This window comes from Parus major, chromosome 4 (genome assembly GCF_001522545.3).
Source record: "Parus major isolate Abel chromosome 4, Parus_major1.1, whole genome shotgun sequence".
NCBI lineage: Eukaryota > Metazoa > Chordata > Aves > Passeriformes > Paridae > Parus > Parus major.
The window spans coordinates 32,279,117-32,351,205 of record NC_031771.1 but is presented as its reverse complement, the minus strand read 5'-3'; the positions used below and the strand labels follow the sequence as shown (position 1 = coordinate 32,351,205).

The following is a 72,089-nucleotide window of genomic DNA, read 5'->3' as shown; positions in this document are numbered from 1 at the left end:
CAAGCTACACCAAATTACATTGATATCTTAAAGCAAAAGTTGCCCTAAGGTTCAAGATCTCCCTTGCTGCAGTTCTGGAAGATGTTCCTGATTCATACCTTTTGCACTTCCAGAAGGTGGGATAAAGCAATGCAGAGAGACTAGACTTGCCCTGCCAAGATGGCCAGATGTTGTCACAGTTATGGGATATCATGGACTGTTGTATCCACTGTTAAACCTGGCAGTCAAGCAAAAAGTAAAAGCCAGTTCAATCACTCATCTGGTCCCAATTGCATGATCCAGCAGTCCATGCAAGACTGGCACAAAACAAAGGAAAAAGAGCTCATAAATCAGATGGGCAGGTTAATTTGCACTTTGCACTTAGACGGATCACTGTAAGTATTTCCATACACAACAAAACTTGGTTTTAACTCAGTCCACTTCTAATACTCCTCTGCATCTTTATACCTGTTTAATCTGAAATATCCCCTTAATAGTACTTTATAGCATGGTTTTAGCATTGCTTCTGATGCTCCAAAATTTTCCTTGACAATGACTGCTGTTGTTCCCTTGGCATAACAAATTATTGTTGTATTTGTGTGCTCAACATACATTTGTATTATTAAAGTACAAAGCAGTAGCAAATAGTAGAACATACCTGAAAGCAAACACTGGCTATGAAGGACAGACACCTGCAAGCTGCTAGCAGAATCAAAAACCAGAACTGGAGAGAAGCAAGTCCAGCAGAATACCTGCAAAGGACAGACAGAGCTGTTGTCAAACAAGTTGCAGTACTGAAAAGACGCAGAAACCAAGTTCATGTAATACTTTGAATTCAGCCACCCGTGTTTCTCTCATCACTCTATTGACAATACACCTAAGTGCTTATTAACCAGTTTTCACAGAAAAAAACATTGGAAAAGATTGTTCTTAAGAAAAAAGGTGGAGAAAAGTTTAATTTTTATGGGAGACCATGAGTCCCAGAGTACCACAGCCGGTAAATTAATGCATAATCATAAATTCATACAATGCCTTATAAAAAAAAGATTAAGAAATTACTACATTTGAAATACAATAAACAAGTAATTTTCAGTACTTTAATACATATAATGAAATACTATAGTAAAAGTAATTTATAGATACTTCTTTTCAGGTTTTGACTTGCTCATTTTCTGATGGATCTGGATCTAAAGCCCATAGTTACTAGACCTGACAGTGTTGTAGCCATAACTGTAAGAGAAGAATCTAGGGATATTTCACCGAAACCTTAAAAGAAAGGCCAAAAAGATTGTAAAAAAATTTAGCTGAAAAAAAGATCAGACTCTCACCTAAGGAATTTAACTTATATCTTCAGGATGCATTACAGTAAAATGCCATTGATTCTAACTGTAAGGCACTGTCCTTGATTTGCAGATTAATTGCTTATCTTCCTGTAGCTGGAGTTATGTATTTGCACGCCCAGACTTTTGTTGGAAGTGAGAGTACTGAAAAAGGACCTGTGTGACATTTGCAGTAGGAAACTCATTTATTACATCAGGGTCCTGGAGATAAAACCTCATATTCTGAGTTGATGAATAATGTATTTTATTTAATTTAATCATCTTAAGGAAACAAATAACAAAAAAAAAAACATTAACTCCAGACATGAGAGACTGAAGGTAGTGGGGTGAAAAATACACAGCGTAGGCTGAAGAGAATTATGTGTAATGAATACAATGAGAGATAAAAGGAAAGTATAAAGTGGAATACATGTCATTAGGAACATCATTTACAGAGCTTGAATTTTGACAAAGTTACTGTGGACTATGCACATGGCTTTCTTTATTTTTATTAAATTAATTTTTAGACAGTGATATCACTATAAAAGAACTGTCTTGAGAACATTTAAATATGATTTTGAAAGTTGCAAGGGCTCAAGAAGATGTTTTAAGTTTGAACTCCAACACAATTTTTCTCCCTGATTATATTATTAGTCTTTTAAAGGAAGAGAAATGCTTCTTCTCTTGTAAAACAATCAATTATAGTACTCCAGACTACCTTGTTCTGCATCATGGCCCACTGGGATGAACAGGGAATGTTCTAGTGAATCACATATCACTTGAACCCTAGAGGAAATTTCTGTCTTTATGAATCAAAGGATTAGTGAAGCCAGTAAGGACACCAAGAAACGCAGATGTGAGGGGAGAAATGCCATTCTTAGTAGACATAATCTACTCTTGACTCAGAATTTGAATTTGAGCTTGCAGTCCTTTCAATGAATAACATATATTTGATATGTCCATTAGATTGAAACTTTCTTTCATGGACATTTTTTCTTGAAGAATATATATGGATAGATTATGATGAATAGGGTGAGATACCATGAATAAGGGCTCCAGTTAGATGTTCTAATTTGATTAATACTTGCATCACTCAATGAAAGACCAAGGAATTTTAAAGCTATTAAAGAAGACAAATGAGTTTCTTAGGAGTCTGAGATTCTAAAACCAAAATTTTAAAGTGTAAAAGTTTCTCCTTATTTTTCTGATGATAAAATCCCACTGTGCTCTTAAACTTCCAGCTGTCTTCTTTCTTAAAAAATCTTTTTATTTAGATCAGCTAGAATATAGATGTGTATTTTTTCAGTCTTCCACCCCTTATTCATTTCCTAAATTTTTTCACATCCCAATTTGCAATGAATATTTCATATGCCTTCCCATTCAGAAGCTATCACATCTTGCTTTCTCTTGACTAGCTTTAAATGTAAATCAACATTGATTAGAGTAGCTAAGACTCCCTGGACAGAAATGCAGACAAGGTTCCACTTCAGACCCCTGTGTGACACTGGAGGGCCAGCCGTGTCCTGGGGTGCATCAGGCACAGCTGGGCAAGGGTTTGTCCCACACTGCTCTGCACTGGGGCAGCCTCACCTCGAGTGCTGGGGGCAGTTTATGGTGCCACAATATAAGACAGTAAACTACTAGAGAGTGTCTAAAGGAAAGCAACAAAGATGGTGATGGTGAAGGGCCTCGAGGGGAAGCCATGTGAGGAGTGGCTGAGGTCATTTTGTCTGTTCAGCATGGAGAAGAGGAGACTGAGGAGAAATCTCATTGCAGCTACAACTGAGAGTCTACAAAAGGCGGAGGGACGGATCTCCTCTCTGTAGTGACCAGTGACAGGACCAAAGGTAATGGCCTGAAGCTGTGTCAGGGGAGGTTTAAGTTGGATATTAGAACAAGATTCTTCACCCAGAGGGTGGCTGGGCACTTGAACAGGCTCCCCAAAGAAGTGGTCACAGCACCAAGGCTGATGGAGCTCAAGGAGTTTGGACAATACACATGTAATTGTGCAAGAGTCATATGGTGTGACTTTTGGGGATGGTGCTGTGCAGGGTTGGGAGCTGGACATGAGGATCCTTGTGGGTGCCTTGAAACTCAGCTTATTCTGTGATTCTGTGATTAATAGTGCCAGTAATACCTATAAGCCACATCCTCTTAAGTAAGATTTAATAATGATAAAGATCTGCTAATCTAATATTTGCATTTAACCCCAATAAATATCAAGTTTGTCTAAAAAATAACCAAAATATCCTCTTTTTCCATGTTATTTAACCTGTAGAACAGGCTAAATATTAGAACAGGCTATTTATTAACCTCTCTGATTTTACTAGAAGCCCTCCTTGTTATCATCTTTCCATCATCTGGCTTTCATTCTTTATCCAACATAATTATAACCAATTATTCATACCTTGTTATTTGAAAAGGAGTTTCTACTTTATTCCCACCATTAATTCTCTCACATACTCTCACATCACACACAGCTGTGTGTATAAAGATGTGAATAGGATGTGAAGAAAGTTAGAGTTATGAGATGCATCCCATAGATTTTTAGGCTCCCTCATAAACAACTCCTATGGAACACAGAGATAAACTCCAGCAGAATTTATAGCCTTCCTTTGAAATCTATAAGAAACAAAAAGCTACTCATTAGAGAGCTCCAAAATAAAAGTACCATCAAAGTACACAGAGTGATTCAGAAACTAAAGAACAGGGAATGAACCAAGCCTCCACAATCAAGTACTGCCCCAAAAAGGCCACAAAGTTTCTCACTCACTAGAAAATCATGCATCAAATTTTAGAAACAAAACAATTTTCTTCAGTAAAGGAGTGGGAGAGACAGAGCACCATAAGCATCCCAGGTTTCTCAAACTCTTATATTTTAAAGGATTTCCCTCAAGGCATCTTGTTTTTATTATTAGTATTTCATTGTATCCCCAAGCACATAAAAATTTAGGTTAGCTTCATAACATGTTTCTCAAAGTTTCTTCCTTCTTTCTTGAACATTTGAAATATGAGTACAGCTAAAATTGTAAATCCCTTTCTCTACCATACTCTGCCAGTGCCTCAGCAAGAAAAATGGAGGAAAGTTGTCTGGGTATCAGGAGAGAAAGGAACTACATACTCCAGCTGTATATGAGGGCAGTGGCAAGGTGTGACAGTGTTGGCAAAGGTGTGCAGGGTGTCAAACTTGAAAGATTTTCAGTCAGAGCTAAGGAAGAGGAAAGGATACTATTGGAAATATGGTAATTGGATAGGACATCTGTAGTGCAGAAAAATAAAGTGCAGTAAAAGAAGGAAAGAAAGTTAATTAGATAGGAAAATCAAATCTATCAAAGGAAGCAGAAAAAATTGGAAGGAGAAGCATCACAGCGTAAAATGAGTCAACAAAAGTGAGGAATTTGTACATCACAAAAAAATTTCTATCAGTTGAATTTTTCTCCTAAAGAGACCCTTAGATGCTTTGATCCAGACAGATCAGAAATCATACCTTTTGGATCAGATCATTGTAGTGTGTCATTATTTGCTAGATATGCAAATTGAGGAATCAAATTATATTATTTAAGAATTCATCCTTCTGTTGCTTATCTTAATATTTGTTTTGATGGCACATTTGAAGTATGTCAAAGGAATGAAAACTTGAGATTTCTTAAACAGCTACCAGCTTTATTCACATGCAAATTAAATACTGAAAAAAAGCTTCTATCTGAAAAACAAAATACCATGACTAATAAAGTGGCAGTGTTAATTCAGTACCCTTTGGAATTCAGCAGGAAAATTAGTCTTTCTTAATGTGAAGTACTCCTTCTGTCGCACCTTGGATAGAAAGAAAAAATTAGAGTTCCAGACAGAAGAAATTATCCATCCATGACAACAGCGATATGTTAGGTTGATTTTAACATTTGTCAAAAGAATGAAAGTAGGATGGCACCATTCTCCGAAGCTGATGATCTGAAAACTACTACTGGATCTCCCTGGCTGATCACCCAAGACATAAATACACTCTACAAAATAATTTATCAAATATAAGTGGACCTTAAAGAACAGACTGCAATGACTTACACCAGAGATTGTAAAAAGAAATACGTGCCCATGTTGCTGTGCTTTATGCATCACTAGAAGGATGAATGTACTACAGGATTCCCACTAAACCATTACCTTATAATAAGAACAAAACAGAGCAGAATATTCCCCATCTTTCTGTTGATCACAAAGTAATTTTTGTGGCAAACTAATGATTATGTACTAGTGATTTTTCCCCTTATCTCTATCTGCTTTTAAAAAGTTACATGTTGCTTTATTTATTTAGTGCTCAATTATAATTGCATATGTAGTAATGTCAGCTGGTACCTGAGATGATCTATCTACTAAGATGGAATCTACATTAGAAAATATTTTAAACCACTTTTGCTAATAGTATGTACCATTATTGGAAAAGAGTAAGACCCCAAAGACTCCTGGCACACCACTCTATCTGTAGGTTTCTGTATCCTGTAAGCACCTACAAGGTGTTCTTTGGTAAACCATATTTTCACAGGGCTGTTGACAAATAAGAGCTTATTTTTGCTTAAGCCCTTGTCTGTGATAATTAGCTGTGAAAACCTGCCACTTTTAAAAGTTCTGCTGACAAAATATGGAGGAGAGAGGCTCTAAACCTCTTCCTAGTCGGTGTTGTCTTTAGATTAAAATACATATTTTCCTGTTTCCATCAGTCAAAGTGACAAGCACTGAAAATAAAAGCAGACTTAACATTGCTAAGATGCCATTCTATAGTTGCTCATGCTCAGATAATGTATTCCAGAGAGAATGACTAAGATTAGAGAGAGATTTATATTTCTCTCCTGACTGCCCCCCAGGAGTAGGTATAGTAGACAAAAGATGATGAAATTCAATCAATTACAGGAAACTACATAAGCCAACCTTACTCATACAAAAAAGGGTATTTTCAAGGAATTATAACTTTTCTTTCTAACATATGAACTGAGATGAATAGCTATAATAATACTCTGGACTTTGCTGAGATAGATTGTCTAACTTTTCTCATTTGAATTTTATCTAGCACATAAATATTGATCATTTTAATATGTGACTCGATTACAATGCCTCTTAATAATTGTATTTCTGCATCCTAGATTATGCTGCACAATGTCTTATCTGTTGTTTATAGCTATGAAATATTGCACAACCTTTCCTTCAGAATACTTCAGGTTGGACAGGCTTCTCAAAGCTTATCTCTAATTCAAGCTTTGTCAAGGGGAATTGAGCTATTTTTTAGTGGATTTCTGAAAATTTCTACCAAATACTTTGTTTCACACCAAGTCTTAAGTTACTGGAAGAAGCATCAGTCGAAATGTAACAGCAGAGCTGAAATGTAAGGTTCTTTCATTAAACTGCTTCTTAAGGACCAGCCTGTAGAGAAGATGAAAATAAAATCTATGAAGCTCTTGTGAAAAACACATAATTGGCCCTATTTGATCATCCTCAGTGATTTAGAGTTGTTTGGATTCACCATGGTCAAGTCCTGATATTATCTTCTTTTTTTATGCTACATATTTTAATAAATGTTAGTAGAAACACATGAACAAGTTGCCCAGTAAACACAGCAGTGCCTTCACACAGAAAAAAGATAAGCTTTTTAGTCCAAACAGGTTGAGCTAGCTGAGATGAAATAATATAAAAAGTAAATGAAAAGTGTATAGATGGGATTCTATCTTCTATTAAAAGACTCCAGGAAACTGTTTCTGTCCCAGAATAAAATGAATTACTTGAACTGCAGGCTGAGCTGAACTGTCAAAAAGGCCAGTTCACTTGTCCTTATCTAAAGAAACTTGTTTGCAAGCGTTTGAACCTCTGGTGAACAGCCTGATGCAGTACTAATCAAAAGGTGCGTGGTTTCCTTAGATGTGAAAGATGGAGTTTTTGCTGAAACTGTCTGATATTCATTTCAGCCTCAAACTGTCAGTAATAGATTGCCACTAGCCAGTAAAAAGTTCACTTTAAAGAATTATTTGTCCTTTCCGTCCTTGGTCACGAGTTACTGTGTTATCTACAGTAGGCAATTGTCTCATGTGTTCTTCAGAAGGTCATTCAAAACTCTCTTGCTTGGCAAGATGATGGGGATCTAAAAATATTGTGATCTCCAGGCATTTAGCTTTAGTTAAATTTCCCAGTGTTCAAAACAAGATGAAAGTCAACAAGAAAGGTTAAATTCAAACAAATCGAGGCTTGTAATTTACATGATATAACCAGAGCTCAATTTTGTAATTTTGTCAGGAGTTTGAACAGTCATCGTTAATAGAAGTACCAAGGATACAATACCTACAGTCCAATAAATTCCAATATATACACTCCTAGAATATACATGCCTTTTAGATATATATAATTCTGACTTAAATGCATATAGTTTGTACTCTCTAGCTTAATTTTTCAGTAACCAAAAAAAGCAAATAGCCTGGGAAGCTGAGTATTCATATTTCATTCCTAAAATGATGTCCTCATTATGTACAAATCCTACTGCTTCTGAGGCATACACAATAACCTTGGAAAATTACATATGGAAAAAAAACAAACCAACAAACCTCTAGGAATATTTATAGAAAAAGGCCTCAGGCTCTGAAGGCTTTTATGGAAGGTTTGGTGAGGTTTTCAGGTTTGCTGTTTGGGTTTTTTAAGACCATGATTACAATATATGTATGGTACAAAAATGTCAATAGCTTTTGCATTCATATTCATTCGTGACTTCTTTCAGATATATATTTCAAATTATCCCTTGATAAATCAGTTAATGCGTTTCCCAATTTGCACAGAAATGGCTTATATCCAGCTTCCTTTCAAGTACACGATTGTTGAGAGCAACAGCTTCGTACACAAGTTTCAAACTTACAATTTTACTACTTCACATAAGGCCAGCATAAAAAATACCATAAATACCATAGAGAAGGGATTCTTACAAACACTTGCTTCAGCTAATGAGGACTAAAAGAAAATGAGAAGCAAGGATTTACATTTTCCCAGAGTCATCTGCCATTTTTTTTGGCTATGAATTCTCTACTGAAAGGAAGGTTTTACATAAATATAATATTTGGGTGGTTTATACTTGGTACAAAAAAAAATGAAGAGAGAAAAGATGAAAAATAGTATTAGAAGTAAATTTTTTTTCAGGTGTAGCATATGTGGCTGTAGCTCAGCTATCAACAACTATTATACACTCACCCTCTAATTTGGCCTTTTGGGTTACAATCAGTCTTTAATCTTCAGGAAATAAGTATCTGAAATTTGTCTGACTGGAGATTTCAGGGTGTTATTGGTCTATAATTTTGCTGGTTAGTTGCAGGGCAAGGTTTATTATCTATCTAATGGGCCCTCATAAAGTAGAAAACCTAGTAACCTCCTAAAGCTCATCAGATAAAAGGATTATAGACAGAAGCACTATCCTTAATGAAGCTCGAGAGCACTGAAGCCTTACTTTCTATGATGAAAATTGTGCTTGGGCAGGGAACAAAGCCCTGCACTACCCAGCCTCTGCTGTTTAGTGATGGACACGTGGAGAGACCAGGCTGTTCAATGTGATCATGAAAGAGCTGCTGTAGAAAAAAAAAAGATGCTTGCAGATTTTGATCAATTTATAATTCCTCTGGCAACATCAGTTGAAGACACAGTCCTATTAAATATCACTGCTTTGAAACCGAATGCTGTCATATTTCTCCCAGAATTGTCAAAATGTTGACATAAAAACAACACCATAGTTTAAAATTTTCAGCATCAACTATTTTAAGGAATACAGTTTTACTGAGATTTACAAATAAATTTTTAAATTGTGCATAGTATAAGATGTGTCTGGAAATACTCTCTTTCCCCAGGCCATTGACTCTAAGAAACAAAGGAAGAGTCAAGATACAGGAAAATTCCCAAATGTAGTCAAATTGAGCTGTCTGTGGCTGGACTTCTGAGTTACATAGCTCCATTTTCCCAAGGGAGCATACAAAGTTGAAAACCACTATTGCTATATGAAATACACTCATCCTTGACTAAAGCAGGTGAAAAATGGGGAGGCAGTGGGTAAAGGGAAATAAAAAATCTCCTGATAACTAATTAAGCATCATCCTTATCCAGTTCTCCCTGTCTTCACTCTTCACATCTGTCCTGCTCAAATTGCTAAGGCAAAGCTGACTTTCAAGTTTTGATAAGATAAATCTGTTCCAGCAGCTATTCAATGTCTTTCATGCATTCTATCCCACTAAAATCACCACAGTGAACCATACAATCACCCTATTCAGACAACATTGCCATAGCTCACTTAATTTAGGGACATATTGTGAAAATAGTAGTCAGGATCCCCTGTCTCCATTTCATCCAGCTGCCTGCTGCGTCATTGAGCCAAGTGACTGCAAGTGTATCCCTCAAGTGCCAGTCTTTCCATTATTCTCCAAGTGTCTTTCCATGGATTCTCAGTGCTTTTCTATTCTCAATTCAAAGTCTTAATTCTCCAAGTGATCCATGGCTCAGGGTTTTAGCTACTCACTACAGTGATAGTGATTTCAGCGAAGCTTTTAGCTTTGTGATCAATGATACAATATGAGCTTTAGTCTGAAATTTTGGATTAGGCACAATAATAAAAAGTAACAACAATAAAGTGGACTTCTCTCTTAAAAGGATATGAGGCCTTATGGGATTTCCTAAGGAAATTAAGCCTACTCATATTGTAGAAGAAATAATTTTGGAAAAGGTGTGGAACCATAAAAATCAAGGGATTTGTATAAATTTTCAAGTATGTATTAGCGCAGGAAGATTGTAACAAAATGCCAAAATTCACAGGAAAATAATTTAAATATAACATTTGTGACAAATATATTTAAAAGGGAAAGAGAACAAAATAAACTCACACTATTTTGAATAAAAAATATTAGTACTATTGTATTGAGTTTTTGTAGATAAAACAAAAGTCTTTGACTTATTTTGATGTATTTTTTTAAAATATCCTAATCTCACACAAGAAAAACTTTATTTAAAGATGTTCAAGCACTTTCTATAGTTTAGCAAAGTGTCAATGAACAAAATATGTATGAGTAAATTAAAAGTTTCATTCTTCAAGTCTAGCTTCACAATTCTTAAACAGCAAAGTCTATCAGTTATTTGTTGAAACATTTCATAGGAAATTAAGGGAAAGAAAAATATATTTCATTTTATTAAATACACTCGTAAAAAAATGAAATTAATTAGTTCTCACATATTTTCTTTCTACTTCAGCTTTGTATACATGAGATAACTGAAAGAATGAATAAGAGAGCTGCTAGTGCATGCAATGAATGTTTCCCATTAAAATAATGAGGAAAAGGGTATGCCTCAAACCCTGAACCTTGAAGCATAAGAATCCCTGGGGTCATGACAAATGGTTTTTAGGTGGTCCCTCAAATGGCATTAAACACACAAAAGTTCAGATTTGAAAACAGTAACTATGTAAATTCATGCAGTTTGGGAGGCTAACTTATGTCAAGAATTCCACTCACAAGGAGTCAACTGAAAGAAGCCCTACAATATTTTAGAAGCAAAGGATCCTGCTTGGCAGTTTCTAGATGAGTGATGTGTGTCTCACTAGGAACATCAGTGATATGGAGTAGAGCAGAAATAACTGGATAGAGTATAATGATCACATAATTATACAGTAAAAGAATAATAATTTTTCCAGCCCACACTCATGAATGCTTTCTAAGCATTCCCCTTGATACAAAGGGCCGTCGTCTATGACCTTACGTTCAAAGTGTAGATCTCCAGCATTCCATTATTATGGAATCCATAGCTTCTCCTACAGGTGGAAAACACCTTTCATGAGGAGTTTTCAAAGGGCTCCTAGGCACTTTTATATCAGTTAAACACACCATTTCTTTTAATTTTAATTCTCCAAGATAAGACAGGTATTTTTTGATTATAATTGGTTAAAGCTATTAGTAGTCAAACATGGATATTAGAACTAGGTGACTCTTCATTATATTCTCCATACCGCTACCCTTCAAACAAAAATTCAGTGTTTTTCAAACTTTAATAAACTGCATTTCACACCATTTTCTTGAGATGCATGAGGAATAAATAAAGAATTATGAAGCACGATCATAAGGATGATCATAACCACAAATATAATTAAAGTTCATGTTATACATGAACTTCTGTTTGAAAAGAAGACACAGTGAATTGAAGCACTGTTTCAAGGAAACAATTGCTTTTAGTTTTGTGTTTAATTTTTTTTTTAAACCTTTGGATTAGTTTCTTTATTTGATGGAAGATACTCAATGAGTGAAAAATTCCTCAACTCAGCATCCCAGAGGTATTCTTAGAAGCTCTGATGACCTTAACTCTGATATGATTTAAATCAATGTAAGTCACAAACATAACACCTAGACCGAATAAAATCATACTAAGGAATAAGGCAATTAGGCTCCAGAGAATTCACTGAAAGTATGCAAAGATTGAATCTCTAGTGTAAGTGCTTTTTTTCAATTTGTTGTAATGAGATAGACCAATCTGCTCCAATATTTGGTGTACCTTAATGTGAGAAATGACTGGCTTTACAGAAGAACCCAAAGAAAACAAGGAGCACGAAGTAGAAATGCTTTCACCAGAAAGACAATTTATAGAACAATAAAAAGTAGTTCTGCTGCTGTTGATTGGAATAGTTCAAGGAAACCAAAAAGCATCCTATCAAACTCCAGTCACAAAGAGCTTGTCTACTCAAACTGGAAACAAAATAATCAAATGCACTAGATTCCATTACTTTTTAATAACTTTGAACTTTTCTGCCTTAAAAACTCCAAAATAAAAAAAACCCCACAAAACCTCTTACTAACCTTTAGTAAGAGAAGAAATTGTGTGTTAGGCAGAGGCATTACTTGCTAATTAAAACCATCATTAATTGCTTTCCAAAATCTATTTTTGCTGCTACAAAACCAGGAACACCTTTTCTCAGTTATTAATAGGCAATGTCAACTGGAAATCAAGGAAAGTCACATACGTCAGTGGTACAGGCTGTACTAACAAAACACCTAAGCCCCCAAAAAAAACAAATAAGGGAACAGTATAACTCATCATGTAACTCCATAGGCTGTAGGAATTAATTTTTTATTGGATTCTATGATGAGATCTATTCAAATAATTAACCTATGAGTATTTTCAAAGATGATGCCTACTATCCCAGTCAAAATATATTTAAAATAATTTATTATCAATCAGTAGAGCAACAATCTCCTGCTAGCTTTTTTAGTTGTAACTTCACATACTTTGAAAGTGCGAAAAACGGATTTAAATTTATCATTGCTCATTAAACCTGCAAAAGGCTGTGTTAATTGGATGTTGCCCTAATTCACTTACATGTTTCCTGACAATAAAGACCATATGATTTAAGTTCAACTGATTCTAAAGTCATTATTTACTGACTTCACTGAAGTTCATAGCCTGAAGTTGAATCAAGTGGTAAGAACTATCCCTTAGAAAGGAAAAGGATCAAAGAAACACAATTAATCTAAATTAGGAGGGGAGAAAAAAAAAGTGTAAACACACACTAATGCCTTTAGTATTTAAAGCCTTAATTCAATATAATCAAAAATAAAAATCATGCAATATTTAGCAAATCTCACTGCTACCAAAAAAAAATAAAAAAATCACTCTGAAAGCTAAAATTCTTTTTAACAAATAGAACACACCATTTTGCATTAGTGAAGCACATGCAAACTCAAGCCTTCCTAAGGCATCACAGTTTAACCCCACCACACATAAGGGAAGTAAAAGACTGATATTTTGATAACCATACTGAAAATGAGGGAGCTGTTGAAAGACCGACTCTATCATATGGCCTAACAATTAGTGACAAAAAGAAGATGCATATATAAATATACATATATGACAAAATTTAAAGTAATTTGTAAATTACTTCTGAGCCATGGATAATGGGAGATATTACCAATAAAGTATTACCAAACAGTGTAGAAATATTTGGGGGACACAGCAGTGCAATATCAGGTTTAAAAAAAGAAAAAAAAAGAAGAAACATTAGGTGTGAAAATGATTGCTTAAAGCAAGCTTGAAACCTGAAGAAGAAATAATAATGGGGGGAAACATGTGTCGTGCTTCTAGAGATTGTACTGAGATGATCTTAAAAACTGAATCTTCCTCTGCTGCACAAAGCTGTCAAAATCACACCACAAAATGACTCATGGTTTAAAGCTATCCTAACTTCATAACTGCAGTTGACAGGACCCATTCTCTCTTTCTCTGCCCTTGGCAGGAAGCAAAACCTCAGAATTCACTTGAATATTTGTAGCAAACCATGGACTTCATGTTGGTCATCTCCTGAGCATTAGTAATGATGAAGAAAGACTTTGGATTATGTTATTGAAAAGGAATCATTCAATCACTGTTTTGTTTCACAATCAAAAATTGATTTAATCTGTAATATTAGATATACTATGATTGAAATAAACAGTAAAATGGCCAGTAATCCTTTGACTACCTGAATTTCTGTGAGAGAAATACAAGCTTTCCTTTCCACTCACGTCCTCTGTCAAGAAGAATTTTTTTTGTTGCTTTATAGAGTAAATCCAACACATGATTAATAAATTTGTAATTGCTCTATTTTGTCATTTCTGGTCACTAAAACAAGAAATAAAAGACATCAGAGTAAGCACAAAGTAAGCACAAATTTGCATGACCCAACTCACTCTGGGTTACATGATGAAAGCAGCTAACTTTTGCTGTCTCCAGACCATAGTTTTTTCCTGTTTCAGCACAGTCCTTTACAGACTTGTTTTTCATACTTAGAAGAATACTAAATGTGTGGACACATAGTGATTAAAACAGACCGGGAAATAACATCACAATTTAAGGGACCCTAAATGAAAATAATGTGTTCTTAGAAAATAAGTGTCATTTAGAAAGCATTCTTTATGATATTTGCCACAGGCCTTTTTATACTTAAAGAAACAATTGTGCACACTCCCAGTATAAACGAGATGTTTGCACTGTTTTGTTCACACATGCACATCCAGCCCTTCTCCAGGAAAAGTGAGCTGAGGGAGGTGGGAGGCAGGGGCTGAGCAGGTGGAGCTGGAAGTTGGCTCAGAGCAGCGATGCCCCACCTATGCTGGACCCTCTCTTCCACTCACACCTTTCCTGTCACAACAGTCAGAACATTTGAGACAAAACATGCTTAGAGCTGGTCCTCTACAGTCTAATTACATTACTGACAAATTATGTTCATTACAAAATAAACTACTGGTCTGAGATATGAGAAGTTCTACAAAGCAAAGCAAACTATTTCTAATTCACTTTTTAAACAAAATCATTGGAAAACTAGTGAGATGTTCATTTTAGCAGCCCTGTGTTACAGAGATCATGCAAAACTCTTCTTAGATTAAGAAACACTGGAATCTTAACCAGAACATCAAAGAACAGGTGAAAAAGAGAGTGACCAGTGAAAGAACAGCTTCCAATGTGAGATGGCTATTGAGAGATCATGCTGTACACGCTGCACTACAAAACAAGTCAATCAGAGGCAGCTGGGATATGATGAAAATGCATTGTAATTGTCTGTGGGTATGTGAGTGACAGATGGCTGAATTGAGTGGAGGGATAGAAATAGTGTATTCTATTCGGGGGAAAAGGGAATACAATAAAAGTAGAAGTGTAATTTTTTGCAGCTGCAAAGGCTTTTTGACAGCAATTTGGTTCCAATCACTTTCAAGTAACACATGACTAGGACAGTAAACATCATTAAAATAATTGACTAGTCATCAGGAACAATAAATTAATAGAATAATTTATTATTCACACCCATCTATTCCTAAAGTAGACATCTAAAATATGTAGCTAGAGACAGCACTCTGAATGCTAACATGTCAGATGTGATAGTGAAATCCATTCTTTAGTGTGTGGCTTAGACAAGGATTTTCAGACAAGAAATGGTACTGGAAAGAGCAGTGACTGGAATAACTTCAGTGGTATTTCTCAACCATTTGCCAGTGAGTTTCATCAACACACTGTTGCTAAAATGAACTTTAGAATTACTAAATTAAATCAGATGTTAACTTGAGGTACTGCAAGGATATGAAAGAATGTAGACCTTTATAGACAACCTGTGTGTTAAAAGGAAAATACCTGAAAAAGGCTTAAATCTAATATTTGTCCTCCCAAGGACATTTAATACATGGCTGCTGATCTCTCAGAGATCTCCTTAGTCCATTTTTAACAACTTAATAGAGTAATAATTTTATACAGGAACAAATCTGTATTCACAGGGCAGTGGCTGTGACTGAAGTACCTCTGCAGCCCAGTAGCAGTACTTCTCCCTCCTGTCACAGCAGCTTCTGCATACAGATGTGCACAGGATGATCTTTGGTAGCAGTCCATAAACCTGTCTAGCCCAAGGGACCCTTAAATCCAGGCTGTTGCCTTTCTCTGTAGAATGAAGAAAGTGAAAGCCTGCTTGAGAAGAAAATGCTGCAGGATAGTGGCACGACTCTGAGGTTGACCACATACCCCCTCACAGCCTTTTCTATCTTCTGCAGAGGCTTTTGCAGCACAGTTGCCCACCTCTGGTACTCAACAAAATCAGCAGCTACAGGCCGAGCAAATCCACTCTTGTGCTTTTCCCTTGCTGGATTTAAAACTTCATCTGACCAGATAATTGAGGTTACCATAAAGAGATCAACTTGTCCCCAGACCAATGAAGAAAATAAATTTGCATAATAATATCCACATGTATTTAAAAACAAAATCTGGCTAGATACAGTACTGACCAGCTATGTTGCAAACCCTCAAAAACAGTAAGATCAACATGGCTTTTGGGGCCACTAAAGAATCATTAGCATGAATCACAATGAACTTCAAGCATGCAGGGGTTCAAAACCTACAGTCTTCATTCACAGTTTACACAGATCATTGCAAAAACCAGTCATTCAATTCAAAGGACGGATGATTTAACAAAGGAAATTTAAATGTTTTTAAGGATCTTTGCCTTTTTTGGCAATAAATTGTCACAGGGGTTTTTTTGGTGTGTGTGTTTTTTGGTTTTTGTTCCATTTCTTTTGTGGAAGAAGAATAAAACATTGTCAGTGTCACTTTCTCATTATCTTTTTTAAGCTTTAACTTTTTTATTTAATTACCTAAAGCAGAACTAAATTTTAAAAACATACAAGCAAAACCAAAGAACAAGTAAGGCATTATGCCTACTTTGTAAATCTATCTTGATTTCAAAATGCATACTTTGAGTACCTTGCTCTCCAATGCCTGCCCATATCCTGAATATAAAGTGGAAATTTAATCCCACATTTAAGTTATTAAATATACTTTTTATTTATATAGGATCAGGTGAACATTGTGAAGCTTTACCACAGCAAAAGTTTTGTTTCCACTGTGAAAAACATTGTCTGCAGTTTTCTTTACAGAGGAACATGAACTCCAGACATGAAATTCTCCTTATACATACAACTCAGAATAGGTAATGAATTTATTAAAATAAATGAAACACTATATTCATTCTGCCTTATTTATGTGAATAAATGAAACACTATATTCATTCTGCCTTATTTATGTGAATATATGAAACACTATATTCATTCTGCCTTATATTCATTCTTCTACATGGCTAAACGAGTAATATTCCCAATATTGTGACACAAATACAAGAAAATTTTTGAATATTTGGAATGGATTTTATTTTAAATTATCAAGCAGTGACAATGAGTTAAAGAAAAAGTAAAAACACAGCCTTAAATAATTTTATCCAGTTAGTTTCCAAATATACCATAATGCTGGTCTCTATTTTTTTCACCTGAAATAAAAACCAACCCCAAACTAGAAAAATACTCTTTTGAGTCAGTTTGTACTTAGGAAGCATGAATAGAGGTCTGACATAATTGTAACCTTTTTAAAATATTTTTAACAAGTGATTGAAGAGTAAAACAGACTTTTCTAGCCATTATGGTGGTCACTGTTTCCATAGTAATAATTTTTTTTTTATATTACTTCTGTATGTATAAATAAATATGCAGAACAGGGATTTTTTGGGTGCTAAAGTGAGTGAATATTAACTAATACTTCTGAAAGGTAAACTATGAATTATTTAGTGAGTGTTCAAAGTTTCACTATTACTTTTAATACAAAGGCTAAATCAAATCACTTTAAGCATATTCCTCTGATTAAAAGCCAGTATCACCATGAAATTATTCTTTGTCATGAAAGTAAATCAGGTCAGTTATTTTTACATTCTCATGCCTTATTACTAATTTGAAGTCTTCAGTGTTTTAGAGATTTTGCTAAAGTACTTTTAGTAAATGTCAGTTAATGGGATTATAAAGAGAATTTGAGAAAATAATAATTCTACTTAAGAAAAAAAAGGAATCAAAGACTAACTTATTAAGATTTGAAAGCTTTGCCTGTTTGCAAATTCAAAACACAGAAAACTACAAAGCAAAAACATGTTCTGTTTCTTATCTTGTTAAATTCATCTTAGATCACTAAGCATCCAATACCTAAATCGTAATTAAAATATCAATTGGATTGGAAAAAAAGAGTATGGAATATGGGACAGATATTGCTATAATTATCAGCAAAGTTTACTATTTAAGAAATCTGTGGCTGTGTACACAAAATAAACATAGAATTCAATATAAGACAGATTTTATCTGAATAACAAATCCAGGTTAGGTGCTGTCCTGGGGTGACTCTACCTTTAAGACAGCTTCGGGAGTTGGGGGGAAGTTGAAGCTGCCAGAGGCTGATAGGAGTTTTTTCTCTTGACCAATTACTAGCCATTTCTGAGAACTGACAGTAATTCTGACCATTGAAAAGTCAGATCAACTTGTGAATACCTACCTTAAAGACCGGGAATTTCTCTCTCTTTTTGGTTTCTGGCTTCTGATGAGGTAACAGGCTCTGTCTCGGCCTCCTCCCCTCCCTCCCGCTCCAGGCCGGACAAGGCCGCAGAGGGCGGGGGGGAGAAACGGAGCCAGCCGGCATGACTTAGTTTGCAGTTTCTGCTGCTGAACTGAAACCTGACACCATGAACATCTGCAGCTTTCCAAAACTTTAACTCTTTTACTACCTGGATGAGACTTACAGATTACTCCTTTTTCTCAGAGAGAGGGGAAGAGAAAGAGAGAGGGATAATGAACATGAAGAAGATACCATAAAAGCATCAAAGACAGTGAAGAAAAGAGTTAAGTTTTAGATGGGGAAGAGAGAATAAGGAGATGCTTTAATAAGCTGAAATATTTTTCTGTTAAAGTTATGGAGATGGACAATAGTGTTCTGAAAAAAACTCCTTTAATTTATGACAGAGTATATTGGACGGAATGGAGTGTTCAAAGTGTGGATTTTGAGCAAAAGGTGGAGTAGTTGTGATACAGTGAGGTGCTGGAACAGAGGGGAAGGAGTAATAGTTGAAAATTTGGGGCCATTAAGAGGCAAAGAGAAAACTTCTGTTTCCAGGGAGGCTTACAGAGACAGATGAAGAGAACTTCTGCGCTTGAATAACTCATCCTTAAAAATGACATCCCTATACTCATTGACCCATAACACTCCTCAGAGTGATGTGAAATGGGAGGAGTGAACTGATGACAGGATTTCCGGGCAGCTGGCATCAGGGAAATAGAAAACTATAACAGAAATAGTTTTCCTGTGAGAAACTCCATAGATTAGCAGAAGAAGACCTCTGTTTTTCTACAAAGACTGATGAAAAGACTCTAGCAGGAATTGGGACTGTTTAAAACACCAAAGTTCCAAAATTTTTTGTCTCTATGTTGTCATGTAAACAAGGGAATGGTTGGGTAGTGGGGGATAAAAGGGTTTTCTGGAGGTTTTATTCTGGATTTCTTATTCTTGTAGTTTTGTTAATAAACTTTCTTTATTCCTCTTAAGTTTTAAACCTCTTTTGCTCTTGTTCTAATCCATATCTCATAGCAAGAAATAAGTAGGTTTTCTAGTGATTTTTTAGTTACTGCTTTAAAACCACGGCAGGGGCCAACATCACAGATTGATATTCCTGAGGCATACTATCTTTATTTCACAATCAGTATAGACAAAAGAAAGATATATGACTAATTAAGTGGATGTTCTCAAATCCTCTCCTGTATAGAAAATATAATTTAATTAAAGCATTCCTATGAGCGCAAGATACATTCTTTGCAAGATTGTTGTGCTTTTAGATACTTGTTTGATATTATATCTGGGAATCACAGGCATTTTCCTAATCTTCATAAGCCTCAGAATCCCTGTGAAACACAAGATAATTAGGGCTCAAGTCATTTACCAAACACAGGCATGAAATGCCACCTGAAATGCATCCAGATACCTTAGACAGCCTCCCCTACAAGTTCCTGAAGTGAACAGATCTGCTACAGGTCCTATGTCACGTTTACCAGCTGCATCTAGACATCCTGGAAGATCTCAGATGACACCTGTGAGCTGACAAGAAAAACAACATGTTACTGCATTCAAGAAGCATGAAGCCTTCCTGCACCGTTAACGTTTCAGGTGTAAATGCTGCCAACACTCTGCTCAGCACATTTGAGGGGATTCTCTGCTCCTCAGAAGACCAAGTCTCATAGAATAAGCATGTATAATAATTCATAAAATTTCTCGTTAAAATTTTAAATCATATTCATACAATAAATATGAGCCTGTCCTCAGCTGCTGTCATGACTTTTTTACAGACATGACAGACAGGGTGTCCAGTGATACGGAAAAATAAACTCAAGGAAGGTGAACCTCACAGCAGAGACTGAGGAACAGAGGGTGGTCTCCTCAGCCTCCTCTTTTGTCAAAAAGCATGTGAGCCACCTACCAACTGTACAGGCTACCAGATGATGTATCTGCAATCTTAGGAAGAAATGAGCATGAGCATCCAGGACTTCAGAGGAAGTTTTGCTGCTCTTTGTCCTAAGAAGACACCAATTCAAATAAATACCAAAGTTGTGTCCATTAATTCCAGATTTTCCAACACTTCAGGTACCACATTAAACCAGACTTCATGTAATAATGTCAAAGAGTTATTCATAACTTGTTTTCTAAAAAAAAACAGTATCAAACACACACAATGGGCTACTTCTGTGACAAAAGTTTTTTGTCTTCATTGGCACTTGGTGAAACACACTCAGAGTGTAGCAGCTTATGCTTACACATTAAGACTAACAGATGAAAAGGGCTTTGATCTCCTCATTAAATTCTAGTTCTGAGGTAATACAAGACAGGTGAGAGCAAACAATGAACTTCATATTACATCTGTTTAACATGTAGACATTCTGTTTTGAATTAGAGTTCTCTCTTCCTGCAGAAAAGAACCATGATGTCTCAGCAGGAATTTCAGTTGGTCGTCCCAAGGTTATCGGTTGTATGAATGTCCAAAGTGAACCCTAAGCCTAACTAATTATGAAAACTCATTTTTCATTGAATTTACAAGGCAAGACCACAGACAAAATAAATAGGTATTTGGTACATTCAGTGTATGCAAAGCCCTGACACTTCAAATGCCTCATTTTCATTGTTTGTAATTCATTAGCACCACAAGATCCTACAGTGAGCATTACAGTTGGGTCTGCATCATTTTGTAATAGTGACTTTCAAAGTGCCTCTGCCCTGAGTTTTTGCTAATTTAATTCTAAGTTTTCTTGTCTTCTGTGTGAGCCCACACAAGCCAGTTTCTTGTGTGCAGTCAGAGACTGGCAGTGCACATACTTTGTAAGATCTAGCAGTGTAACCCTAATATATGAGAATGGGTCTTCCAACCAAACCTGAAATGGCTTTTGGAGGAGTTTACCACAGACAATGTTCCACCTGAATGGTGGATTTAACTGCCTTTAAAAACCAGTAGAGACAGAAGCTATTGATGAGAACAGAGGACAACAACTGCATAGGAGAGTAACCCCTAAATAAAGTAGAAAGAAGGTCAAATCAAAAAGGAAGCAAAGGCAAGACAAGGTGAAAAATCAGACCATTGGAGAGCAACAAATGGAGCCAAATGGCCTGACTTTTATATATCTAGTTCACACCACTTCTGAGTCAATGAACAGATAAACCAATTATAGGTGTTTTCAGAATTTTGAATCATTAATTAAGGGATGCAGAAAATAAAGCTATTTTCCTCAAGTAGAAATGTCACATAAGAAGTGCCTTTCTTCACAATTAGGTCACTAAAATATATTGTGGCTCAAGACCCTGATGTTCTTTAACCTAATAAGTTAGAAGGGGAACACCTTTCAGACAAAACTATTCAGCTTCAGATATATTGCTTCTATTTAAAACAAATTAAATTTTATTCTGCAAATGAAACAGTTTTTCACCCTTGCTACCTGAATCCTCCTGTCTCATGATTTATCGCCTACTGCCTTTGTTGCTAAAACACAAATGACCATCATCTCAGAATCAATAAGTCTAAGATCCATAGTTTTTCAGCCCTCAGAAATGACAGTTTTATCAATCACTATTTTGCTCACTAATATATATCCTTCATTCACTACTTTTTCAAAACAAATACTGTAGGTCTCAATAGTTCTTGCAAAGACTTTTTAGTTTATCTTTCATTGGTTGTTTCCAGTATGATTAGTTTTGTGTGGATAAGGATTAAACAGCAAACACATTTGTCCAAATATCTTTACAGAACCAATCATCTCTCTCAAAGCATACAGCAGCTTACATTATTCATATGTTAGTGGTCAGGGTCACACTGCCAACACATTCTTAAGTTCTCACTCTCTGGAAGGAAAAAAATGGAGCATTAAATAATTCAGATATTATTGAAGAGAAATTGGAAGACTTGTTGGGTAAATATCAAAGTAATCTAAGGTTGGTATGTGTAGAAGACATACTGTGCAGTGACATGAGCAGAGTTATTATTTTGGGAACACTTCTGCTTGCACTGCAAAGTCTAATAGACCACTGACTGTGAAATGAGATGTCTTCCACTTACATTTTTTCTTCCTTGCATCTCTTTGTAATTCTGAACCCTCCTCTTTTGAATAAAATTTCTTAATTATTATTTGGTTTTACTAGCCTCCCAAGTGCAATTAAACAAAATTAATACAAATTCAAAGATAGATAAGCATTCAAATTATATGCAAAAACAATGGACAAGTTTGATGAGAACAAATTGCTCGAGAGCTCTGTACTTAACAGGCAGTGCATGCTTACTTGTAAAACAGCATGGTATAGTCCAAAAGACACTATTTCAACTCTGAAAAAAGACCATGAGGGAAGACAGTAAGACTGCAATATAAAATCTTTTGTTCTCATAAAAGATTATTCTTGATGTTCTTTAATGACATCTTTATTAACTGCATATTTAAATTTTCTTGGGGGAGGTATGGGGGAAACTAAGAAAAGAAAGCAAGAAATTGTTTCATTATTTTACTCTCAGCATTATGCTGAGTCTGACCTCAAGATGAGACACTCTCCTGTTCTATGGCACATCACTTGCAGTGTTCATGTGTTACTTTGTCTTCACCACAACCTTAATTGCAGCATCTTTGATTTCACCAGTGCAAACAAAGGCACAGTTCAGGATATAAAACTTAACAATTTTACTTTCCAGTTGAGTATGATAGAATAGACTGTGAAAGAAACAGCCTTAAAGACAATCTAGTTCCAATCCCCCTGCCATGGACAGGGACACCTGCCAGTAGATCAGATTGTTCAAAGCCCCATCCAACATGATCTTGAGCACTTCTAAGGATGCAGCATCCATAACTGATGATTTCAGTGCCTCACCACCCTCAGAGTAAAGAATTTCTTCCTATTATCTAACTTAAACCTACTCTCTTTCAGTTTGCTACCGTTTCCCCTTATCCTGTCACTATAAGCCCTTGTAAGAAGTCACCTCCAACTCCCTGACAGGTCCTCTTTAGGTACTGGAAGGCTGCTCTAAGATCTCCCTGCAGTCTGCTCTTCTCCCGGCTGAGCAACCCCAACTCTCCCAGCCTGTCCTCATACAGGAGCTGCTCCAGACCCCTCATTATCTTTGTGGACATCTTCCAGAGCCAGTCAAGCAGCCCCATCTCTTTCATGTGCTTTCTTATATCCTCATGTTCTGCTTCCCTGGATGATATGATCCCCAGTTTCAAGACCAAAGGCACTTGGGGGCCAATTTAGCTATTGGCTCAGGCCTATACAAGGCCTAATGTTTAGATTCTCCGCTATTCAGCAATATTCACAAGCCAAAGGAAATCATGTCATTTTCTCATTGTACAGAAGAGTTTAGGTACTACTAATAAGAGTCACAAAACAGAATGATGAATGACTTCCTGCTTAAGTATCCACCAGAATAGATGAAACTCAGAGCCCTTAAAAAAACCAACCAAAAATCAAACAAAGAAACCAACCCTCAAAATCAAAACACATACATTAATTTGCAGGATAACTCTTTCCTCTCCACATACATCTCAGGAGTGACACCCAAAAACTCTACATCGTGTCTACATTATGTAAATAACAGTATTTTTGTAAAAAAATGGAGGAACAGTGAAAAATCCTATCCTTGTCATACTTTTATTCTCTATACACATGTAAATAATTTTTTCTGAAGTTGGTGGGATGCCAAGATTCAAACTCCTCTTCTATTTTTCTGGATTTAAACCAAAAATTTCTCTAAGCTTTGGATTAAAAAAACCTGGAAATCAAACACTTCTTGGTTCTGCTGTTGAAGGTGTTGCCTATGCAAACATACCACAGGTATTCAACAGCCCTGCACAGCAGGCTCAAGAAATAAAAAAATAAAAAAGGCTGGACTGCCTTCCCTTTCGAGGCAGTCCAGCTTTTCAGCTTTCCAGGCTGTAACTTCACAGATTAGCACAAGAGAACCTTCTATGTGTAAAGCAGAATAGCAACCTCTCATATCCCCTGAAAGTTTCCTCAAGACACTAACAGAAAGGCCAGCTGGTGATGTTAAAGGCTGTGAGTTCAATAAACTGTACACTTCAGGAAATTACTTCACTAAAATGGATGGTTTTCTGCTCCTAATGCTGACCATATCAAAAAGGAAAATGTTAGTAGTCCTGTCTCATCAGTTTTGTAATAAAATTGCTTGCTTTGGTAACCTTTAGCCTTACAAAAAGCTTCAAAAATATCTCTCCTGTTTTCTCTTCAATAATAAATCTGACAATAATAAATGGGCCCTGTTTGCTGACCAGAGTCTTTTAAATCACAGTCCTAAATAAAACAAAAGGTTGGGCGAAGGAAATAAGATTCACAGAATGAAGAGAGTCTCATTTTAAAATTAAGTAACCATAGTTAGAATTCCTTTTCTTAATGTAGCAGAAGTCTCTAGCACACGATGGGAGACTAAAATAATCATAAATACTTACACCATTTTTCAGAAAGCCTTAATAATTCCGTTGTTTGCGGTAGTTCTTTGAAAATTATGCACAAAAAGAGAATAATAATGAACCTTTTACTCCATATTTATTTTTAGCCTTCAGGTATAAATGTTTGGTCCTGTATTCAGGTGACAGGTTTATAAAGCCATGCTAATGCATGGTCTCACACTTCTAAGAATATGACCCTGAACTTTTCCACTATATAAAACAAATATAAAACTTTAAAAAACATTCCCCCTCCTCTGCTATATCCCTATTTTTCCTGTGAGAAAAGGCAAAGGCTTCACATATTTGAGGATTTTATGCGTGAACACAGATGTTCACAAATCAGGTTTCACTTGTACCACCTGTGAATTTCAGAATCCTTACCATCAGTAGGTAGTGTCAGCCAGCCTAACCCTGAGACCTTTACCCTCTTCTCTTTGTCCTCTCTGCTCCCATGCTACTGATTGACTACTTTCCTCTTCAAAAGCATTAATGCGTACATTACTGGGGAGATTTTTTCCACCTTACTTGCCCAGAACTTATTCCCAAATAAGTTCTCTGTCAGCTTTAGAACTAGCAACAATTAGAATTCTCACTATTAATTCTCCAAAACTTTCAATCTATTTTATCAGTATAAAACTTATCATCTTTTCAAAGACAATGAATATCTTTTTTAAAATTCCTTAATAATGCACCACAGCATGCAAAGAAGATCCACATATTCCCTCTGCATGGTAAAGAGGTTTTGGCATTTCCACAAGACAAACCAAATAAATACTTTTACAAAATTAATCAGTATTTAACATGATGGAAAAACATGTTGATAAATCTGTACTCTAAAATAGTAGAGTTATTCAAGAGTAAAATTCGTAACTCTAATTTTACACCAAGAAGCAAATCAGTTCAGTTTAAACCTACAGAAAAGTAGAAGAAATGTTAAGGCTGCATTCTTATTTAGTACAGCTATCCTTATGCTCTATAGGAATTTCCAATAGTACTGCACATAGTTAAGTTTGTAACAACCACTCATAAATTATGAAGTATTTCATATCAAAACTATATGCATTAGAAGTCTAATATCCTTTCTCTTCCCTGGTTGCATGGAAGCATAATGATGCTTTCATTGCATCACCATTTCCTAGATTTATTTTTCTTTTTAATAAGGAACATGTCACTTTCTCTGTAGTAGAGATATTGGAACAAAGAGAAAGAACAGTTCTGCTAACCCTAACACGAACAAGATAATGTAAGAACCCCTGTGACTATGGAAAGACCATTTTGGGAATAAAACAAGGATCACAATTTTGGTAATTTGCTAAAATTAATAAGATCACAGAAAAGTATCAATTTACAGTCTGATAAAGTAGGGGATGAAATGCAGATTGTTTCTGGAATGCTTCTCAGTGTCTGGCTGAAAAAGAAAGTAATAGCTCAGGAAAGTAGCCCACATTCCAGATACAGGGTGAACACTATACTATAAATGCTAATGAATCAAACATAAATCTGTGAGAAATTGCTACATAGTTTAGGATTTTATCTGAGAAGTAACTGTCATTTTAACATATGTTTTTTGAAAACTGACTTAAAAAAGAAAAATAAAACCAGCTTGCATGTCCTCTAAAATGAAAAGAAAAGCTATAAATAGCTTCCTTTTGTTTGTGATTATTATTGCTCTGCTGTTTAAAAAGTGAAATTAAGTCTTTCATCAAGTCACTTGTTTCATATACATCCACAGATGCAAAGGATTGTTAGACACCCCCAAAGGATGAGGAGGAAGTCTAGCTCATGTTAGAAAGATCAAATATGTCACAAGATTGTGACACATTTGTTATTCCCTTGATATTTTTTGCTGCATAATGACTAATCTGAGAGTTTGCACATTAATGTTTTCATTTCACATCCATGAATGCAACCAACCTGTATCATCAATTGCACATCAATTGTTCTGGATAGATGCCAAGAAGAGGCCACAAAAAGATATGAATTACTTTTAGCTCTGATTTGCACTTAAGCCATCTAACAGAGATGCCTTGCACTTCATAGATTATAACATCTTTAATTTACTCATTCAGTTACAGTAACTCATTTAGTAACATTAAGCACTATGCAGGAGAATTAATGTGTTAATATTTCATGAAAACATGTGGTTAAGTAGCAATTTATTGCTTTAGGGTTGGGGTTTTTTTGGTTTCATCTCTGTGTGCAGGCTGTGAGCAGTGGTTCCTGGGAACCACACTCACTGACACTTAGCATGGGCAGAGCAATACTGGATACTGTGATGGTTTTGTTGTCTGCATAAGGCAGCTAGACCAAGTGGTGATGTGACTGTCTTCTAATCATATGTACCAATATACATGGATTACAACATTTAAGCATGATAAAGCTAGTCATTATGTCATGATTAAGCATGAGATGAGCTAAATAAAGCTGCCACTCTTACATACAACTGACTATGTTTGCATTCACTAAACTGCTCCCTGGTGCTTACATGTGATAGGATAAGCCTAGAGAGCCCCGAACTGTGGCTACAGAAGTCACCTGCCACACCCATCCTAGCAGAAATTACTGGCTGTGCATGTCAAAGATGCTGGGAAGAAACAGAAACCTTTTCCTTAGCTGTGCAAACACAGCTCAATCACATTGTAAAATACTAAGTGAGCAGAGAAACTGCAGCAAAGACCAGCTAAGTGCTGCAGTGAGGTACATAAACCAGGAACACCCAAGAGTGTTCTAAGACTCTGTTACCATGCAGCACCACAGACTGCTGAAATCACTTCAGGATTTGCTGCCTCTCTAAAACAAATAGTTGACTTAGTAGTCCTCCGATTTTTCTTTGCAATTTGCTTTCACTTGCTTGTTCAGGCACTTTGAAAATATGAGCTCTCCATTAAAGCCATCATAAACATTTTTAGCCTGGCCCCATTAATGAGCTCTGCATTCATGGAAAGGATTATTAGGTGGTAGTGGTTTATCAGGAAGAATAAAAAAGTGATTGCTTTAATGGTTCTACAATCCAGCACAAAGAAATGCTGGTGAAGTTTTTCTCCAAAGTTAGACACTTTAAAAACCCAGAACTATAACAAAGGGCATTTCTGTGTTTATGCATGTGTGTGCATTTGTATGCAAGGGTAGTAGTAGGAAATACTCTTGAGCACTGAAATATACATATCTAGCATGCATAAATTAATGTTATAGAGCTTTTGTGTACATGCCAGGAATGGTGCAAGCAGGAAAAATGACATTAATATGTTTTATTTGATTAGTATTGGCATAAAAACATCACATTACCATTTGTTTCCTTTATGAAACCCAAGACTTAAGTGGAAATCTAACATAATATATTTGTACTCAAGGAAAGTAAACGTGCAAGTTAGCACTAAAATAACAGTTACAATAAAAATTATAAGAAAATACCTTTTACTTTGAAATATTATCTGCAATAAGAATATTTTAGGGCAAATATGCAAAAAAAAAAAAAAAAGAAAAACATGCTTTCTGATTAAAACCATGATTTTAATCTCATCTGTTTATGCAAAATGTCAAAAAATTATTGTACTTGAAAGAGGAATATAATCATTATATTATTATTATTCCATTACTTTTTTCCTCCTCTGTGTAACATTATGACATTTAGGTACACATTAGATGATTTTAAGCACAACTATTATTTCATCCACAATTTTTATTTAATGCAATACAGAACACAAAATGCAACATTTCCTCCAAATATCTTCTGAAAAATGACTGTAATATCACATTAATATTCACAGCTCTGACATTCAGTATTCAATTGTTTATATCCCTTCTTCCTTCTCAAAAGCAAGACACAGGCTCTTGCTATCTTGCTATAACACCTTGGACCCACAATAACCTCCCTTCACTCACATGCCACCACTTCACATGACCACTGCAGTTTGCTCACTGGCACTTCTATACACTGGGCATCCTGTCCACCTGGCTACTCACCTTTCCAAAGGCTGCAAAACCTCACCCACCAGACTAAGAAAAACCTGGTATACACTACATTTGCAGCTCTTCAGATAATTCAGTTTGTCTTGCATGCAGCGTTTTTTGCATGAAAGTTAAGCCTTATCAAGAGAGCTCAAGAAGTTCAGTGGAAAATTCCTTCTCTTTTTGACATATGAAAGCATAAATAGAAATGCTTAATGGTTTTTAAAAAATGTAGTCTCTATACTAAAACCCAGCAGGATTTTAGCCACCTATTTTATACCTTTATATTGTTGTTAATGAGATTTAGCATAGAGAAAAAAAAGAGACCCTCATATTTTTAGCCAATTAGCATCTGACAGATAACACAATAGGAATTCAGTTTGTGGCCCTACGTTGTAGCAAAGAAAGTGCTTTTGACATCAACATCCCTGAAATAAGCCTCAAGGCAAAGTTAATTTTTAAGCATAGTTGAATCAGATGCTAATATATAACACAGTGCATGCCAGACATTGTATTTATTATTTTAGTCCAGCTACTGTACTGACAAAAAGCCTGATTAGTAAACAAGGTTTGTGGTTTAGACAGTCTAATTTTAAAAAGTGTACTTATTGTTAGACAGCGTATTTTAAATTTCTTTCAGTTCTGCTGGCTAACACATACAGGACCCAGTATCAACAAATTCTTTCTACAGGGTAGACAATTCATTTTTCCCAGAAAAATGGAGAAATTACAAGAAACAGAGTACAGACCTATATTATTCACCTAAATAAGGCACACTAAACATAATGACATATCAGATGCTTTTATACACAGAATTATTCTAAAATAATAGATAAAATAATCTCAGCTGAGGTGAAGGCAGGGAGGAGGAGGGAAAGAGGAAGAAAAAATCCCAAAACTTCAAGCATTCCCATTTCAAGAGAACAATTCATTTAAAGGATACTATAAACATTCCAAAATTCATTACACACAGGCTATATACACTAACAAAAAAGCACCATTTAAAACTATACAAAATATCTGGCTCCAATAAAACTCTGATTTATAATTAGATCTCAGTGATAGTAAAACTATTTTCTCTGGGATCAGAGGCAGTGTTTTCATTAGAAATTCAATACTTTCTCTTTTCTATTTAAAAAATGGTCCAATGAAATCTGTATAGAGTTTGCATGGCCAAGCCTTGGTAGCAGAGCGGTTACAGGGCTTCCTTCTGTGAGAAGCTGCCAGAAGCTTCCTCCATGTCCAGGAGAGCCAATCTCTGGCAGCTCCAAAGGCAGACGTGTTACTGACCAAGGCTGGGCAATTAGAAATGGTGGTAAGGCCTTTGTGATAACAGACTCGCCTTCTCCTGGGCTGCTGGTGGATTCTGCCTCCCCACGCTCCTGCAGGGGCTGCAGGGGCTGAGCTGCTTCACCATGATCTTCACCACAGGCTGCAGAGGAATCTCAGCTCTGGTGCCTGAAGCACTTCTCACCCCTCCTTCTCCACCGACTTTCCTATCTGTAGAGTTTTTCCTCTCACATTTTGTCGCCCCACTCCTCTCTAGCTGCAATTACATCTGTGCAATGACTTTTCTTTTCCTTCTTAAATCTGTTATCACAGAAGAGTTACTTTGATTCCTGATTGGCTTGGCCTTGGCCAGCAGTCAGTCTGTCCTGGAGCTGGCTGACATCGGCTCTGCTGGACATGGAAGAAGCTTCTGGCAACTTCTCTCCCAAGCCACCCCTGTAGGCTCCTGCTACTTAAACACAGCCATAAAAACCAATAAAACATGTAAGAGCAAAACCAAAACAAGATAAAGGTTTGGATATGCCATTAAAAGGTTTCCAAGAAGTATAGACTTAAGAAACATCTGCTAGCTCAGCTAACCCATTTTCCATTTTCGTCTGTGTCTCCCTTCACTTTAGGATAAATCAATAAACTATCTTCAGCTAGACACTATTCCTGCAAAAGAGAAACAGAACAGAAATCTTAAAACACTGAACATCTATAATAAAACTAAAATGCTAAGCCTATATCATACCTGAAAATGCAATTTTCAAGAGATCCCAGATTTTCTCAACATGCAGAAACAATTTTTATCCATTCTTATTCATAACCACATTTTCAAGAGATACACAACTAATCCACAGCTCAGTTCTACTATTATGATAGAACATCACACAGTGTCATTTTATACCAGGAGTTGAGATCATGTGTTTTCACTTAAACACTTAATTAGAAGCCCCATCACTGTCAAGGAAGGGTGTTGGCTTAAGAGAGAGTTATTTACTGAGTAAGTGAAGTCTAGAAACAAGCACTGTTCATTTGAGTAGGACTCTTTGGAGCACTTTTTTATTTTCAATAACATAAAGGAATGTGCTCAATGGGTAATTCATTCTCACAGCTCTAGATTTATAGCTATCTCAGTTTATTATCCTGTTAATAAGACCATTGCAGCGATGGTCAATGTTTTATTTGAATTGGGCAGCCCTTCTCAGTGAGATATAGATCCCAATCCATACTTCATTCAGCTGGTCTCTCAAAGGAGAAGTCATTCTCAGAAAAAGTTCAGGAATATTTCCTTAGCAGCTTATTGTCAAGGTATAGTAATAAGACTTGATGAGTACATTTGAAACAAAACTATGGATATTGTGGTTAAAGACATAATCCCCTATACAGTGTGTCTATCAACACTATATGTCACATTCTGACTTAGAAGCTAACAGTGTTTTGTCACATTTCAATGTACTTTATTTGAAAAAAAGTCATATCATCAAATATAGCTTCTAAAGACTTTGGAAAACACACTTTGGATAGGACAAGCAAGAGAGGCAAAAGCTTAGTCAGGAGTACACATGCATCTTACAAACACAGCAAACATAAACTGGCAGCTATATTCAGCAAATTCTGTAAAGTTTATGTGGTTTTAATTGCTAAACAAAATAAAAGCATCTATTTTAGATGAAATAAATGAATATATGCTGTTAAGTTTCATGCAGGCTATAGATAAAATATTTTGCCTCCACCATTGCAGTGCTAGCTGGTGGCTATGGGATCTCCTGCTGGTTATCTATTAAAATAATGAGGAGAATGTTAGAGAATATAAGCAGCTTGACATATATCTAAACTCCTGAAACAATTAAATAATCCCCCTTTCCTTCAAAGTAGGGACAGTTCTGAAAAACTCTGCTGCTTAGATGTATGACATTCACTCTTGACAGCAACGTTCATATGCAACAAATGTGTATGAAATACACATTTAGCTTACCAGAAGCCTGACTGAAGCAAATCTCTGCCTCATCTTTGCTGTCTTCAACACTGGACGCTAAAAAGCTCAAGAATGGATAATGGAATCCAAGAGAAGCAGTTCTTAAACAACAAACAGAAAAGAAATCCACGTTTTGATTTTTTTTAATTTTCCCTTGCCATTTTCCAGTATTTGAATATTTTGTGCTCAAAGTTTTGCCTCCAAGACTTTTGAAACAGCAAATTTCACTTCCATTAAGCTCTTTGAAAAAATGTTGTGCTAATAGTTTCATTAAATTACATTAACCATATATACAGTGAATGCAGATATCAAAACACTAAGAGAAAATTAAATAAGAAAGGCTTTTACTCACCTTTTTCAACATTGGAATGTGTTTCCTTAAAGACATATTTTTATTTTACAGACCATACTGGATATAGTAGCAAACATCTCTATGCTGCTCTTAAGTCTATTCCTTCCTTGCCAATTCCATCAAACACTTCAAGGAAATATGCGGTGTAAGCAAGATATATTAAGTTTCATCCTGCCAGGCAAAGCCCTTGTTCACAGGTATAGATGTGTATGATGAAAAGAAGAAATAAGATTGTCTTGGAACTATTCCTTATCTCGTGCAGCCAGAGCTACCGTTAAGATGATTTTGGAAGAATTTTTTCTAAAAAAAGAAAGGTCAGAGTCTGAAATTAACTTTGTGGACTACTATAGGTTTAGTTTTTTGGGGTTTTTTTCTCTTTACTGAGCTGTTCTGTGAAATGCAACAGCACAAAATTCCCCAGGTATGCGCATCATGGTAAACCAGAAGAGGATTTCTTGAAATAATTCTTTGTTTGAGGAAACAAACCTGAGGTTGGCTAATGCTCGAGCATCTCCTTCTTTTGTTGCAGTCAGTAACTGCAGGTGTTTGTGTAGTCCTAGCAAGAGCTGCTGCTGATTTTTTGCTGATTTGTGGCTAAAAAGCCACAAATGAAGCAAAGTAGAACAGGCCAAAGCCAAAAAGTGATTATAGCTTTAATTCTACCTTTAAATGCCCCTAATAAAAGCAGAAGTTCTCAAACAGACATGTAAGTACAGGAGTATCAGTAGTCCTGACTAGCAAGAGTGTGGCCCACTGATCAAGGTAAGTGCTTCTTCCCCTCTGCTCAGCACTCGTGAGGACACCAAGGAGATGGAGACAGATCCTTCTTGATAAGAATGGTAGTAGGACAAGGGGCAATGGTCACAGGCTGAAGCATATATTAGGTTTCCCAGATAGGTTATGCAATCTCCATCTTTGGAGATACCCAAAACTAGAAAACAGGGCCCTGAGTAGCATGATCTGATCAGATCTGGGTTGGACCAGTGTCACAGCGAGGGTGGCTGCAACAAACCTTTGGGTCCCCTGATTTCAGGGCAGAGGGTGGCGAGAAAATAAATAGGTGGAAGGGATGGCTGGCACCAGGAAAATAACATTTTAATAAGGAATAAAAGAAAATAGGGACAATGCGCAAAAGCTGAACAATAACCAGGGAGAGCTCTGTGAGGGTGACCAACCAAAGATGAGAACAAAGGAAGGTACAATGATATATAACCTTAGGGGACTAATGTTCTAGTAGTCTAAGCATATAGGGAGCAGACTGTAACTGTACCCAGTCTGTAACTGATACGTAACTTATATAACATAATAACAGAGGGGTATCTCGGGAAAGACTTTTAGCTCAAATGAAAGATTCCCATGGCTTCAGATAGACAGGTGGCTCTTTAGAGGCAATAGTTGGCTAGCTCATGCCCTCGGACAGGTTAAACTCCGTAGACTACATGATCTGAAGAAGAGGCTCCTCCAGCCTAGACTTTGATTCTGTGCAATATGCTAGCAAAAAGCATGAAGATACATCAATGGTGAAGCAAATCATTGCCTGGTAAAGGGAAACCCAAGACAGAGCAGAGACGGTTGATTTGGAACACAGACATGTTATCAAAGATTGTGTTGGGCAAGACAACATAATGTGAAAGTAGCAGAGAGAAAAGCAGTTACCACCAAAACAAGAATGGTGTTAACACACTGTTCAAAGAGAGTATTGAATAAAAGTATAAATATAGATATAAGTTAAATATAGATAAAGTCTTGTAGACGCCAATATGGAGAACATAGGGTAGACAACAGTGGAAAAACATGGTTAAGAACTGGTTTTGCACTTTTGTAGTGATGCTGAAACAAAAATGCATATTGTTTATAACTATCCTGACCGAGTGTGAGTTTGGCATTTTACTGCTAAAAAATAATTTTATATTTGTTAGCATCTTTCCTTTAAACTTTTTATTTGCCACACAATGTTTCATATTTTTCAATTTGGGGCCAAAAAGAGCCATTTTAAAATTCAGATGTAGGGTTACGTGTTTCACTTTTTTTTTTCCACTTTTGTCCATCTGTACATCTTCATCCAGCATCTTCAAATAAAAGTAGTAACTTCAGTCAAGCAAAATTTTTAAAGGGAAAAGAAAATCAAGAATGAAGATAAAATGATTGACAATAAAAAAATAAAGTTTTCAAATGCATTTTTTATCTTCATATAATTTTTGTTAAAAGTTTTAATTCTTAATATTTTCATAAACTCAGCTTCCTAAGCAGCTTTTACTGTAGTGTTGTGAGTTTGCCTATTCTTCCTGCACAATGTTTTGAATCTATCAGCAATTTTCAGCCATATTCGAAGTAAAGTACTTAGGGTTAGATTCCTATGATAGTTCTCCACAGCACAGGTCTCTGTGGCCATATGAGGCTGTGGAGCCTTGGCTTGTGAGAAGCTAAGATTGCAATGTGTTCTGCTGAGTGGCAGCCAAAAGGTCGGAGCCAGTTTGCGTGCCAGCACACTCACATAAAGTAATGAAGACCCACTGATTTATGGCCTGTCAGCAACAGAAGCCAGGGAACAAAATCCTGGACTAGCCTCAAGTTCAGGATGGAAATTTTACTTCTTGAACAGCCATTTATAAGCCTAAGTATCAAAAATATGTGCAATTTGAACAGCAGCACCTTAGCTCTTTTGTGCAAAGAGAAATCATTATTAGGAATCTGTCTGTCTCCCAAAGAGACAGAAAAAAAGAATTACAAAAAAAAAATGACAAAAAATAGTCCATTCGTAACCAGAATGTCCACTGTCTGTACATAACACATAATATTCAATCTTATAATTCCTTAAATTATGCATCTCGAATCTTCTCTTTCCATGGACATGGCAAACTGTGATTATAACTGTACAGCAGAACTGAAAATGCACTTCCTTTACAATTTGCTGTAGATTTTTAACAGTATTAACAGAAAATTTAAGTCTGCCTGAACTTCAATTAGACCATATCTACCTCTGCAAATGTTATTATTATGATGTGTAATATTATGCAATCAAGTCTATTATAATTACTTTAGAGAATAATAGTATCATAGAAATGTAGAAGTATAGTAGAAATGGCAATTTCAATACCAATAGTATTTCAAAAGCATCCATAATAAATTTCTAGACATAATCCAACTGACTTCCTGTCTTTGAAATAGGATTTTCTTCTTTTCTGAAGGTAAAAAACCTATTTCCATTTTTTAGGTTCAAAACTGAGTTTGATTGTATTTTTAATGTAATTTATTTTTTTAGTAGAATTATATTCCAGACCATATGGTGTCAGGCTCAGCACATAAAGCTGGGGAAAGAGAATGGGAAAGTGTTTAGAGTGTTTAGGTATTTGTCCTCAGAAGTCAGCATCTCACATGATGGAGCCCAGCTTTCCTCAGAAACATTCCTGTTAATAGCAAGCGTTGAATGAATCCCTTGCTTGGTTTGTTTCCATGCACAACTTTTGCTTTACCTATTAAACTGTCTTTAAGTCAACCTGTGAGTTTTCTCACTTTTACTCTTCCAATTCCCTTGCCCACACCACCGGGGGTGTGAGCAAGTGGCACTATGGGACTTGGTTTCTGTCTGGGGTTAAATCACATCAGACTTCCAGAGAGTTTCAGAGGTATATGTCCACTCATCTTGGTGAATTTTGCATTTGGTGTTACCAAGACAAGCATTTTAACATTGTTTTATGTTTTGTGATTTGCAACAAGCATTCTGGGTTTTGCAGCACTAGGTTTGGCACAGCCTACTAAAATCCTTGAAGTAAAAATACATATAACTTTTCCACAGGAAAAAAGTCTGAAAGTCTCAATCAATCTCACACAAGAACTTCAAAAAAGAAAAGGCAAGTATGAATAACTCTAATTTTCTGAAGTCTTATACTTGCCCAGGCATGATTTACATATTGGAAACAGACAGTATAAGCAATATTGTCTACATGGAGAAGTCATTATTTTACAGAGAACAAGCTGAAATTTTTGCCAACTACCTTATATAACTTTATCCTCATAATTGTACTAGGAAAACATAATAGGTCTTTATTGAATTCACTTGTTCTGTTAATGATCTGTCTTGTTCATAACTTAAACAAAAGCTTTACTATTTGTGGATTTACTATTTACGATTTACTTATATATTTACTATTTTACTATATATTTACTATTTTATATTTACTATATTTACTATTTGTGGATCTTCCTTTAAACTACCAATGACTATACAGAGCCATTTCTACTGGCAAGAGACTCTGATTCTCAAAGCAATTTATACAAAATTTTTATACAAATGGATTTTTTTATCTACTTACATGATTTATGCTTTATTATTTGTTTTGCTGTCTATAAGCTGCTGTAATAAACATGAATGAGACCATTAAGATCACTGGACATCACAACAGGGTAGTTCCAAGATGTATCCATGTATTAATCTCAAAAAGGTGTCAAAATAATATCAAAGAAAAATATCTACATTCCCCATTTAAGAAATATTAGTAAAAATTAAAAATATTTCTCTAGCAAGTTCTAAAAATTTGTGCTGACTTTACAAAGATCAAAGAATATTTAGGATAAAAGTTCCACAAGGCAAACTCCAAAATGTCTTTGGTCAAACTCAGAATAAGTCTTATGGAGTTATCTATTACTGACTTTTTACTGCTCTTCTGAAAGTCAGGAGAGGTACTGAAACATCAGAGTAATAGCAAGTTTTCACTTATGCCTTGCCTCGACATTTATGGAGCGCTCATACATTTCCACAAAATTGTATTGGAGCTGTGAATTGCTGTTGATCAAAGGAGTCTCTTCTACAGGACAAACCCACAATGTGCTGCTCTCCTGATGGATCCCACAGGCACCAAAGGGCAGACCACAGTGAAATGTGGAAGCAATTCTGCAAGAAATACTACCATTAGGAAAGAATGGGACATTTCTCTGTGATACCATGAGGTATCATGGGAGCTCTTTAAGCACAAGCTAATCTCAGAATGACAAAAAAATTCCAGTTTCTCAGGAAGTCTTAGAGCTATTTTGTTTTTCACCTAGTTCCACACAAAATCTCATTGCTTCCATTTCTAACAGCATAGCATTTACTATTCTTCTTCAATTTCTAACAGCATAGCATTTATTATTTTTCGTTTAGAAAAGGACATCTTAAAGCTCCTCATCATTTGTTTAAAAATATTTTGAAAGCAGTAAGGCTTATGAGTAAATGTGTGCTCAGGGACAGTGCTTTATTTTTAATAAATGAAAGGAGAAGGTCTTTGTACGAATTTCAGCGACACTGTACGCAGGGAGCAACATTTTGTCACTTCAAATTACTATAATCCAAAGGTTTTTACAAGCTTCAATCTGAGTGCCTTCACACACTAAGCACGTCAATTGCAAGATTTTCTACAGTACTAATAGCATTCCCCAGGGCCTTCCTAATTGTGTACATCAAAAGTAAAAGTTTTTCTTAATTTGCAACACAGTTTTGAGTACTGGATTAAAAACAGGTCCAGTTCATGTCTCTTCACAACCTACTCAACTGATCTTTCTAATTTCTAACAGCTACTCTAATAGATTGTGTGTTACATCATGCCTCAACCTCTATTGTTTTCAGCTGCAGAGGTAGGCATTGTCATCAGTATTTTACTTTTTAACTGCATGATTTGACAGAGTTTCTTAGTCTGTACCCTTCATTTTACCTCTGAAAACAAAAGGTACAAAAGGGATTTTAGGAAGGGATTAAAGTATTTAGTCTTCCAGAGAGCATTAAAGGCAATTTATCACCTTAACTCATGTGAAACTCGAACATCTATAAATGTCTCACCATGACTCCAAGCACAAATAGTGACAGGAGGCAAAATTAAAAATCACCCAAACTACCACAAAACATTTTATCTCAAACTATATATGATGTAATGTCAAATACCTCATCTACTATGTTATCCACATCAGCAATTAAATTAACCAAAGTGGCACTTAAATCCAAAGACTTTTCAACACAGAACCTGACACACCAGAAAGTGCCAGGACCACAAACACCATTTTATTCAATACTACTGAGATGTATCTTTGTCTTTTATTGGACAAAATATGAATTTTTTACTATCTAGATAGCAGGATTGATAAGAAACCTCAGATTCTAGTTTACTGGTTTGGAAGTTCTTATCTTGCATGCCTGTTATCTTTTTCAAGTTTTTTATTTTCTTTGAAATTCCTTTTAGGAGTTTTTGTGTAATTATTCTTGCAGGAGCTAATCTGTATCACAGTTTTTAATATAAAAGACTGCACTAAAATTAATATTGTATGTTGAGTGGTGGGTATTCCGCACAAGACTTTGCTTAACAATATTTCCTCTCCTGACAAGGAATTTTTTCTCTTCATTCCTATTCAACAATAGCTAATGGAAGAAAAACTGGTGGAGAAATTCCAAAGATTGGCTCCTTAGCTGAAATCAGAGCATTTAAAAAACTGGATTATGTTGCAATTTAAAGTAGGTAAAAAGTTCTGGCCTTTAACTGTCGAATCATTCTTTTTTCAACATCACCAGTTTGCATAATAGCATTATAAAAAGTCTAAATTTTAACATACAATACTTATTTTTTTTAAAGAAGATACATTTTGTATTCTAACCTAAAAAAGAAAATCTAGATTTTCCTAGCAAAAAAAAATTTAAAATGGACTTGTTCATTGGGAAGGCAGGAAGGGGTGGAAAGGAACAAACCAAAACACACTTCAGTGTCTTCAAGACTTTTCAAAATTTCTCTTCTCTCCCTATGTTTAGCCTGTTCTGCAGATATTGTGGTTAAAAAAAATATGTTAGGACACAATTTATAGTGTGTCTTGGAAAGTGAGTGAAAGGAAAAGAAATACATTGGAAATGTCAGACAACTCCAGGAAATCAAGTAACACAAGAAACTATTTTTGAAAGCAAAAGCTACAGCAAGGTTAATTGTGCAAGACTGAAGCATCACACATAGCTGTAGCTTAGCTTTGTTGTTTATCTTGGCAGTAGTCTCTCTCCAAATGCCCTCTCCCTTTCCCAAAGAAACAGAATTTTCAGTTCAGTCACCAGCAGCTTCTACCTCAATTTGATCCATAAATGCCTCAGGACCAACTTGATGAAACAGATAAAACTCTCTGAATCATCCTGGTCACGTTTAGAAATCCACAAGGGAAATGACAGTACACAGTCTAGAATCAAGGCTGGCGGCTGGATTCACATAATGGTTCAAATGGCTTGTGAAAATCTTTTTTAAAAAAACTGTTGAAAGAGAGGAAAAAAAGAATCGTAACGTTGACATAGCATCAACTTTCAACATATGTTGAAAATTGCATTTCCAACTTAATTGTGAACCAGCTCCTCCTATAAATACAAGGTTATCTCTGCTCCTTTATTGCTCACCATTATTAAAGCATTGGATGAAATTCAAGCCACATATTTCAAATTTCCTTATTAAGAAGCTGGGGTATGCACTGACAAGTAACCCACACATACAGCTGTAAAATTTACAGACTGGAAAACGTGCTGGATACAGGACTTGTACTGGAACAATACTGGCTACACAACTTCTTGAGGTCCCTTCCAGCCCTGTTTTTCTCTTATTAAATATGATCATGCAGAACACACATAATTTTCTCAATGGTTTCTTATGAAACTCATTGTGGCTTTTGTTTGAGGCTGTAGCTGCTGAAAATGCTCAAGGAAAAGATGTGCAAATTCTTAGTTGTGCGCAGGATTGATTTGCTCCATATATGAAATTGCAGCAGTGAGCTCCAGACTTGGATGTGCACCCCTGCCACAGGGCTATAAGGGTTCTCTGGGGATCACAAGGCAGGACATTGCATGCAGACAGGTGCTAAACCAGGCACCTTACATTTCTTCTTCCAGAAAGCAAAATAATAAAATGTAAAGATGAGAGAAATCCTGAGAGATGGCACAGCCCATTTCTGCATTGCAAGATGAGTAAGACACACTCAAACCATTTCATCCCCTAGTGTTTTGTGGGGGGGGTTTCTCTTTGTCATCAATCATCCATACATCTAAATATTCAATGTTTCTTGGTGGAAAACCTCTTACATCCTAGCACAGGACACATCTTAACTTTGCAGGCTGGACATCATTAACCACATACTTCTTCAGGAGAGAAGACGGGGATATTGTCTGTGCACATGGTTCAACTCTGCTCTTGGGTGAAGCACATAGATTGCAGCCTGTACATGGAGTATAAAGAAAGCTGAAAGCTTGAAGACAGATGTGAAACTATGCAAGCCTTAAATGCCAAGAATTTGTTTTTTTCCTTAGAGTCTTTGGATTCACCAAAAACAAATTAAATCCAAAACTTAATCCTATTGTCTATATAGTTGTAAATCTTAGATAATTAATCTTTAATACAACAATGTGTGTTTATTGTAATAGATGAGGTGCTCAAAAGAGCAGTACACACCCCACTAGTTTTCTCTGATATGTGAAGCACAAAAAGGCTGCTAGAAAATAACCAAGGAGCATTCCAGAGGAATTCTGATACTTCTGAATAGCAACCATCTAAGAAGAATTTTAATTCCTTCTAAAGTTTCAATTTTAAAGAGAAAAAGCACAGTGGAAACCAGAAAAGACACCTTTGAAGACTATTTAAAAATGCTCCTGAAGATCTAACAGTGGGAGATTTCACAGCATAATGAAAAGCCAAAATTTTAACTACAGACCATGTATTTTCAGAATGGAGAGCTGCCAAGGTATTTGTGACTCACTTTATCATGTCAGATGATAACAGCTCACATGAGCAAGGTACACACCTGTTTAAATGCTGGCAGAATCACAGTTTTAAATTCTAAAAATGCAACTAAATATCAGAAAATTTAAATTTATTTTGGTTATAATTAACTTTACATTTCTTCCAGCATGGAAAGAAGAATGCCAGTCATGCAGTAAAGGCAGCAGTGTCAGACACTGGGTTTTTATTGTTTAACAGAATACAATCATACAATACATGAGATTTCTGATTGAGATTTATAAACATGATAAAAAAGCTGCAACACTCACTCCTTAAGTACATATATATACACCTTCTTTATAACCTCTTTTGTTTAATGTCTAAGAAAAACCAGGTTGAAGTTGAAGTTAGGCAGGTCATATAGAAGGACATTACCAATGCTACAGCCTAGTGCATCTTACCAAATCCTCAAGTTTTGTTGCCTATCATCCCTCATTTTATGCTTAGATTCTAAATTGTTTGACAGGAGATCATTATTTTGTCTTTCTAGTATAGTGTGTAAAAGGGTGAAATTCTAGCTGATTACAGAATGCTCTCTACACCAGGAAATGGAAAAAAATTAAAGTAATAATATGTGATTTACTGTGGAAATCTCTGTCAGGTAATTTTCACCATATAATTCATACTCAGTAGCACAATATTCTTTGGCTTCTGAACAGTAGGATGTGTTTTATATTTTATTTTAAGCATACTTTATTTCATGATTTGTTATTTAATGTTTGTGTACAGCTTGAGCAGCAAAACAGAATGAAAAGCCTAAGTATTATGTTCAGTCTTTTATCATGATATTTTGTTTTATCATTCTATATTCTCTAAAGACTTGCATGCTGAAAAGACACTAAATTTATTCTTGGGTTTTTCTATGCAATCTTTGTGCTTTCTTGGATGTAGCTAAATCCATGAGTGCAAATATTAATATTTTCTAAAAAACTTCAGATAAGGAACAAGTCAGAAAAGTAAAGTATCTGGAAACACCATCCATATGCAAGCCTCAGACAAAGTCTACGAACCAAGGACCAGCTCGGAGTAGTAAAGATGTGTGACCTTCTGTCAGTCTGTTGAGAAACCTGCTGAGATGACTGAAAGGAAGTGAAAAAAGAAAAGGTATGTGAGTTAGGAAGCCTAAAAACTCAGGGGGAAAAAAAAATTCAGGTGTGGATATGGAGATACTTAGCAGTATGAGAACCCAAGAGGAAAAATATTGACATTAAAAGGTTTAAAATGGTAAAAAAATATTGGAGAAGCAGAAGATAGCAACTCAGCAAGATCAAGGATCAAGCTCAATCTAAAAGCAAAGATTATTGACCTCTCCTCACCTGAGCAGCAAATGCAATCTCATCAGATTGGTGAGTATATAATGCTTGTCTGGTAATACTAATCCTCACGTACAAGCTCACGAGTCCTTGCTATCTACAGTGTTATCTATTTATTAATTTATTACCCATAAATAAATGTCTGCACTCTTCAGTTGTTTAAACCCTGCCCTTTATGTTCACAGTAAAAAGAACAAAAGGAATAAAAGTTGTCAAAGTGAATCAGATAAAACGAGTTACAAATTGAATTATCTTTTTAAAAAAGACAAAAAAGAGAAAAAGTCCTCCTTAGAAAGAGGGGGAGGGCAAGAAAGTGAGTTATGGTTGCAGAACCACAAGCCTGGTAAGTCCTGAAGGCATTTTAATATACAACACGCTACCAGGAGCCTTTATAGCCACACTGAATAGATTATTATGAAATACGCAATCTTCTAGAGTAACTGTGCTCATGGATGAACTTTCACCTGCAAAAATTATATGAACGTAAGATTGACATATAAATTGACATTGAAGAAATAGGGTTTCATATTAAAAAATAATCACAGTGTTGCAATCAAACTCAAAGGGTGGCCTGGATGGTACTGAGTGGAATCTTTCCAATCAGCTTCAGCAGTAATGTCTATATTGCCTTTGACTTGACTAGATTCAAGCTTCAATTTATCAAGCCAAGTGCTGTGCATCAGCAATATGCATCCTGTAGCTGCCTTTGCCCTCAGGCTCAAGCGAATAGAACACACTGCAGAGGACAGTCCCTTTACTGTGCTGCCCCCACCAGCGCAGGATAAATTGCACCGCTTGGCTGACACCGTGTGCCACGTTCCCACCACAAGAGTCTCCAAATACATCCCCTTAAGAGGGGCTGCATCTCATCATTATAATGTCTGTGCGAAATTTGCAGGAGCTTTGTTCTAGCTGCTGGTGAGAGATCAGAAGCCCTTCATTAGAGAAGAACTCAAGCCTGTTTCTTTCTCTGTGCTGAGGCCAAGGGCAACAAAATTCTCACATAACCTTCTGGCATTGGAAGGCACTTTGTGTGCTCCAGCAAAGGGATGTCTGTCATTTACATTTTACAGGAGACAATAAAAGTGAGAATTATCTTCCTGCCTTCTGCTCAGTGTCACCTGTGAAATCTGCAACTCTGGCACATAGTGTTTAAAATCCTCTTCTAGTTCATAAGATGACATCCTCCACTCTCTAGATTTTGGTATTTCGTTGAGACTAGTATGGAAAAATGCATCACTATGTCACAGCAATAGGCATAGTCATGGAGCACATCTTCCATCCATGCACAATTATGTCAAAGATGATGCTATTAACTCCCCAGCCAGCTGTCAAAAGGTGTTAACATTCCAATCCACTGCCCACTGAAGGCATCTATTCAAAACTATCATGGTTTTCATGGCAACATCTTCAAGCTTACTGTCCTTGCTGTTAGCCTTACAAGTGGAGAGTTTTCAGCACAGGTAATGTGTCTGCTCCTGCTGTTGCTGGCCTCCAAATTTCACTGATTTTCAGGCAGGTGCTGACTCTCTGCATGGGGGTAGGAAAGATGGGCATGTTTACCTGGCTACCTCCACTGGATTAAATTTCACACTATCGCTTGGAGACCAAAACCTTGACAGACAAATATCACATTTTGGTCTTACACACTTGTCTGTCAAAACTGAGGTGCTACCTAGTTCATCCCTATTTTTCACCTGAAGAAGTATAGTCTGAAGTAACTGTGTGGTTCAGCTTCAGCACAATTTTTGGTCTGTACAGATAGAGTGGAAGTCTGACATGGTCATCTCCCACTCACCATAGTTAGAAGATCTTTTGTGATCCAATTCATTCAAGTTATAACTCATGGGAAGTACTCAACAATCTGGTACTAAATAATTTGTCTGGTTTTTTTTGGAGCTTAGACCTTTATCTAATCTAATCTGCCAGACGAATTAGCCCACACTGGCGCACAATTTTCTGACAGATAATGTTCTGAAATTAATCTGCTAAATACAAGGAGGAATAAGACAGTCTCATAAAAGCTACTGCACAATCTCTCTAAATTATAGACAACTTACAGTTTCAGAAACCATGCATTTTTCCTCTTCTGACACAAAAATATATACATTTCCTTACTCAGAGAGCTAAAAACAGATTTGTCACCTAACCAAGAAAATTGTTCGCATACCTAAGTAATGCCCATTATAGGTAATGGATGGAAAACTGACCACACATAAATATCCACTATTTACAGATTATCCCCATTTCAATACTGGTACTTCTAAGAAGTTTTCATGTTCTAAAATATCTGGATTAATACAGAGAAAGAAAATAAAATTTGGGCTTAAATTTCATATTGGCCCATTCTCACCCTCTCTGTAAATGTTTGCATTCCCAGAATCTCATACACATGCAAACAAATTCAGAATTAAAGCACCACAAAATGCTTTCTGTGGAGTTGCTTAAATTGCTGAACATTTTCTGAAAAGAGTCCAATGTATACACAAGTACTGGGGAAATATGGACTTGACTTACACACACCTGTCTCAATATGCATTGTTCTTTAATGTACAGATGCCATCTATAATTATCTTTTATATTAAGAAGCATTAATTATGAGCCAAAACATATAATTATAAAAATCAGTAGGCATTAATCTATAAAAGCAAGCATTTGTTTCAAAATTCATACCAGCTACAAAAATTTTCCTTTTTAATAATAATAAAACTATGTTCAATAATTCCAACTCTCACACATTTTGATATGTTCTGTCGGTCTTAGTTTGCAAGGATATGAAGTTATACATATATGTATACATTACACATCCAAATATATGTCTGATCTATGTCAATAATGAAATACATTCAAAAATAGGGCCAAACAGGGAATACTATATATTTTTGACATTTTGTATGTTTCCCACATTTACAAATGACAAAAGAACTTGTAATCACCTTACCTCTAAATATGAAGGAATCAACAGCATCATTTTCTCCCACTTGCAATAAACTATCAGACTGTGACAAAAAAATCAAAATAATGTTGATAGTCAAAGAAGGAAAGTTTTCCAAGGCTACCTTAGTCATCCAAGTAGTCTCTGCCATTAGACATGGCAAAAAGATTAAAAGATTAAATTATTAACCACTTTTGTAGGTTTGAACTCTGGGACTTTAAGATTCTAACTTTAAAAATAAACATATCTCCCCCAGTTATGTCCACATCAATTATTAGTTCTGTAATATCGCAAAGGTGTTTTTAAACCCTTTGCATTATTAATTATTTTTTTCTGCAGATGACAGTGCTGTTCTGGAGAGAAAATTCTAGCAGGTACCTAAGTGTTTTCCTGAGTAAAAAGGAACTGTTACAGATGTTCAGATTTTATAAATAAAAGAAGGGAAGACAGACAACTTTTAAGTTCACTTGTGGGGACAAGCTCCAAACTGTCACTAACCTGAATGCTCAAAACCAGAAGGAAAACTCACAGTATGACCCTGAATTTTTAAACTGGTAAAACAGAAGTTGCTGTTTCATAGAGATAGAATTATAAAATATTTTTTCCTGAGACATATTAATATTCTAGATATTGTGACCAACTGTGATCTGCTCTTTAGATGTAAAGTACTACAACCTAGTAACTGAGGGAGGAAGCAGATGAAAATTATACAATATGTGCCTTGCAAAAACTGGCATCTGTTAGCATTCATTACCACTCAATATAACAGCTGTCCTGTTTCCAGTTGTAGGCAGGGAAAAATAGATGCCTCATATGACATAAATGTCTTGAAACGTGGATGGCTGGCTTTTGCTGCCATTGCTCCATGGCCCAGCATGGGAAAGCTGGGCAACAATTGTTACTCGGAGGTGCAGAAGTTTTCCTTTCCACATCCTTCCTCTGGGAGGGAAATAGCAGCAGGGGAGTCTGGTCCCAGCCCTTCCATGGAAAAAAACATCCTAAAACCTGGCTCATCCTTCACCCCAGGCAGAGACATTCAGTTTCCTGTGTGGCAGCCCTGCCTAGAGCCATCTCCAAGAAGGCACATCTCTTCAGTGGGCTTATTCCTGATCTCTGTGAGTTAGGGACAGAAAATGGGACTGTTGAAGCTGAGTGTTAGGAAGGGGAATAGGATGTCTAAACAACATGAAATATAACTCCAAGTCAAACTTGTAGCTAGCACAAGAGAGGCATAACCATGTTTAGTGGGCTCTGTCAACTTACACCACCCCAGTTTAAGGATCTTTGTATATCCAGTAAAGATGAACAGAGTAATTTCCAAAGTTTTCCATGTTTGTTCACATGCTTTCAAGTTTCCAGGGCTATTTTCAAACTGATGCAATGCTTAACTCTTAATTAGTACTGAAATGCATTAGTAGTTTCCATTCAATCAGATTTTCAAATGAGTAAAAAAGTAGTCAGGATCCTGTTAAACAGAAGGATAAGATTTAATGCACTTTTTTTATCAGACCCTACTCTCCAGTCCACGGGATAACCTTGAATCTTCTGACAAAGCCAAACTTTTCACAGTGAAACTAATGGAGTTCCAAAGACCCTCCACAGATGGAGGTCTCTCCCATCTGCCATCAGCCTGCTCTCCAATTGGATGTGCAACCTCTCTTCATTTGCAAGCCTGAAGGCATTTTGACTGTTACAGTACTTGATAAATCTTTAAAAAAACAGCTGGGACTCCAGAAATGGAACACATGAATTCCTGACACATTTACATGTGCAAAAGCTCTAAGTGTAAAAGAGTCAAATACTTTTGACGGTCCATCTTCCCTGACTCCAAGCCTTACCAGGATCATATTTTATTGGGAGATGAAAGAGCATATTACTGGAGAAGAAATGTAACATGAAACAAACTTGTTGCTTGAAAATTATGCAGTGACATTTATTTTGCCATTTCATGTAAGAAAAGTGAGAGGAATTATGGGGGGAAAAAACCCTTTCAGCAGGAAGGAGGAGCTCTGTCTTGACATGGATGGGAAATAAAAGCAACTCTGTCCAAGATTTCTGTTTCACTTGGCTCTGAGGATAGTGATATGGGGGAGTCCAGGGAGAAAAATAGCAACTGACACACTCTCTAGCTTGCTTATCTGTATGTTATAAGATTTCAGACACTGAATCATCTGTCCCTCAAACTCATGATATTAGATGGAGGAACACACAAAGACAACATTTTTTTATACTAGAACCAGTTTCCAAGGCACTGCAGCAGTAACAAGAAGGTTGGAAGCAGGCAAAAAGCTGTGAGGGGACACAGCTGGGCTAGCTGACCCAAAGAGGTGAAAGGGATATTCCATACAACAGAATGTCATGCTCAGCAGTAGAACTGGTGTAGTGGGAGAAGAAAGAGAAAGGCAAGCTGGCTTGTAAAAGCAGGTATCTCTCAGGGACTGGCTGGGTATCAGTCTACTTGGGCAAAGTGGTAAATTATTGCTTTTGTACCATTTGTTGGGTTTTTTGTCCCCTCTTTCCTTCACTTAAACTTTCCTTATCTCAACTCATGAGCTTTATGAATTTGCTCTTCCTAGCCTTTGCCCTGCTCTGCTGGGGTAGGTGTGCATGGGGTAGATGAGCAGGCAGCTGTGTGGTCGGTGGCCAAGGTCAACCCACCACACATTACCTTCTAAAAAAAATTGCCCTCACTTAAGAATGAGATTCTGTCTCAGAAAATACATTCAAGCTCTTATAAAGACCTCACTAAAGTATTTATTTCAATATTTTCACCTCTATAGCTCTCATTGCACAGAAGAGAAATATATTAACACTAATAATGGGACGCAATTTTTAACTTGCAATTTGATTGCACTTCCTTTTTAAAATAATTTCAGACCTATACCAATTATCATAAGATGAATTTCTTCATATGAACAGGGTTAAATAGCTGACTCCCATTTAAACTTTGGAAAAAAAATTGCTGGAGTCTCAAAAACAGTACCTCAAGGAGAATATGTCACCACAGTGACGAAGCAGAAAACAGCACTAGCTACTGCCTAGTATTCCACAGACCTCAGCTTCATTAAATAATGTAGCTAAGAAGAATTTCCCTTTTTACAGGAAAATATTTGTCCTTTTATAGGATTACTTTTTACTATTAGAAGTGAACATAACATCTGAAATTCACATGAATTCATATGGTTATGCAGATCATTTCTTACTGATCAAATAAAGCAATGTAAGAACATGATTTACTCTGTGTAGGTTTTCACAGTCATCATTCTTAGCATAAGTATGTGTCGTGATCTAGAATCTCACTGGTATTTGTTAAATATAATATTTGCATAACAGTAAGTGTAAAATTTTGTTACAATTTGCTGCAAATTAGAGTGGAGGATTTGTAATAACTTAATATTCTTGCTTTGCCCCAAGCTTTTCTCTCTTCTCTTTCCAAATTAGCAAAATTTCTGCCCAAAAGCTGCCTACTCTTGCAATTTCCCTGACTTCAATCTGCAAGAATTTTCCAGACTATGGACAGAAAAATGAGATAAAGATTACACTGCAAAAATAATCTAGCAGAAAAAGTCCAACTGTCCCAGACTAACTTGTTTTCCTGTGCTTCAGCCAGTTATTCTCTTGCAGAAGACCTAGTACACTGAATTTTCACCATCATCTAATTTATTCAAGGGAAGCTCTCCAAGCCACTCCTCACTTATGATCCAGTTTTATGAATTCACTCCCATTTTTTTTCCCCCATTCTCATAAGGAGGTCAAGGGCTTTTTTCCAACATCTCCTACCTTCCCCACACTCACCAGTATAAGCACAAAAGAGCTCATTGCTTATGGCCTGTAAAATCCATATTATCTCCCTTTTAATTGCTGGATGCCTTTTCACTGCTACCTGATGCTATTATTCATAGGGGAGTCCTCTGATAAAAACCCTGATGTCACACAAGTTTCTTCATGCAAGAAAATAACCAGCTACTCAACATCACTGGGGATATGATTAAATCAGTTAAGTTGCTTTTCAAAACTAAGTTCAAATCAAGCCAGTACTGAACATCCAATTTTTTGCAATAGATGCAAATAATTACTTCCCTGATTTAACAAAAAAAGTCTGAATGTATTTGAGAATGATTCATAATTAGGAAAAATCCAAATTAAGAAAGAGGGTCACAAATTTTTGCTTTCTTCCCCAAAAAATTGGATAATATTAATGGTTTTACGGATTTTCTCCTCTGCCCTGGGAAGTAGTGAGCACAATTTAAGTCTATTCCTCCAGTGCCTGTTTATGTAAAGGAATAAATTGGAGCCTCTTTCCTTGAACATTTAATGAGATTTATATCATATTGAGAGGTTTTTTTGCTAATTGTCCTTTTTAATGCAAAATGAAGCATGGGTTGCTGAAAATTTAATTATTATTGTTTTTAATTGTGCAATTCTACAGCATGAAGAACTCATGACAAAGATTTCAATAAGCTTTGTACTAGAAAGGCAGCTATGCTGCCTAGGAAATAAGCCAAATGTAAATAAACCCTTCATGGTAATTTGACAAGGCTATACAATCAATTTCAATACATAAAGTAATACCATCTACTCCTCTAAAGATCCTTCATCTAAATGCATCTTATTTTGACAGTCATAATGTTTACTTACTCCATTTTCCTAATGCTTACTCTTTATATGACTCAGGGATAAGTACTGGAAAGGTCTAGGTAAAAATGAGCCCCACTTTTAAGAGAATATTCATTTTCCCATAACGATGATGTATTTTTTAAGTTATCTTTGAAAATGCAGCCCAGACCTCCTTCCTGCTTTGGCCATTTCCATGTCAGCTTCCCACTGTTACATATCAGTATGACCAGACACAGAAGCATTGGAGTGACTGACAGAAGCCACTATTCTGAAAAACATTGATTTGAGACAGCAGGGACCCACAAGGTAGGTTGAGACAGAAAGAAAAGTGTTGAAAAAGAGAATTGATCAATATTCAGATTTTTACTGTCTGTGATGCTTGAAAAGACAAATACCAATATTTTTGTTAGTAGCTAAATCTCTGCAAAAAGACAACAAGTAGCTCAAAAACCCCTTTAAATCTATCTCCAGTTTGCCATCAGATATTTGGGGAGGGTTTTTAAAGTCTGTCTTAAGATTAGATAAGATTTAGTGCTATGACAGTCTTCTTAGAAACTTAGTGTTCAAAGAATCAGGCAGAATTGCAGAACAGGAAAACTGAGCTTAGTATCTTAAATTATTCCATCTTCATCGGACACAATTCATTCACTTTGGCATAAATGATTTTCAGCCTGAAATTAGAAGGATTTCCAAGTTCTCTTCACCTTAATTCACTTGTTACCAAAGTTAATTGCAAATTTCTCCTTATCTAACAGCTGTGAGTTTAACTCCATGTAACCAAAAAAATCTACTCTGCTTTATAAAGCAAAAAGACTTTTTTTTTCTAGAATGGTACAGTAAATAAAATACCCAATGTGAATCAAATGATTTCATTTTATATATAATTCATCAATGCTGTGAACATAAATAATTCTGGGCCTACTCAAGTGTTTTTTATTGAATCCTTTACTTTGATTTTAAAGGCTGGATCCTTCTTTCTAGTGAAACAACACGAATTTTGGCTGAGTTATTCTTTCCACTGCATCAATTTAAGCTTAGCTAGTAAAAAATTTCTATTATAAGACCCTTTAAAATATAATTATAAGGATCAGAGATCTTGGCTTAAGGACAATAAAATCACAAAGACAAACAGGAAAGCCTGGTTAATAGCACTAATTAAACAGTAAAGAAAACCATTACTGTAACTTTCTAAGTGTCGGAATCTTTGCATGTGAGTATATAACCATTTGACAAAAAAAAAAAGCACATCACAAAAATCAGCTTAAATCCATATAGACAATTCAGTACAACACAATGGTCATTTAGTTCACTTCTATATTAATTTGATTCCTCTTGCTGTAAATTTACAAAATCATTTCAATTATCATCTTGTTTTGTCATATTCCAGTGAAGTTCTAGTAAAGTTAATACATAACAAAAAATCAGGATTTTCTTGCTTCTTGCTTCAGCCTTCTCTTCTTACCTAAATATTTTTTTTATCTTTATTCACATTCTGTACATGTGAAAATGCTTTGCTTTACTGCTCCAAACACTTCTCAACAAAACCAACAAAACAGACACTTAAGCAATTTATTTGACAACAAATTCTTATCTATGCAGTCCATGAGAAGCCAAATCCTAGTCCTGAACATCCTTGAACCAAGAGGAAGTTTGTCTGCTACATTCCCCCTTTATTTAACCAAATTATTCTCATTATCATTAGCTTTACAAGTCCTCTATTCTGAAATATTCCAATGCTCAGTCACACAATCTTATTACCTCAAAACATCCTGCATTACCTCATCAGCATGAAGAACGAAGCCATTAAGGCACACATTCATTATCTTGCTCAAGAACTCTCCTTCTCTCCCTTCATTCTTACCCTCAGTCCATTTTTCAGAGAAGGCTGAATAATACAGTGGGAAATCCACATTCAGGCACCCACTTCTGCCAGTTGAAGGCCAGAAACAGAAGACATCCATGCTGCTCAGGGAATTGGGATGTGGAGATGTCCGTGCTGGCAGTGCACGAGCTGATGGCTCACCTGGAAGTGCCCTTTGGTGCTCAGTGCAGTGCGATGCCCACCCTGCCCTTGCAGTTTGAGGGATTCCACAGGTACCACTGAGTGTGATGCAAGCCCTCTGCTCACACTGATCCACCCTGTTCTGCTCACTCTGGTTGAGACAGTGATTTACTGGAGTACTAGAAGGGTAAAAAGTCAGCCCACTTCATGAAGCAATCTTAGAAAAGAACAGGATTAGCTTACCTCTCGTCATTCACTGAGACAAGAAGCTCCCCTCAAGCAGGGATTCAGGTTTATGTCTTTTTCTTTCATTTTGCCAGAGCAAGGACTTGAATCATTCTCTTCCATTACCCAGGTAGGTACCTTTACTCCCAGTTTACAAGTTATTATGTAAAGGCTCACTATCTGTGCTTTTGTTCACATAAATCTACTCATCAAAACATGTAAAATCTATGAAGCAATTTTGATATAACAGAAGTCTCATCACGGCTTCATACAGATAGATATATATAGAAATATATATAGATTGATAGATTAGATATAGATATAGATAGATATTTATATAGATATAGATAGATAGATATAGATGATATAGATGATATAGATACACCCATATCCATTTATGGGCATTCATACATTCATTCATACAAGCTGGGTAAAAATATGAATATAAAGCTCACTAACCAACCAATCCTGGAAGTGTGAAAATTCATCATAATTTAAATACTCAGTGCTGACAAGGCAAATCCTCTGCAGACACCATTAGAAAAGCCCCTGCTCTATTGTTGCTTATGGTTTACACCATGGAACAAAGTCAGGAAAAGTTGCAAGTATACGTTGTGATAAAAACTATTTTCCAGATGAAAGGTGAAAATTAAATACAAGAACACAATTTTAGGGTAAGCCAATGTTGAATATGTTGAATACCTATTAGTATAGTAACGGTACTGGTCTTATAATAATTAATTTTCAATAAAAATATTCTTACCTATTGTCATTTACTAGTTTTCCACACAAACTTTTACATGAAATATATTTGCCTATTGATGTACATTGACTGCATATAGAACATAGCTGGATGTGCTTCAATATTTAAGCTATCAAACCCTTTCCACAATGAAAATATTAAAAATAAGCAAATACATTATTTCATGGTGAGGAAGTGAATAAGTTTAGAAAGATTATTTCAATCAATCATTTGTATAATGTTCTTACCACCTTTGTTTCAAGAAATACTTTCAGTAAGTGAGCTGTCATTAATAGCTGAAGTCGGACTTCCAGCTGTGCTGATGCAACAAAACACTTAATGGTGAGGTTTCAATTAACAGTAGGGATGGCTTCACGCAGGGATGGCGGTGTGCAGGTTCAGGAACAGGCACCAACACAAAGAAGACCTGCTACAGAAACAGGCAACAGCAGGCAGGTGCCTCTGGGGATGCTGAGAGCACTTTTGGGAACGTGGATTTTAACATGTCTGTTATAAAAGCAGAGAAAATAAAGCATAACAAAAGTTGTCCAGATTTTCTCTACCCCCTCTTTCTATCTACACACAAGCTCAGTGGAGGACAGACAATAGCATCTCATTGTCAGCATCTACAATCAGACTACAATGTAATTTTTCTTTCTGGCACTTGGAATACATCTCAGCTCACTAACCACCCAAGTTTTAACATGTCTAATTAAGTGAAAAACTAATATGAGAACACAGGAGAGTATTTTTTTCCAGAAGCCGAGACAGAATTTTCCAAGTTTAAAATTTCCAAACTGAATATTATTAAAAAAATTATTCAAGTTTGCTATACATGTAACTCAGTGATATATCTTCTATTTCCTCCTGAAATATAGTGATTGATTCTACATTTTAACCCAGATATATAAGAAAAATTAGCAGCTGTAGAAAAAAGACCAAAAGCCAGATGTGGAGATACAACAGAGCAGAGGTGCAGGTGGAAGTAGACTTGGTTGCATTACTTTCAGTTTTGTTTATCTCATTAGACAACAGTGTGAAAACATATCACTGTTCTCCTGAGATAAAATGTGTTACAGAAATGGGAATTCAGCATCTTTCAGGGGTTGCTGGAGACTGGCTGCATTACTTACAAGAAATTCTGGCTCAGAATTTTAGCAGTTGTAATAATATTCTTGATCCTCTTGTAAGCAGCACATGTTAAATATCTCAATTTTCAATATAAAATTAATCTTATTACACCATTATTTAACTCAGAGGATAATCACAGTCTTGTATTTTGTTGTTATGTTTAAATACAAGGTAATTAAATCATAGGTATTTATTTCAGAAAATCTGTTTAGTAGACATAAAAGTTAAAACATACTAAGACAGCTCCATAAATCTACTTCAACACAGAAAAGTATTAAAAACAGTATACAATGAATGTATCTCTTGAACTCCCAGATGATGACATTCTAAAGAACCAAAGGTCTTTTAAACAATACAAGTGTCATATTAATCTTTTGTGCTACACTCAGCCTTCTGTTCTTTGAGTAATGTGCATGACTACACCATCAGAATCCATGCCCTTCCTTCCAACACAAACCCTTCTATGATTCTGTGATTAATTCAGGTATTGTGTCAGTTCCTACTGAAACATGAGACTGTTAACTCTCTTAACAGTAAGAGAGCTTTAGCTGAGATATAAATTGCTTACCTCTTCTTTAATATGTTTTATTGCAGACTGAAGGTGAAATAAGAAAATAGGGACTTCCTTATACATCACAAATATAGCTTAAAATTGTGTCATATACTCAATAGCTTAAAAGTGTTACCCCACATGTACCAAGTACAAATGTAGGAATATTTTTTTTGTACATTGGTTTGGTTCAGTCTCTCCCTGGATATTTCAAAATGAAAAGTATTCAATTAGAGTATGATTAGAAACTATTTAAAAATGAGGAAATTAGTTAATATTGATGATTTGCTGATAAACCCAAATCAAGTATGGAAATCAGGTGAAGTGCTAGTTTGTGAAAGTAAGCAGAATTCCACCCACAAATTTCATTTTGTCTGGGCAGCAATTTCATCTGGAAAAATATTCCACTGCATAAACTTTTAGCAGAATGCATGGAGAAATACGGAAGGCTGTTTGTGTGTCATGGTCTGTTATTAAACACTGCCAACTATGTATTCAAGACTGTGAATCAGAACTCTCTTAATCCCTTCTTCTTTATCAAAATGTAACATATAAAAATATCAGGGAGATAACCACTTTGGGTATCAGTTTTCTCTCCTTGTAATTAGGTTACATTTTTACCAGAAAAGCTAGAAATTTATATTATTCAGTGAAGTGGAGATTCCAGTGGAAACTGTCAGTTGCAGCATCTGGAGATCTGGAATTGCTGCAAGACTGTCAAATAAAAGATGAAATTTCTTTAATTGTTTGTGGTTTTTTGTTTATTTATACTCATTTTCAGAGTATATTTTGAGCTAAAAATAACACTACAGATATCAAAAGTTTGAAGACAGCTGCCTGCCAAACAAAAGAAATAATTGGTTTTTTGGCATTTAATTGTTTCTTTACAAAGATAAAATTGCAAAAATTCAGAAACATTGTGGGATAGGATTGTCTTGGGGGGATTGTGTGGTTTTGGTTTGTTTGCATGACAGCACAGGCCTGGTGGACCAAGAGAAACATATCAAAGGACACATCCAGTACATTTTCTAACTTCCTTCCCTTTGGGCTAGAAACTAATTTTATAAGTATAATATAGTGTTTCTTGTAGCTTCCAGTATAAAATAATCTTTGTATCTGAAGATTGAGATGATTTTTGAGAAATGTTGAGGTACTTGACTTCAACTTTTGTTTTCAAAATTCTGCAAGATTTAGCATAAAATTCAGGTGGGCTTTGTGTCTGCAGTTGGTAACTCATCAGATTGTAATTTTTGTCCATATAGACCAAGACATGTTTGTTACCACTAAAATGGAACAGAGCAAATTATACAAGAAAAGAACACCCAGGCAAGGCAGCAGTGAGATGTTTGGTCTAGTTTCTTTTGATCAGAGCAAGCATCAACCCCTTTTGGCACTAAAAAACTAGTCTACCTACCTACCTACCTTCACCCCTGGAGGAATAAACCTCTACCATCCTGATGAAAAACTCATCATAAAAAGCTGACTACTAATGAGTCAGGACAAACAAAACCAGATTAGCCTAAAAGAGAGCCTTGAAATTAATAGTTTCACTGGAAATTAGTTTCACTGTATCACATGATATACAAAGTTATGAAGGCCATACTGCTTATGAAAAAATACAACAGAGCAAAGATTTGTTACCTACTCTTTTATCTCACCTGTAGTATAAGAATTATCCCAACTGAGGACTTGCCTTTACCCAGCTTCTGATGATAAAATAGTTTTTTCACAGGCTAAAACCACAAAATCAGCTCCCTTTCTCTAAAATATCTGACCATTACTGTGGCTTCCCTGTTCCTCCTCCCTAAAGATACGAAAAGGGTTTGGCCCATCAGCAGCACAATATCGGATAAATACGTCAGAAAAGGCCTGCAGAAGACTTCATTTGTACTTCCTCACTCCAGAATAAAACTAGGAACAAGTCCTTCCTGACACATAAGTGACAATAGTACTCAGTAGTATATCTGACCCTTCCAAGAATGCTCATATTCCAGAGGCATTCCTGATTATTTCACTTTTCCCTTTCACTATTAACAGCTACACAAAAATTTCTTAGCTCAGAAACTCTCTTTTTTCTACAGAAGTTTTGATTAAAAAAGAATTTGACTTTTTGACCAAAAAAGGGGCTTTATATTTCCACACTTTCTGAAACATTTTTCAGAAAAATAATTTTCATTGATTAACATTATTAACATTATTAACTCCATGATTAACTACTATTTTATTTCAATCATCACATTTCTAATATGTTCTCTATGTCCTCAGACCAGCCTACATACAGGTCTTATGTTCTATTTTCCTTTTGTGTGGTTCTGTGATAACAATTCTCATGCAGCCTTTCTTTGATTACCAATGTTATTTCTTATCCAGAAGTGGAAAAAGATTTAATGCAATTAATGACATGTCTTGGTTCTAGAAGACAGGTGTCTGTTAGGGAGAGCAAGAGCTTCTTTTCAGATGAATGAATGTAGACCCCCTCCCTCCGAATTATTATAAATTTGAAATCAAGGGGCTTTCAGGCAGAGATCTGGGGATAGGAATAACAGTTCTTTACTGGTATAATTAGGCAAACAAACAACAATAACTACAGCAATAACAAGAACACAGAACTAGGGACCCCGGGACAGCTTTCTCGGCTGAGATGGGATGGAGGAGAGGTTTTGTTTTCACAAACTCTTCGGGCCGTCAGTCCTGGTGCTCTTGCAGGGCTCTGAGGAATAGTCGGCTGGAACAGCAGGGATGAGCTGAGATTTTGGGCTGGTGGCTGAGGTGAATTAGCAGCTCTGCGGTGGTGGCTGGCACTGCCACACGTCCTGGCAGGACAGGGGGTGCGAGGCCGCCAGCAAAGAGGGGAGAAGGAGAAGAAGCAGCCGCTCCGTCTGGGTGATGGCGAAAATTCCCTTCTCTCCACCGCAGCAGCTTCACGACTAGCACACCAACGTCTTTTCCCGAAGCTGAAGAAGGCCCAGCTAAAAAACTGTCTTCACTCTCTTTTTCTGCTCCTTTTCTTCTCTCCCTGGGCCCGGCCACTCTTTGTCCGTTTTGAGCACCCTTAAGTACCGGCAGTTAGCTTGTCTCAGCACATAATGGGTAAAAAAATTCCCCGGGCAGGCTAGAAGGACAAAACAAAAAAAAAAAGGACACCTAACCCTCAACACGACACTATAAAAACCATATCTCAGTGGAAAAACTGAATTCAGATTTTTTGGAAGGATGCTAAAGTATGTTGCTTCATCTATCCAAACTACAGAGCTAATAAAACCATGGTATAAAAACAGGCGAAAGACAAAAGTATTACAGATCTTGATCTTGATTGGTCTTGAGGTTGCCTTGAATTTTACTATATTTTAGTGGTCAATTCTACCTAGTAATACCCAAGTCTTAAAACTTAGATGCCTATATTATCTAAATATTAACACTGTGTCACGGAGTCTCAATGAGTGATTTGGTAACTTTTCAAGTTCACTGCAACATCCTCATGAATCAATGGTACTCCATTACAGATTCAGGTACTTTCTTAAAATAATTTTGCAACATCTGTAGAGCACAAGGTACTGACTCCTATTGAAAATCATTGGGAATTAGATACATAGCATAGATTTTCAAAACTACCCTTTGACAGACTAACTCTTACACATTCACAGACACAAATATTTAGCCTTTGGGCTATAAATTAACCAACATTTAATGCTCTTTAACATACATACTCCTATTTAAAATTTCATTTCTTTTTTTGTAAAGGATGAATTGAACAGTTGAACTGAAAAGTATGATGTAAATAAAGCAATATATGAATAACAGGATTTAAAATTTGATTAGAAATACTCTGGACTTCTGGAATAAAAAAGTTCAAATCAGTTTTACTTATCTAGAGGGAAAAAACAAGGATTAATTAATGCTTGTTTTTTACAGTTAATTTAAAAGCCACAGGTCATAAAAACTTAAAATTCAGACATATAAAACCAAGCCTGAAACTCAAAAAAAAAAAGCTATGGAAGTTTCCAAAACTCTCTGCAGTTAAGCATGTATTTTCACTAGAGATATTGTGGCAATATCTATAGAAATGTAAAAAGGGTGGAGTTAAAAAGACTTTCTTTGTAGTTACCAGTACAGAAAAATTAAATACACTGATTAAATGCATATAAATTGGAGCAGATGACCAGTTGCCACTAATTTTTCCTAAAGTCCACAGAAAACTGAGATAACATTACAGTTAATGTATTATTCTAGACAGAACTAATTTCAGGATTTAAATCTGAGTACAAAGCAAAGCTTCTGCTTGTATAATTCAACAGTCCAGACCCATGTTAATGCTAAGCAGATTTCTACACACACGTGTCTCCAGTCTACATGCATTGAAACACTCTGTGAAGTCCATTTTCAGGCTCTTTTGACTTGTCAAACCTTATATTGCAAAAGAATGGGGGGATGTGTAACATATGTGTACTAGATTTTCAGAGCACACGATTTCTGTGATGAATATTCCCTAGCTATATGCCCCAAACTGTGTGCTCCCTTTCCACCTAAACTATGACAAGTTGAAACTGTGTATTTTTAAGTTGCAGCTGAAGGACTTAAATCTTTACTGAAAAGATGTCTCTTGCTTCAATTAATACAGACATTACAATCATAAGAAAATAGTTTGCAGTCTAAATGTTCTACAGTTTTCACAGAAGAGTGTATTTGGGTTCTTCCCCACTCTGTAGTAATGCTACAGCACAGAAACTGTAGTATATGTTAAATATGCTACAGCAGATTTAGTACATTTTCTAAACATAAATATGGAAACTATACAATTCTTCATGGAGTCTTTTTTTCTTGATTCAAAACCAAAAAACACTGTTTGATAAACTACTTACTGAAATAAGACACCACTCAAACATCTAACAGTAGCAAAAAAAGTCAGGAATTTTTTACATCAGCTAGTTCCTTCCTTCTGGCTGATAGATATGTAAAAGTATCTAAAAAATTAGGGAAAAAAATGTGATTAGGATCTAATTTTTAAGCAGAATTTGTGTTGTATCTCAAACAGTTTCAATGCACTGCAAATGTAATAGTAAGGTATTCTGCACATGTTTGCAATGTCTGCTTATCTAATGCCATATGTAGAAGAAACAAGAGCATTTTCAAAGATAGAGGAGACTTCTGGTGATTAATATTATGGCTCATGTTGCTATGTTAAAGTTTTCTTCTTTTCCAATAAACAAAGTTGTTAATAACACTGGCCAACTTGGCAGGTAAACTCTGCAGTAGCAGATCCATATCTACACAGAAAATTGCACTCATATCTTCTAGCTGGAGAATCCAGCATGAAATACTGTGCTGCAATACTGAGGGTGCTTGAAAATTGGGTTCCTCCTGCAAGGAAGGATTAAGTTCTGCAGGAAAATTTCAGAAGCTGTAGTAAAGATGAATATTTCTGAAATCTAGTTTATTTCCTTTTAATCTTTTAGGATTCCAATTTTAACACATGAGTGAATAAATACAAACAAATGATGACTCATCTTTAATTGTAATGCAGCTTATCCACCTGGCATGTCTCATAGACACCTTTGGCTCTGCTGGCTGAGATCAGCACGTATTAACTGCCTGGTACAGAATGAGAATAATTTCCCTCCAAAGATGTATGTCTTATAATTTACAGGAGAATTTAAATGGTTATAAGCTATGAAAAGCCTATTTAAGGAGAAAATATTTTTGAGAAATATTCTGTTTAAAGCCAAGCTACTAATCAATTGGTTCCAGAGGAGACCAATAGGGAGTTATCTCAAAAGCTACTACTTGGCAAAAGCCTGCTGAGCAGCACTGCAAGAATTACACAGATGTACTAACATTGCACATACCTGGGAGAAGAAATACCTAATTTTGAGAAGATCCTGCAGTAAAAAGTCTCCTATGGGGCCAGAAAGTTAAAACACAGCTGGAGCTGACTACAAAGAAAGCAGTAACATTTTTAAAGCTGCAGTCAGGAATGGATATTGTTTTATGACACCAGTTTCTGCTTGTTCACTTCTTTGTATTCTGTACACCTGTGAAACTCACTCTACATCAGTTTCACAGTATGTAACTGAAACAAGAAGACCTCATGGGTAAACTAGACAAACAATCCTCTCTGTGTTGATAGTATATTACTGCTGCATACAAATATATCTGCACATAGATCAGCATGAAAAGATCCCAGTAAGAAAGTTATATCCCCGCTTCACTTGAGAAATTATTTTGTATCTAAATATATTTAGCTGAGTAATTTACAAACAAGAATTTTCTTGTCATAGTACATTTCACCTTTCCCTTAATATCATCCCTTTAACTATATTTGAACCACTGGGATTTTTTGTAAAGGATTTTTCTTCCTCATTGTTATTAACCTTCAAATATTTATTGGTTATTTTCATTCTTCCCAGAACTATTGTGGGAATGCCATACAATTTGCCTTCAAAGTATGCAAGGTCACAAAATGTCAGCTGCATCATCATGTCTTGGAGTGATGACAGCATTGTTTGGAACTCGTCAGATTTTTAGGCAGAAGGTCTTATTATTGATCCACTTTTTAGTATTTTAATCAATTACTCAGCACAGTATAAAAATATTCTCCTTACATTTCTAAATTTCTACATTTAAATATGAGGGGTTTTTTGGTGTTTAAGGGCTTGGTTGATGGAATGTGTAGATATAACTCTTATCTGATATGTAATATTAATGGACTCTTTTTTGGTTTATAATGGATGTCTCTCATGCATTTTAATAAACTTTTAATGGCTATAAAGGAACAGCTAAACTGCTTGCAGCAAAAACAACCCACATGGCACATCAAGTGAGATTTGTGGTTCTTTTCACCTCTGCTTCCAGATTGCTGCTACACTAAATGTTATTGAGTGATGAGTGAATTGTGAAGAACATCAGCAGAAAAACGTTCCTACATGTGAGCCTCTCAGAAATACTTACTCAAAAATATTTTTTTCCAAAACACCAGTCCCTAAATAATGGATCTGTGAATACTCTTGGTCCATGACAGAAGTGCCACATCTGATTTAACATGATGCATTTTAAAAACAGTTTGAGATAAACCAATGTGGCAATTCTGTAGTTCATAAAGACTGTTATTCTAGGATAACTATTTAAATCCTTTTCACAGAATCATCAAGACTAGAAGAAACCTGCAAGATCATCTAGTCCATCCATCAACCCAACACCATCATAATCACCCCTAAACCATATCCTCAAGTGCCACAAATCTGAACACTTCCAGAGGCAGCAATTCTACCACCTCCCTGGGTAACTTATTCCAGTACCAAACCACTCCTTCAGTGAACTTTTTTTTCCTGATGTCTAATCTGAACCTCCTCTGGTGCAGCTTAAGGCCATTTACTCTCATCTTTTCTCTTGAGACGTGGCAGTGGCAGAAGGGACCAACCTCACTTCGTTACAACTTCTTTAAGGCAGTTGTAGAAAGCAATGATGTCCTCCCTGACCCTCCTGTTCTGTAAGCTGAACAACCCCAGCCCCCTCAATCACACCTCAAAGGAAATGTTTTCTAGACCCTTCACCAGCTCTGTTGTCCTTCTCTGGACATGTTCCAGCCCCTCAACGTCCTTCTTGTAGTGAAGGCCCCAGAACTGAACACAGGATTCAAGGTGCAGCCTCACCATTGCCAAGTACAGTTCTACTGACACACTATTGCTGATCCAAGCCAGGATGCCACCGTCCTTCTTGGCCACCTGGGCACAGCTGCCTCAGAAGCTGACAACCAGCACCCCGGGCACTTTTCCATTTGGCCATATTCCAGCCACTTCCTCCAGCCTGTAGCGCTGCATGGGGTTATTGTGACCCAAGGCCATGACCTGGCACTTGACCTTGTTGAACCTTCTGCAGTTGTCCTCAGTCCATCAATCCAGCCTTTTCAGATCTCTCTGGCCCTCTAGCCCCCCAACACTCCAGCTTCACTTAGTATTGTCTGTAATTAGACCAAGGGTGCACTTGATCCCCACATCCAAATCATCAATAAAGATGTTAAAGAGGACAAACCCCAATGATGGAAGCCCTACAAGTGCCTGGCAGCCAGATGGATTTAGTTCCATTCTCCATCACTCCCTGGGCCTGAACAGTTTTTCACCAAGTGAACAGTGCAAATGTCCAAGCCATGACCCCTCAGTTTCTCCAGAAGAATGCAGAGAGAGACACTGTCAAAAGCATTACTGAAGACAATGGACAGATGACACATACAGCCTCTCTGTCATCTATTAAGCAGTTTGCTGGGGTGAGAACCATATGTAAATATCACTGTTTGCTGAATGTCACTGTCATTGTCTGTATATAGCTGTATACTGTATATATGCACATATCTATATATGTATGTATAAGTGTATGTGTATATAGAGCTAGAATATATATTAGTTTTGGTAGTAAGCTGACAATATGGGATAAGGAGTGGAATGTCCTGGGGTGATTTTATGATGTTTGTATCCCCAGTCATCTGTTCTGTTTATGCTGGATATTAAGTTCTGCACCTTTAAGACTGGTTCTGAGAGCAAAGTGGGGGAAAGAAGCACGCAGTTTACACTCAGAAATGGCACTCGCTCCTCCACATCCTGCTCCTGGACTGTGGTGTCTGCAGCACAGACAGCAGAAGGGAGCTCTCCTTTGCTTTTTAGTTAGTTTTTAGCTAGCTGAGGCAGAGAAGTTCCCCAGGCTGTGGCTTTTCTTCTTCTTGGAACTGATCAACCCTGCTCTGGACTGAAAACCCAGGAAACATTGGGAGTGCACACCTGTGGCCCACCAGGGCCCAGGAGGCAGTATTTTCCAGCGCAGGAGGGACTGAGTGAGCCCAGCTACACCCCTCATCAAGGACTTTCTGAATTTACCGTCTCTTCTAACAGTGAGAGGTTTTATTTATTTATTGTCTAATATTATTCATTTTTTATGCTTGTAAATATTTTGATTGTTAAATAAACAGATTTTTTTCCACTTTTCTCCAAGGAAATCTTTTCCCAAACCAATTGGGTGAGGGGCTGCTTGGATCTGCTTTCTAGAGGGACCCCTTTGGAAGTTTCTTCCCAAATTTGCCCTAAACCAGGACAATCATTGGTCAGGTGGTTCAAGCAGGACCTGCCTTTCATAAGCCCATGTTGGCTGGGCCTAATACCCTGGTTGTCCTGCACATGCCATGTATAACTTTAATCCAAGTTATCCTTCACAAGAAAATAAGACGTAAGTAACTGAAATACTCCAAAAAAATTCACAGAACAGAACAGTAACAGAGCTGGAGACCACTGAGTGAGAAAAACAGAATAAAAATCACAATAGCTACTCACTTTTCAGCAAACCTAGTCTAACTACAGGCTTCTCAGTTTCTTCCTAAGATCTTCTGGGTCTAAGTGTAGACCTCTCACTTCAGTTACACATTGCAGAAGTCCTGAGGTCTCCCAACCCATGAGAGAGCGAGAAACCCATGGGCAGAGATCTTCTCTCAGCATGTGCACTAGTGCATAAATTTTAAGGCTGAGGACTCATTTACTTCAGTGGAAAGCAACAGTACTTGAGGGTAATCTGCAAACTTTAATTCTTCTTTTGGCACAGAAATGCATCTGGATTTCTGTATTTGAAATTCATCACACAGAAGAAACCAGTGCCTTTTACACTCCCTTCATTGTCCAGCTTCACTTTTTCCGTTTCCAGTGATGTTGCTATCATTGGTCAAACTGAATATTCATGTGCATATGAGTCTCAGTTCTGTTTTGTTTCTCTGATTGCTTCACATTTTCACTATTTGACATGTTAAATCCAGAAACATGGAGCTGACATCCCAAAGTAACATTTCTTTCGTATAAACAAAACTTCCTCAATTAACAGAAGAAGATTCCTTTATTGAGACCTAGCCCCCTTGATCTCTGTGGAGCAGCTGGAATGCAATGGGGTTTATTTTCTGCTAGATTTCAATAGCTTTAATGCAACAGCAGTTTCCCCTGTGCACTGCTTTTGAGTATCATTGGTAAGAGAATCACTCCAGCTCAGCAGACAAAGAAAGGGCCTGTGCTGTCCTCTAGTCACAGAGGATGGCAGTCTGCAGAGAAGGAGCAGAGAATTTTTTTCTGGGGAGGTGGAGAGGGTGCTGGTGAGAAAGACAAGCTCCTTATGGGAACCTGAAGTGCTGGGACACTGCTGTGGGAGTGCTGCTTAATCTCCACTGCCTTCAACTCCTAAGCCTTTTCTGAAGGGGAAGCAGTTTGAATATCGGGGTGTCAAAAAAACACCATCAGTCAGGAGGGGAATCCTTAAGATTTGGGCCTTTTTCAAGGTCTTTTCAGTTCAAGACTGTACAGTTTGGAAGAGACAATGTTGGGGGTTTCTTTTAGATAATTTTATTACTTGAGAAGATTCTTAATTTTATTCTAAGGGATGTGAAAATCTCTTTGTGTTTAATTCAAACACACCTTGTCAAGTAGTCCATCTTTTCAACTCTAGAACTAATCTAAAATATCTTTGCAGTATTTTTACTGCTGTAATCACAAAGTCTGCTGAGCTGTGAGGCAATGCACATAGCCCAAGAACTCTGTAACAACCAGTATAAAGCACAGTAGAAACAATGCAAAAGCAATATAAGTTATATAAATCAAATGCATCAACAGTTCAAAGCACAGTAGCAGAGGAAGAAAGCAAATGAACAGTTATTTGGAAATCTGATGAAAGTTTAGAAAGCAACATTCATGAAATCTGTAACAGCAGAAACATTTCCACTTGGACTAGACTGATGCCAGTTAATGTATTTGTGCAGCTATATGCCTCTATAAATTATCTGCTGATGTGCACTGGGCAGCTGAATATTTGAAACACAAGGTTAGCACTCCCTGCCCATATGTGTACAAAGGCTTGGTCTTTATTATGATTAACATGGCTTTTGAGAGTGTTTTTCCAAAGCTGCCCAGGCTGGACTCTTGCAACATGCAAAGCATGGAAGAGTATTTTAACAGGTATCTTTGGGCAAGAGCTCATATCCAAGCCATAGTGGCACAGCTAGCGTACCCTGAAGTATACAGCTGCTTTGAAAACAGGAGGCGCAAGTAGCTTCTTTTGAAGGGAAGAGAGTGCTATGGAAACAAGTTTGGAAATATTTGTCAGGAAAAAATTCTAGCAGGAAAAAAACCTGTTTGATTTTTAAAAGAAAGGTTTGAAACGGCTCAGGACATGTTTGAGGCACAGAGCAGATTCAAAACTCCCAGGCCTCTGAGTGTGGGAGACACAGTTCAGCTTGCTGAATGGATGAAATACTGTCTTTATCTCTGAGTGAACAGTCTCTCAGCAGCTCTTCACTTATGGGGCCTGTGTGGTTTTGGTTAGGAGACACAAATAAGATTGCATCCTTAGAAGATCCAAAAGAGAAACTGAAAAGGATGGCACCTTGAGCTGGGAACAATGGTCTGGCATAGGTATCTTTTGTAGCCTAGTAAAGATAAACCTGTTGCCTAAAACTGAAGAGGCTTTTAATATGAAAGAATTGTTGCAAGCAGAGAAATAAAACACTTTTATTTCCTTCTAATGAGAAGGCAGAATTGGTGGTTTCTAAGAGCCAGATGCTGAGCAGGTAACCTGTAGGAAAGCTCTGATAGAAGCCATGGCAAACTTCCTACTGCTGGGGGCTTCTTTTCTGGAGATTGTTATATCTATTTATAGTGTTCTTTTTGTAGAGGGGTAGGAAACAACAGGAGCCCAAAATAGCAGCTGTTAAGCAGGGGAACATGGGAAGCCACAGCAGGGCTTATGGAGCTGTACCACTCCTGTAGAACAGAGTTGACTTCAAGGCCATACCGTAAATTAAATCCTAGAAAAAGTGGCAGAGGAAACTTGAAATAAGGTTCCTCCTAGCAGGAGGTATGTTTGACTGGGGCTGAGCTGTGGCTTCTTTGGTCTGGGCAGAGAGCAGAGGCATGTCTCCAGCCCAGCAGAAGTCTCTGGCAGAGAGATGGCATATTAGAAGTCAAGAGTGGGCATAGAGGACGTGTGTCATAGTGCAGATCCTGAGCAAGAAAGCAGGGAAGAGTGTGAAGGAAGTAACAGTCCTACCCTACTTTGGTCACTAGTCCTGACCTCTACTTTGGCCACATCACATTGCACTAAAAGCCTAGATCTGAACATTGAGATGATCCAGTGCCAGAAACATCCTGTCAGACAGCAGGATGGCTCTCACTCATCTCTGGTAATGGCACTCATCCCTCCCACCATGAACGAAGACAAATGGAAAAGTAAACAAAGCAGCTGTCAGACTTTTTGTCTGTTTAGGACCTTGGAAAGCTTTACTGTGCATTACCTTATAGTTAAGCACGGTATCAGATAGTACTTGTCTTTTGTATCTCTAGTACCAAATCTGAAAGGCAATAGAAGCCAAAAGAAATATAATCTATGGTAATAGCATTTAAGTTTCAATACATTAAAATGTTAGTATCCTAAATATGTGTGCTGATGACTTGAGAGCTAGATTTATAACCTACCACTGAACCTTTTTTCTTGCCTCAACAGCACAAGATCAGATACTTTATTACCAAGTCCCACATACACTATTCATAAATACAGGTAGCCGATAAAATGTGGATAAAAAGCTCATACTTGCTTTTCTCCTCATCTCTGACAATAGTTGCTAATTTTTAGCTAAAAATATTATTCAAAAGAGATAAATGATGACATCCAGCAGCTCTAACCTGACAAGTCCTTTCAAAGTCATTTAATTGGTGCACTTTCATGTGCTTTTATCACTCTGGCCAGATACAAGTGAATTGGTTTTTTTTTTATTACTTGAAAGCTGTTGGTGACAGGTATTTATTACTGCATTCATCCACTCTTAACATTTAGACTGTAAAAATTGACCCTAGCCTGTCAACCATTAAGCACCAATAATTATGTCTGAAGTTGTGAAAGTGTGACAGCCATTTCATACCTAGTGCTTTAACAGGTCTTATAACCTTCAGAATTCCTTTTATTCTTTATTTTCCATGCACCAGTCAAAAATATGAGTGTTTTTAGGGAGAAGTGTAAAGTTTGTGCATGATCAAAGAATGAAATTTCATAACACTATCTGTGAAAAAGTGTTATCATGCATCAGGTGGGTAAGTTGGCAATTCACAAAAACAAAAGATTTTTTCAAATGTAAATATACCTAGAACAAGGATTTATTTTAAACTAGATACAGTGACAATGCACAACAGTGCACATCAGCAGATAATTTGTTACCACTGCTAAGCAAGAACTAACAAACTTTGTATGAATGCCGAAAGTGGTACACTAATGAAAATATTTTTGCTACTTGTAAGAATCTATTAACCACATGATTTTGATCACAAGAGCAATTATAAATAAGTACCTCATATAACTTTTCTGTTATATAAGACATACATCTCAAGCTTTCAAACATCTCAGTTTACGAGGCTTTTTAGAGCCAGCTGATTTATGAAGCTGTAAAATCTCTTTGGAACTGCTTGTAACTTGTCGATGTTTGTTCATGATCCCATGTTCTACTGGTATCCCTCCTGTTTTACATATTCCCTTTTTTTTTTTTTTTGTTACACTGGCTAGGGCCTGACAATGAAGCACTCCTTCAGCTAAAATTCCTGGCAGATAGCTCCCAAGAACTGCAGCAAGATCTCCACCTGCAGCAGCTCTATAGGCCAGGCAATTATTAACAGCTCTTATATAGCATGCAGCTATATCATTAAAATCCCTTTCCCAAGTTAAATGATTAAAAACTCATCAGTACAGAAGAATGCAAATAATTCAAGTGTTAACAATGTGCTGCAAATCATTATGCAAAACCCAGACACACTTTCAGCTTGTTTGATTTTAAATTATTTTGGACTAATACAGTTTATTTAGAATGACTGACTCATAATGGGAGATTTGCTAAGCATTTGAAATTCACTTTATTTTTAATGAATGAAATTGGTGTCATAACTTGACATGTCCTGTAAATTTCTGTACTGTCATAAAAATACTAGTCATATATTTACATCTGGTTGACATTGCAAAACTTTAATGGAACAGAATAACAGCAACATTATATGTGTGTAAAGTGATATTTGGATTGCCTGTTTATGTGTATGGCACTTCAACATCCCTCTGAAATTCTTCTTAAAAGACTTCTGTTAGCAGAAAAATAAACATTCACAGTGCTTCAGCAACAAGGAACTGATGTCTGAAAAACACCTGGTCAAAAATCTAGACATAATGTTTATAATTTAGAACTCATGAATGGTAAAAAAAAAAAAAAGTAAGATTTTTTTTCTTACTAATTCTACAGGAAAATTCTTCAAACTGGAATGCCCTACGTTTTAGTAGAGAATCTGTCGCTTTAAATTAGGTAGGCATCATCCTCACCATCATACATACTTGCCAGGAAACAAAATTGTCATATTACTAAATTAGTCTAGCCACCGATACCAGATATTATCCTCTGAAGACTGTGCACAAAGCAGGAAAATTGCACTGCATTTATCTTTTCATCCACTCATATATTTTCTCATTTATTCAGAAGACCATTTGCTGAAGGTCAAAGTCTCTGTACTACTTAAATGTCATTTAACTATTAGTGCAGGTTCCAAAACAAATGTAAGTATTCCACAGAATACAGCCAGATAAAATCTGAGGTCTGAGAACTTACATTTTCTATTTTTAATAGAAAAAATAAGAAAAAATATTTTGACAAAGTCATCTTGGCAATGATTTTGAGGTTTCATCAGACATGGAGAAAAATAAACAACATTATGATAAGAGGTATCAATAGGCAAAGAGAAGTAGCACTGGGTATTGGCAAGGAGAAAGTGCTAAGAACAAAGCCATTAAGATAAGGCTGAAATAATTAATTTGTCAAACCTTACTCAAAAAAGCTGAAAGAAGTTTACATGTACAAGATTAATTACAGGAATCACAGGCACATGACAGAGTACTTCAAGCTGAAGTCAACCTGGTTTATATATGTGTGTATATATACATATATAGTCAATTATCTCATCTTATTTAAGAGTCTACAGTTATACCTACCATAAACTAGTTCCTAAGGCAGGAGTTACCCTTTCTTTCAGAGCTTGACACAGTGGATACCTACTTAGTGCTAGCACTGCTGCCTGATACAGCAACACCAAGAATATTGAAAAGGCCTTTTTTTCACTGCAATTCATGGGTGAGCATACACTCTAGAAAGAGAAGAACATATGGAATACTATTTGAAAGCTTTAGAGTGTTTTTCAGTCTGTGCTGTCAAAGGTGCTCCATTTTGTGCAAAACACTTCAGTATTCATTGAAGCAAAGCCCAGCACCTACATCTCTCAGATGCATATGATCTCTACCAGGCTATAGCTGTGCAAGGAAACAGTATGCTGGGATTTGAAGAAGTAACTACTTATTTTCTGTTTTCATTTAACACCAAAATTTAAGAAATCCTTTTTCTATTGTGAAAACTGATACCTGGCATAAACCTGGAAAACCACCTTCCCCAGTAAAGCACTCATCAGTACACTTCAGAAAGCACTGGTTTCTCTCTAATATAATTGTGTACTTGAGGCCTCATTTCCTTGCTCTAAAAATCATATTTCAGCAAATTATTTACATCAGGGGGTGCTCTTTGCAAAGCAGATTGGAAGCATCTAGACAATATTTGTGCATTTCTTAACACTGCTTTCTATGAAACAGTACAAGACAAACACAGAGGTTAGTGAAACACATGAAAACCAGAAAATCAGAATATATTCCAAAGGTTTCCACACAGAAGGAAGAATACTTTTTCCTGAGAAAAAATACTAGTACTAATCTAGTATTCAACATTCTAATACCATGCAAGAACAAGCATCAGACATAATGGTCTTAGATGGTCATTTTACACTGAAATGAAAGGTAAATTAATATGATGGTTTTCAAGTATACTAATACTCATCCTGAAATACCTTTTTCCTAAATAAATAAATTCATTTTAGAAAGTATTTCAGTAAAATAATTCATGCATTCTACCATTACTATCCTGTATGCCAGTCTCAGATCTTTCTGTAAGTTTTGCCTTAGAAGATTTGAGGATGAATTAATGGCAAGTAAATTCCCTCCAGTCAAGCAAAAGTTACTTATATGTAAATCATTCTCTTCTTGATGAAGGAGAGGCTCAGCTGCTGTAGGGCACTTCTGTCTCCCCCAGCTCAGATTTGGTAGAGTCCTCATTTTGGGGCAGATGACAAAGACTTAGCAAGCCAAAAGAATGATTAAGCAGGGCAGGGGCCCATCAACAGTTTATGGTCTGGAATTTTTGCCTACAGATTCTAACAAATTATCTGTTTTACAAAGGAAACAGCATCCAAAAGCAAACTGATTTAGCAGTAATGTTCATCAAAGCAAATTCCAGCAACACAGCAAGATCCAGAGTACTCCTCTACCTCTGACCCATTCTAGTTTATTTTATTTCTCCATTTCCTACAAGTACTGCATTTCACCATCACTTGTACCAAAAGCTGGGAATTTACAATAGTCCACAGCTATCTATGGAAGAGACAAGCACACAGATTTTTCCTGGGTTAAAAAAAACCTTAATTTTTTTTTACTTTTCTAATGAACTCTTCTGTTCTAAATAGACACATCATGTATATGAATATTGATTAATTCTGACATACTGCCTTGATGCCAAATTCCAACAACAATGTGAAAAGCTCCTACAAATAGGGAAGGGCTAACTTGGAGGAAATGATAAATCTAGAATTTGTTTTCCTGACTGTGGGGATGGGAGAAGAATATTTACAAAACACCTGTAAACTTGGGAAAAAGCTACACATTCACACTCTTTATTGTGGACTGGAGTTTAGCTAAGTTCCCAACACAGCCTTCTGGGAAACCAATAATCCTCATCATAAGCTATCAGACCTGAAGATAAGCAATGTCTGCTCCAGGAAAGGGTTGAACCAATTAATTGGTACTTATGGTGGGCACTCCAGCAGGCATATTTGTTTTAAAGTACCTAATTTTTTTACTAGTTCTAATATTCTTTATCTTTATTCTAATGCTTCTCACCACTTTCACCTCATTTGATATTATGAAGCTTCTCAGATTTTTTACTGTAACATTCCTACACATAGTACCTCTTACATGGAGGTTTTATATTTTACCCTATCAGTTCACAGAAGCTGCCTTGTAATTTTAAGGCCAGCCAATGGGTTTGGTTTTGGTACAATATATACTGACACTTGAGTTTTGAAGGCAGTTTTCATCAACAAGCTATGATGTGAAATAGGAGGAGAAAGTAGTATATATAATTTTGTTTAAACTTCATTTAAATTTTGTTTAAATCAGTGAATTCCAAAAACATTTAATAGATGGGAAGTGGTGAAACTGAAAAACTGAAATAAAGACAAAACTGAGATACTCATGAGAACATAAAGAAAATAAGTTACACTAATAGAAAAGGGAGGTGCGGGAGAGATCCTCACCTTACCATAAAGAATTTCGATTATTTGAAAAATTCGTCTGTTTTCAGAGGATTTGTCTAAGTCAAATGGGTGGATGGGGTCTAAATTATCTGCATCTATAGGCACTATACAGTAAAAGACTGAATAAGTGAGTTGTAAAAAAGTGAATAGTCTGCCTTAAGGGCTATGAAAACTACAACAGGATGAAGAATTT

At 36.3% G+C, this 72,089-nt stretch overlaps 1 long non-coding RNA gene across 2 annotated transcripts in view; it reads right to left on the bottom strand.

Moving 5' to 3' along the window:
- LOC107202839 overlaps positions 1–727 on the bottom strand; it is an 11,111-nt gene extending 10,384 nt beyond the window's left edge. Inside the window, exon 1 of one of the 2 annotated variants that reach the window (XR_004496836.1) lies at positions 638–727. This is a non-coding gene — a long non-coding RNA (uncharacterized LOC107202839). Of the gene's footprint in view, positions 1–98; positions 215–637 lie in introns of those variants that run through there. The other variant, XR_004496837.1, reaches the window with a different exon arrangement.
- Between the last annotated feature and the right edge of the window lie 71,362 nt (positions 728–72,089).